Source organism: Folsomia candida, unplaced genomic scaffold (genome assembly GCF_002217175.1).
Source record: "Folsomia candida strain VU population unplaced genomic scaffold, ASM221717v1 Fcan01_Sc028, whole genome shotgun sequence".
In the NCBI taxonomy this organism is placed as follows: Eukaryota; Metazoa; Arthropoda; class Collembola; order Entomobryomorpha; family Isotomidae; genus Folsomia; species Folsomia candida.
In genome coordinates, this window is record NW_019091220.1 from 146,711 (window position 1) to 213,543 (window position 66,833).

Genomic DNA, 66,833 nt, shown 5'->3' on the forward strand with positions numbered 1-66,833 from the left:
TGCTTCCTCAAACCAGCAACGAAACACGATTATTTAACAGGATTTGTTTTGTTTTTTGAAAGTCGGTAATAAAAATCAGGAGTTGATTGCTTATTAGTCCAAGTTGAAGAACATGCAACATGAGATGGGCTGAACGTGCGTATTAAAGATTTTTAAGCCAATTTTGTCACTTTCTGTTTTGCAGAATCCTCTGGCAAGATCATGCAGTTTTAGGAGCAATCATTGTCAAGTCACATTCACATACCTTAATTTTAAGTTCCGAACAATACCAGAGAATCACAAAGCTTCAAAAACTATGAGTTTCGTAGATCTTCAGGAATATGTACCATCACTCCACTAACATCCTCACCTTTACCCTTTTGCCGACAGCCTTGTTTTGTGCATGATTGTGCGATATCGAAGAAATGTGTGTTGCCCCCGCTTGTTTTCCTTTATTTCATTGATTTCATTATAAACCTGGACCGGGAATTGGATATGGCTCTGCAGGGAGTCGCGCTATGTTTGCTTTGTATTTGCATCACCGTTTTCATCCGACAATAATCAGCCAAGTTGCGTAATATGTACGAATGAAGAGCAAGTTCATTTCCACAAAAGCCGAGTCTTCTTAACGGATTTGAACTGTGATTGAGCAATACTTTGTTTGCTGAGTGGTGGTTTATTCTTCGTTGTCCCAGTTTAGAACATTTTCTTATGATTACTCAATTTTACATGCTTTACAATCCGTTTCGTAGTATTTATTACATATTCATCTACACATTTATTGAACAATTATTACGAGTAAATATTCCATTTGATTAGTATTAAGAAATAATTGGACAATGAGATGAATACTCATTTTGAAATTTTGATTTATCGATTATTTATTCAAGAAGGTATTGTCGAATCTCAGACGGAGAAGGATGAGCCATTTGGCTTAATAATGCGTACATAACAATCTCAGATTTCCTATAGATAATATTGTTCTTTTCTTGAAAATCTGGAATTTTCTTACGCTCGGGTAACTTTGCACCCTCATCAAACACATCTTCTATTCTTTACACTGCATGTTTCAGCACTGTTCTCATCTCAACACAGCAGGCTTACACAAGACATGAAGAAATCGTCGTCGTATTGCACTTGCATCCTCTCTTCCCTCTCCTGCATTGATGAATATTCAGCAATTTATCAATCCAAATTCCATTCCAAGTTGAACTGATGCTCACAAAGTCGTGATTTCCTTAATTTCCTCCTAGCTGTGGATAAAAAATAGACAACTTTCGCTGCTAAATGAGAGAAGAAGAAGATGAGATTAGCCGAGAGAAGGTATCACAAAACACACAAATGAAGCCATCGGCGGTGGTGTTCATTTCCTTTTACACACAAACTCCGTGTATCAGCAGTGGGTACGGTTTTCCTTGATTTTTGTCGGCAAAGAAAAAAATGTGGATTGCTTGCATTGCATCAATTTTTATCCTGCACATTTGCATCTCTCCATGAATTTCATCCTACCTCGGGGAGTTGACAGCTAAAAACATATAAGCTTCAAATGGTAACCATGTTCGTCAATAATGTTTCCCATGTAATCCTTCCGAGCGAAGAAGATTGTTGGTTGGTGGCAATAGTGTAAATTAACGAAACTCGTGTTACTTTCAGTATCATCATAGAAATCTTATATCGTCATGCAGATGCAGGCAGATGCTCTGCTAGCCGTCGTTTTCTGGAGAAAAACGTTAATGTAGCGTAACGTCTTTGTAAACTCTTCCAAGGCTGCAGCGTCGTCTTCTCAAATCTCAAATTTTTTAGCCGTGAGAGAGATTTCACTCCTGAAAGAAGCGAATTATGTGAGACAAGCTGCACGAAACCTCAGTAAAGAAGCGGAATATTTTTGATACAATAAATTGATAGGAGTGAAACAGAAGGAGAGAAGAGAGAGTGATTCCGATGAGATGAAATGAGACTAAAGTCCCCCGTGTCGCGTTGGGAGGACAATGATAAATCCCACACAATTTTCTTCCTGTCGTCCCCCCTCTGGAGCGTGTTCTTATTATATTACCCACATTTATATTACATTTGCTCCCTGTACAAGATACGCACACACAGCAATCCAGCCAGAGATGTTGTTGATCTTCTGGTACAGTTTCTCAGACTGGGAAAAGAAACATGCTATTTTCGCCGAGGAAAGTGTGGTAGCAGGAGCATGATTTCGTTTCCTAGCACGACATGTAGTTTTTCATTGAATCAGCGGCGGCGTTCACCCAGTATCAAATCTAGTTTATACATTATTATTAGACGAGAAAAATACGAAGCAATATCTGAAGCAGTTTATTTATGTCCAGTGTGTTGGAGTTATGGGAGGTTGCGGTAATATATTGTGGTACGGTTTGAAATTTATCATCGCCATTTTTTTCTTGTGAGTCTATTTTACGTACGTATTTATAGTTTAAAATTGGTGTGGGCAGTTTATTAACGTTTCATTACGAATTATTCTGATAATAAAGTTATGCTAAATACAGTTATAGCTACTGGAAATTAAAGTCTTAAATTAAACTCTAAACATGTATGTATAACAGGCGTAAATACTTAATATGTGACGATGTGTATGTAATAATGCCACTTTTCACTCTTATTTTTATGCTACCCACAGAGTTCCCATGACTGAAACTATTTGATTTGATGATACCCACTGACTCAATTCTACTTGTAATGCCTAAAGTTTTACAATGAAATGAAATGCATCTCGCCCATTATACTCTTGACAATTCTTTAAAACTTGCTGATCCACTGACACCGAGAGAGCTCTATTATGTAACTGATAGAAGAAATATTTATAACATTCCTTCCTCTCTAAGCCTACATATACATGTCTTAAATGGTTGTCAATATTGTTTGTTAATCTAGGATGTGGCGCTGTTTAGGATGACTACACAAATTTGAAGGAAGTAAAAGTCAGGTTGATGCTTAATCGAGATACCAAAATTATTACATTCACATTTATTTATGCACCAGTTACGTATAACTTTAAAAATGACAGATTTCCATTCCTTGTATTTTAATCACTTCACGTTACAAATGAGGAAACATCCAAAAGTGAAACCACCACATGAGAAAAATTAACTCAATAATGCATACATATGTCAAAGAATGTGTGTGATGTGAGGCAAAAAAAGATCATAATTTTGTGTGGGTTAGTTATTTGAGTGATGTTTCAATAGGAACGAGAAGAATCAAGTCGACAACAGATCAAACTTTTGAATGATTTGTGGTTAGAGCAGTAAAGCAAAACCACATATTAATGCAACGCCACATTGACGAACGGAACACAATTTAGATCGACTTAAATGGATGACACCTTGATATATGTGCTGTCACTTTAAATTCATGGGTTTTGCTGAGTTTTAAAAACTAATTTAAGAAAAGAAAGTTATTCTTGTTTGTTGGGTTGGGTATACATTTTGTTCGCAAAAAGAGGCAAAATTTTCATTTACTTTCAATTTTCTGGCGCAATATGGAATTCTTTTAGAACAAAAACATTTGCAATATGTACTTGCCAATCTTAGCAGAAGCTACTTGTTTGGTAAACTAATCTGCAAATACTTTGCAATTCCATTACAACTTCGCCCGCTTAATACTTACCGAGAACATTCCGCAGTTTCTTGAGAAATCTTTTACCCACATGTCTGTGCATATCAAAGAAAATAAATTGATTGGCCTCGAAAAGAAAAGTTTTAAATTCTTTTGCGACTCGAGTCAAGAAAGGGCTCAAGAAGGTATCTTATTTATCGGGGTTGCCAAACTTTTGAACATAATTTGTTTGAAAGCCGTGTACTTATGTGAAACTCGGGAAAACAAAGGAAAGCTATTCAAGGAAAAAAATGGGGAAACGAAATTTGAAATAAATCCGAATCGTGAAAATGGTCTGCATAGGTAATAGCTTATGGAACTAACTAGGTAACCTGTAACCAGTAACATGCATATGTATGTACACGCCTAATTATGTACAAGTTACTGGGTTGATAAATAATATGCATAAGTAACAAAGGTATGTATGGAAATCGATAAATTGTTTATCAGCATCAGCTAACTTATCTTAACCTGTTGTGACTATATACTTTTCAACATCCATTCGATGACACCTAGTGGAAAACAGCAGGTTGTTGTTTATAACATTAATTTTAACGTGACGAAAAATTAAGTTTCAATTTCTTTTGCTAATATGATTAAATTAATAAATCTAGTTAATCTTTTCATCGTAATATTATTGGTCCTAAATCTGGCCACTTCTCTCGAAGATGCAGGCTCGTTTAATCAGCAAACATGTCCCTTGAAAGAAACCCATTGGAGTAGCACACAATTAAAATGTGTCGCACAAGAAGGTTCAAGTTGTTCCGGAATTATTGAGTGCACGGACAACGCCGGGTGCCACGACTTTGAGTACATTTGTCGTTGCAACAATGGTTACGGAGTGTTCAGTCGGGAAAGATATTGTCTCCCATCTTATGGATCGAGTTGCACAAATGTCAGTTTTACAGGTCCGTTCAATCATATCCTATTTTTAGATTAGATACCTTATATAACACATTAAAAGTATAATTTTCTTATAAGTAGAACGGCCCTGCAACCCGGACAACTTTCTCCAGTGCAATGCCACCCAAATGTGCGATTGTCAATCAGGCTACATTTGGGATGGAAGCATGTGCCTCGCCCAGCCTGGTCAGAAATGTGACTTGAAAGTCACCACGGACATGACCAAAGCCTCCTTGTGCATCCCATCGGCCGAATGCACGCCAGGAAATATAACTGGTGGTGACAGTGATCCATCTCAATTAAGGCAAGGAACTTGTCAGTGTCCTTCTGGAACCCGGCCGGAAAATGGTAGTGGCATTTGCAGCAGCAGTACGAGCCGAAGACCTGGAGGATTCTCCGAGATATTTTTAGCACTTCTCATTACCAGGCTAATATTTTAACTATTTATGTTATGCGTGTTTCGTGTCATCATTTCAATGAAAGAATTTGTCATTATCCTTCCCTTGCATAGAAATGCAATTTCAGTATTAAAGCGAGTGCAGTGTGTATTTTCTTTGCTACGTGAAGTACAATTTTATGATTTATCTGCTCATGGTCGTGGCACGTGTCTAAACAATTTCAGCCGACGCGTATAAGAGAGCACGAGAATGCGCCAGTAATGAACTACGTCCTTACTTGTTCCAGACTAAGGATGAGTAAAAGGAGCTAAGAAGCCGATAGAAAAGTCAATTTGCTTTATATTGTCTAAAACAACCATTTATTTCAGAAGGTAAATATTTTAAGCCAAATAGAATTTATGGTTGATTAGCCACTTAAAGTTGTGAGATTGGTTCCAGGAGATATTCCAAGTTCATTCCACGCTTCAACAAAAGCCAACGAGTTTTATGTCGCCTTCAATTCGCCTTCAATTTCCGCATACTTATTTATTCTCCCATATCGTCCATACTCATCTCTTCAGTTTTTGCCCGAGATCCTCTCAAAAAAGTTGGTGTGGTGTAATGTTTGGAGAAGAAGTCGCTTACTACATACCTTAATCCGTTCCCCTATAGTTCCATGACTGCGGCTCATCGCAAGTACGAAAAGAAAAAGACTTGTGTCGAAGTGACTTTCTTTCCTCGTGCCATTCAATCTTGAAGGGATATGGTTCGAGTTAGACCGAATAATTCGGCTCAACTTCATAAAAATCTTTCTACATGTTTGTGAGGTGACACGCGCAAAAAATAGTTTCACATTTAAGTAAAAATTAATGAAAATTTTACTCTAAATACGGACTACATTAAATCTATTAAAATATATAAACTCGGATACCCACACAAAAAAAGTTACGGCTAAAAGAAATCCAAAAATGTAAAATATGGTTTGAATATTTCCATACATGTCGACCGAAAATACGCGCTGATGTTGATTATTTTCTTCCGCATTTCTCGTCCACTTTCTCCGGCGGAGAAAACTTCTCAATATCGAATGCTCCATTAGTTTAGAATAACAACCAGATTCCAGATACGTTGTGAAGACCCGAGGCAAGGGAGAGGTCCCTTCATTTTGAAACACCCACCCCCGAAGGCGAGACATGAGGTCGTCTTTTCCCTTATAAAAATTTACCCGTGGGTAATGTCTCTTCAAATATGTAACTTCTTCCCCGATTTCGTCCGCTGATCCGACAAAGACTGATCTTCCACATTCCGTCGATTCTTTTTCGATTGCAGACTCCACGGAAAATGAGTCGTTATTAATGTCACCAATGTATTTTGGATGTTTTCGATGTTGTCGGTGCAGCAAGCTGGAGAAAAGTTGGTCATACTTAAATTCCATTTTAATTCCCATCATAAAATCCATTGCTAAACGGTACGGAAGCTGGTAAAGGTCTGCAGAAGCGTAATTTTGTGGGTCGTGTTTTACAAATTTATTTGTTGGTTTGGATAATAGAGCAAAGCAATTGGTGGAAGGTTTCAGTTTAATTTTTTTGTTAAATTCTGTGACTGGGCCAAATTCCTTTGGGTGCAAAGAGACAAATGCAAATATTTGCCCTAGATTGGACCCTGGATCGTGGAACGCGGTATCATTCGGTAAGAGACAAGCAATTTGTGAGAAAAACTCGACCGAGGATTTTGCAAGTGGTGCATTCAGTTTGATGATTGAGATGGCATGCATTTAAAGCCTCTCCAATTAAATGGGAAGTACCCTCCAAATATTTTAAAAGTACCCTTCATGGATACCTGCCTCTTAAAGTTATTTTTGAATTAGGATTTCGGTGGCAAACTACCTCTTAAAATAATGTACATATCTACAAGCCATAATTTTATCATTTTATGTAAAAAGCGTATTATTTATATACGATTAAAGTTAAGGCTTCCATAAAAGCATGCATTTTTAAAAGGCACATGGTACTCAAAACTGTTGTGAACTTAACAGGTCCTCCACGCTTACGCTTGGTACAGGTTTTGGGTGCAGGACAATATCGAAAAATTCTTTTATAATTGCCAGACAAATCTTTATACAGTACCAATTCTTAAAAAAACTGGTACACGTACAATGGTACACCGATTTTTTCTCATCAGCGCAATAAAATCGAACTAACTATAGAGTCGCGATTTTCAAAAATTGTCTTAAAAAGGTGAAATTTGGCGCAGTGAAATTAGCGATTAATACCTAATCGCTTCCCACGAAAGAATATGAAGTTACAAGTGAGCAAAGTGCAACCAGTGACACTATAGGTCACTATGTACCGTTTTTAAAAGTTATTATTTTTATCTTAAATTTAATATGGAGGGTAAAAACCACTCATGGATAGCACATACAGCCTTGTAATTTAGCCACAAACGTGCATTTTTTGATAGACTTCAATAGGTTTTTTTTTTACATATGTCAGCGATTTTTCCAAAAAGATATACTCTTTTAGAGAAATCTAAGAAATTCGCAATACATAAATAATTCCATTCATTTATGAGCTTTCCATGCGCACTTATATCATTGTTAACAACAAACATTTGGTTTAAATAAAAATCAGGAAGATTCCATTCATTAATGTAATATGAAACCAAAGCATGTGGAAAGCTTGTTATTTGTAAGTGTGAAATATTAAGCTATTTTTCACATTTTTGCAGTCAAACAGAATAATTTTTAAGCTATTCAAAACGAATTAAAAAAATGTTTTTCATAAATACATCTGTTGGGGATCTGAGTAAACATTTTACATGAAGAGTTAGGGTTTTTAAGAACATATTCAACCGGACTCTGGTAGTAAAACCCATCACTGATACGAAATTTACACAGATTTGTGATATGCAAAATGAGAGGCTACTTCCATTTAAGGGGAGGGAAAATTTAGAGCATTAAGAAGTTGCTTTCCATTTAGGTAACTTCTTAAATATTCGGAGGGTAATTCCCATTGTTTTGGAGAGACATTAAATTACTTCCGATTGAGATTCCGAGATAACAATTTGCAAAAACGATACAAATCAGAGCCCATAATACTCGGAGGAATCTTACTTCAAAATTATTCCACCATTTTTCATGTAAATTTACCACTATTTGTAGCAACATTGATAAAACGTAAAAAATTAATAGTCCTGAAATTTTCTTTTCTTTAATAAACTGGATTCCAGCAAGTAGCAGACTGACGCAGCCAATGCAAACCAACAGTGTCCACCAAACTTTGCTGTCAAATGGTTTCAGATAGAAAGTGAAGACAATTCTGCTCGAACCAGTGAAACAAGTTGCAAACGCGTAGCTGGTTTGTTTCGTGGTTTGAGTAGCATGTCGGGGGAGATACGGTGTCAAGGTGGAAAAATCGGAATCAATGTAGACCGTTGGTTCTACCGAATACATGACGTAAACATCATCACTGTACGGCTTAAAAAATTTATAAGTGATGTTAACTCGGTTGGCTAAAACACTTAGAATGTGCCACACTGTCGTGGACCTTGGTAGAAATGGGTTTTCTTCACTTTCAAAAGGTCCAATATTTCTTAAAATGTCACTAATTCCAGTCAAACTAGCATCCGTGTTGACTAGAGATGTTTTTATTAGTGTCCAAACCTTGGGAGAAAATATGAACGAGTTGAAAATTTCGATGTTGGGAACCGTGGCAGAATAACTGCAAGTCATTCGAGCTAGTGTAAAGATTACGTTTTGGTGATGAATGCAAATTTGCGAATTTTTTGGATCCCTATTCGAAATTAAGATCACTGCAAAGTTATAAATAAACACGTTCCCAATGTCATTGTAAAAAGTTAATAATTTTAATTCTTGGGGAATAACGTCAGTGTGATTGTTGATCAATGGGATAAAGAGGAAAAAAGTATAGCGCAAACTTTTCCCGTGAGCGTAAACATATCCGAATTTGTCATTATATAAATTTGGGATGACACCAGCCACCAAAAATCCTAGCTTGCGCAAATTCCGGAACGTTGTAACCATAAAGGCGTACTGGCAAAGGAGCCGTCTCGTCCGATATATGTCAGAACTGATCTTTCTCAGTTTTCTCTGGTCGAGAAACGAGAGTGAAAACAACTTCACCGGGATGGAAAGCTGTGTGTGTGAAGATTTTTGAACAAAACAGGCTGGATGTAGGTCGGTAGGATAAATTATGGAAATGTGACACGACTTGGGCACACCTTGTAATATTTCTTGGAAAATTGGACCACGAGGGGAAGGATGTGCAAAAATTTGGACTAGTTTTATGAATATTACGATTTGAAAAAGCATTTTGCTATGTTGAATGGCAACTGCACAATGGTTTCGCCTTGTTCTAATATGAATTTTACATATTCGCGTTTTCAGACAATTGCTGTTAAATATGTACATACTTACATATAGACTTGTGAGATGAGCTATTTAAATATTAAAAGAGTTATTAAAGCCTTTAATTATTATGTTTTTCTCATAAATACAAATGCAACACGATGCTAACTTCGCCACAATATTAGATATTTGAGGAAATTACATTTTAGCATAATAAAGTAGAATAATTTGAATTTGCAATTTTTGTGCATGCACATTCTTATGAATGAACAAACTTCATAAATTAACACCATAGATTTTATCCTACTTTGGCTGGATACCATCTGATCCAATCTTTCCAACTCAATTGTAAAAACACAAAAAATGAAGAACTCCGAACCATATCATTCTCATGTCGATAACTCAGTCGCACCAGTCTCTTGAAAAGTGCGTCTAGGCAGAGAAAGCCGTCAAACACCAGCTGTCTCCAGAACACTCTACCTTCCATACGTACGTACTTTTTCTGCAACACACGGAAACGGCAGATCAATCAATCGTTTCCCAAAAACTGTCATATTTCCGAACGCGTGCATATGAGATATTAGTACATTCATATAAACCGTTGTATGTATGCTGGGAGTGGCATCCACAATTAAGGCGCAAACAGTCAAAATAAATATTATATCATAATTTCTCATTTTCGAAACCGGAAAAACTTACTTATTTTTCCCGCAATGGGACCACAAACATATTTACTGAATAATATTTCATGATGCATTCGAACCCTTCCTTCCTCTCGTTATTGGACCAGCATTCGATATCTTATTCCTCGCACCCTTTCGTTTTATCTCATTTCAACGCCACACGAGCTGGGTGCGGGCGTTGCGTTGCGTCGGACTGGTGAGAGTGCTATGTGATGATGTGCGATTAGTGGAGATGAAGAATGTTCACGTTTCACGAAATTTAGGATGATGGAGATTGAGGAGACGCGGACCGTGTTGCGAGTACCATAGAATTTGTCCCATCGTCGTCGCCTTCAAAAGTGGGGGCGTCTATTGAAAAAGGCTCAATTAATCTTGCACCATGTTGTTGCTGTAAAGAATGACACGCAGTCTGCCATGAATTGACGGGCAAAATAAGATTATGCTTTTAAGAATGACAAGGAACATAACTTATTTCTGATATTTACTGCATGGAACAATACTTGTCGATTTGCGTGGATATGAATTCATTTATTTTTATTTATGTACCAAACCAATGTGTCAATGTTTCGGAAATATCATGAGTAAAATTAAATTTATGTTTTACTTAATTTCCAGACACGGCTCTGTGTTTTGTTTTAGATTTATAGTGCAGTGTGACAGACGAGACCGCATGAAGGTTTGGTTGACCAACAATTTCTTAAATCAAGCGTGAATCCATTGTTGTGAGAAGAAGATGAATATACACATGTTCACAAATTACATAAAGGATTACATACATACGACAAGTTTATTGTTTAATGCCATAAACACTTTCCTTGTTGTAAATAACTAACAAGGAGTGATTACAGCAACAAATTGCTCATCTAATGGTTTCATACACAATTCAAATTAAATATTAATGGGGTATTGTTGTGTTTGTCTTACACAATAAACTGCCCAATATTGATTGTTTCGTGTTTGTTGAGGTAAGTGAGTAAATGCTTCGAAGCGTTTGAAAAATACCTCATAAATCCGGATTGATCTGATATTTGAATATTGAATCTGATATTTGAGGCAGGTTGAAGTGGAATGATTTACAGCGCAATTGTGCTGCCCGGACTATGAACTCTCTCCATTGTTTGCAGTTCCGGTTAATTGGATCAAATTTAGTTTTGAGGAAAATCTGGCATTAGCTCAGATTCTTAGAATGGCGAAAATGGTTGAACTTTAGTTGGCACATTTAAAAAAGTATTAGCAAACAAATTTTGCTATTACGACTCAACTTAATCGTGTAACACAGCGGTCATCCGGAAATAATGGGATATTGTGTTTCTCATCAACGTCATAGTTTACATAATGTGCTTGCCACGTTGGGTTGAATTAAAATCAATTATGCAAAAGTGATTTAACGGGATATACTGAAATTAAAAAATCTCTTGCTAACATTACCTTGATTTTGATTATGTGGCATTAGATCATGATGAGACTAACTGAGAAAACTAATTTTTTTCAGTCGTCGCATTAACGGATCATACCGCACACAATGGAGAAAGATGAAAAGACGTTCTTCCAATCCAAATCCTATTCATCGTACAGAACTTATTCTGCGTAAAGACTTATGAATAATGGGATTCGCAAAAATTTCAATGTTTACTTTTATTCCTTTTCGCATAGAACACGAGCAAAAAATATTAGTTCAGTGTCACAATTTTTTCTGAGACGTCGTATCGCTTTGAAAGTACAGTAACCAATATGAACATATCAGGACCGTATTTTACCAATATAAAGTAGATCTCTTAGCCATATGAATAGTTCAGAAAAACTCATTACGACTCTGCATTTCTACATCTCTCAAAGCCTCCTGATTAAAATTAGAAATGCAAACTCACGTTTTAACACTTCCATCGCTTCTGTTCATCTTACTCTACTTTCTTCTCGTATTATAATTCCTCCTATTTTTATGAGATGAAGAAGACGAGAACAAGAAGACAAATTTCAATACTTTGAGCTATACGGACCGTCAGGCGTCACAGCGCGTGTGTATTGTACTGCTTTTCATCCGAAACCATAGACTCTATTCCAGTCGGATCTTCGGTCAGAAAGACTTTTTCAATCATTCTGCTAGGTTGTTTATCGTTACATATAGTACATGCTTACATGTGTGTGTGATTACATTTCTTTTGTCAGGACTCGTTCTCGCAAAATATATATTCATACGTAACATATAAGCACTGTAAGTAAGTAAGTACATACGTATGATGCAACCCTCGTCGTCATTCAGTCTTCTTGAATTACGGGATAAGTAATAATGAAATGAAATGAAGCAATGTTTTCAAAGACCGTGCACATCTCTCTGGGGGCCTTCTTCTCTTAGAAGCTTTTGAATCTGCATTTCTGCAATTATTTTGCAATTGGGGCTGACATCGGTGTAAGCCCATTTCAAATGCCTACCATGCCACCATCCAAGGTGATTACGATTTTGTGACAGAATACGTACATACGAGTTTGCCTGTAGGATTCAATCTAGTCATTTCCCCGTTTCAACTAATTTCATGCTCATTTTCCACTCGATATTCATATTAACTTTTTATCGAGTTTGCTCTGATTTTGATCCGATTCCTTCGCTAGACATTGATCTCTCAAAGGCGAGAGACGTTACCTTATGTAACGGGATTTGCAGTTAATGGGGTTTCTATTTCCAAGCAGGGTGCAGACAGATGCAGATTACGGTTTTGAAATCCGAGTCGAATATTTTTTTACTTGTGCTGCACAAGTGCACACATATTTGTCCAACAGTTGCATGCATACGACAGATTAAAATCGTGATAAAACAATGTACTTCCTATGTACGAGTTGAGCATAATTAACAGTTCAATGTGGCATTTTTTTAATGAAACACGCATTTTTAAGTCGATTTTATTGTTAATTTCAATTTTCTTCTGACTATTTCCAAAATTATGAGGGTGCAACGATCGGTGAAGATTTTAATTGAAATTTGACACCCATATGTACCAACCCAGAACATGCTTTTGCCGACAAAAGATTGACATCTTTACACAACGTCCTCTCTCTCACGGTTGATACGAGTGGAAAGAAACACAGGATAAAAAGTACCTGTTTTAAATACGTTCGACGAAAATACGACATTGTTGATCTCACCATGAAATGATTCATGGAGCTATCTCATGCAAAACTGCAAACTCAAAGCGAACAAACTTGTCTGACATGTGCAAAAAATTGTGGAGAGTTACGTTAATGTTCAAAAAACTTGCGCTTATCTTTTTCCAATCTGCCTGCGAAATGTTTATTATAAATCTCAACGACTGGCTGGCTGGTTGGCTGGCCTAGTTGAAATTCAAGTTCAACTTAATGGTAATTATCAGTCAATATAGTGAATGACCAGTATTGTTTACTTTAAAATGAGCTCGTCGCGACTAACTTGACCATTATTATGCAAAAGTATTCATTATTCAGGAACGGTTACTTCGCAATGTATTTATTATATGAAAACTATAGGGCTCATTGATCAACTCGACTCAATTTAATACCTTGTCCTCGGCTATAAACTCTACTAAAATCTACGAAATTTGACTAAACCACGATTAGATTAGGAATTCCAATTTACAGAATTTTGGTTACAATTGTGTGACCCACTTTTTCGGTTTTGTGTTTGCAAATCAGGTAACCCGACTCAATTAATTTGTTCTCTTAATAAATAATTCAGACGAAATGGAAATAATTTAAACCTGGATCTCGTATGTGTACATATTTAAATACGTACATAGACACATCGATCTTCTCGACGAAAAGGCGTCAAATGACAACGATTTCATCCTGACTTCTTAATCTCTACAATGTCACAAAAGTTTAATGACATTAGAGTCGTTGGCTGATGTTTTATAAATGGCTCATTCCCAAGTGTCATGTTAATTCAATCCATCCAGCAGCTCTTCTGGTACTTGACGTGACCATGCAATGCAACGCAGGTAGGAAAAAATGCCGAGGTAGTGTAATCTTTTGTGCCGTGAAACATTTGCTCACTCCTAATGAAAAACACATTAGTCGGATCTGGATGAAGCCTTAATGTGATGTAGTCAACACCATCAGACACACATCTCTTACCTTCTTTTCAACCAAAGCAATTCCAGTCCAGCTCCTTTCACAAATGCGTCTCGAGTATTACAAGATGATTTTTGTAATCAGCAAAAACTGACATTTGCCTGCGTACCATTTGCGCTATCATCAACCTTTAAGATCAAAAAGGTACTCTTCTTCTCGCATTAGAAATCACATCTTCTCAAAGATTAGGCTGTTGTGTATGAGCTAAAAGATTAATGAAGTTTAAGAATATTACACCACTTTAGCTTATATGTAGATAAGTACTTATTGCAAATGATGCTATACTTGAAAAAAACGTGATTTTTATAAATCTCCAACTCTTTTCTTCTGACATGCAAAAATTGAGGGAATAAAAATTTGAATGAGATTTGGATTTGTTATGGGAGGATGGAGAACCAGATGAAGTCATGTCATGCATCATGGAAAGGGTTGCTTCGGCATAAAATTCCGATCCATTCCATAAGTATTAACACCAAGACTAAGGTTTGACCATGCAGACTGGCAAAGTTTTAGAGAAGTGAAGGAGATGAACCTTGTCGGCTGCGAGGAAGAGGTAATGATATCGCTTAATTGATAAGTTCAAAGCAAAATGGATTTTATATACTTACAGGTTTAGTTTTTACCTGTGGATTCTCCTTCCATGATGGGAAGCTCTCGGTGAGAAATTTCAACTCCAAAGATATTTTATCTAGTTGAATATGTACATCATGCTGGATACGGAGGCAAATGACGGAATTTCAAATTAGTGATGGGAGGATGACGTTTCTATTTTCAAAGGGTTGTTGCCTGTCAATAAATTGAATGTGCAGGATTCGATGGGATTTAAATAGTAGTCGAGGTATGCAACACATTTAATGTTTTTCATAGTTGGGTGCTGCTGCTGCTGCTAAATTGGCATCATGTCATATTCCCAAGTTACTTAATTCCCAAGTTCAACTCTAATAGAGCAGTTGGCTGGTGCACCAACCAGGTAAATTATGCAGTCAATTTATGGATGATGCTGTTCAGAAAAATGGCAGATGAACTGACATAGCTTTTCAAAGTGATGTTGATTATTGACTGAGAATCTCATGAAATGAGACCTCCCATGCAGCCAGCACAGCAATGAACTTGATCTCGTTTTCCATTTCTTTAATCATAACTTTTCCTTTCAATCATCTCACATTGCTGACACACATTGGCCTTGCTTCGTTATACATGGGTTGCTTATATAATAAGCCAAACTGGATTTAAATCCACAGCAGATCACTCCTCAGATTAGCGTACCTCCTATCAAAACAATCATACAGCAAGCTCATATCTCTATTATAAAGCTGAATTATTCATCAAAATCGTGTTATTTTTATAAAATGTTTCATTACTTATTTGAGTTGGCCGAGCATGTATTTCTAATTTTTTCGTAGTCTCCAGAAATCCCAAACGCCACGAGAAATCTCAAATTTCCTCATGTCCAATATAGAAACACGAGACGGTGACCGGAGCAAAATTGACGTATCAATTAAGCTTTTGGCAGGTGACTGACAGAAGTTCGGTCCATCCTTTTCTCTCAAACTTTGAGACGGACGAGGAGGAAAGGTGATCCAACTTTTTCTTCCGAATCGGTCTTCTTATCTCGAAATGGAATGAGAAAATATCTCATGTGCCGTATCATAATTTAATAATTCTCTCAGAACTGCATTTTTATGAGCATCAAAGACAGTTGAAGGTTTCCCTTGAAACTTATGTAATCCGCCTCTTCAGACCCTGTCAAAACCACGGAATGTTTTGTTTTACTCGGTCCAATCAAAAACTACACGAATCCTTTTAAAAGATAAGTTATACAAGAGTTCCCAGTATTTTATCCAATTTGTTTTCTGACGTTTCGACGAAGTGCAAAATTATTTTTACATATTTTCAGGAATTTCGCATGGGTGAGGTTTCATATGAACTGATCTCCCCAAGCAAATAATTCAGTACCTTAACCACCCGGATGAAAAACAGTATATTTAATACATACATACACACATTGAATTGACTCCGGTTTGCATAGGTGCATTTATTGCCGTGGATTAGTCGGATTGCATGGGAGTTCAACTTCTTTTCTTTCACTACGACAAAACACGGCAGCAGCACATATACGACGACGACCAGCAACAGCCAGCCAGCCACCTCTATGCATCATTAGGCTAATGGACTATTTATGTAAAGCGTTGATTGTGACTTCACGCAATGTCATGAAACCGCGATAATTCTTCTTTTATGTCCCTTTTACAATACCTCGTCGTCCGATACTACGAGCGATACGATACCAAAACATTTCGGTTGAGTTTGGTCACCCCGAAAACATGGGGTCTCTTACATACGTATAAGTAGGTGAGCACATATTTAAGGACCCCTATTTCCATCCAGCGACATACTTAACCTTAATGAAATAAAATCAGGGAAACTATGTCAAACTAACAGATATCGTCACCTATTGAGCCACAAAATTGCACAGGAATACGATTTATTCAAAGGGTTACATGTTGTGACAATTATGCAAGGTTTCACTTTTTCACAATTGCATTGTGCCCGATATTTATTACGATTTTGTAGAGGGACAGATGTGAATTTTACTTTTCAACAATAAATACATATTTTGGGGAGAATCATCCCTTTCAAAAATATAAAAGTAGAATAGATTAACAACCGTTTTTCCTAGTTTTCAACGTATGAAACGAGGAAAAGGTAGAAAAAATCACTTACGCTGTGTATGTATGTAAGCCAGATTTCTGGTCATTCATACTTTTTTTGCTCTCCGTAGCAAACGAGCGGACGCACTTATGCGGCTATCCAACTCTTTTCTCTTATCCTCCCTAAATTCACTTTTACTGTTCCATTCAACATTAACTTCCACTTTTTAGCCCGAGTCAGGGCTTATGGAACCATCATGTCCGTCCGTCTGTCCGTCTTACGATAACTCTCGTTAAACTCATCCTATCGACTTGAAATTTGGTACACATGTAGTATGGGACAAATGAGGAGTTAAGTTCGAAGATGGACGAAATCGGTCAAGTGGTTGACCAGTCATATAGGTGGGTGGGGTATTATGCATCAAAATTTCAAAATCGTCATAGAAGGCAGAAATTTGGCACTGAGGTTGCTAATGGTGTCTAATGAAAGAATATGAATTCAAGTTGGAAAAAAATTTCATGTTGAGGGACCCGAGGGGGTGACCCATACTGATTTGTCAAAATCGTCATATCGAGTTGAAATTTGGTAGACAGGTTGCGTATGGGGTTTAAGGAAGAACATTAAATGAAATTGGTCAAATTTTTTATCTGGAGGGACCCGAGGGGGTGACCCATACCGATTTTTGAAAATCATTTAATTGAGCTGAAATTTGCCATTGACGTTTCTAATAGCTCCTAATGAAATAATATGAAGTTAAATTAGTAAAATTTTTATGTGGAGCGATCCTAGGGGGTGGCCCATACCGATTTTTATAAATTGTCTTAAAAAGATGAAATTCGGTATGGTGATACTTAATGGTCTCGTATGGAAGTATATCAAGTTAAAAGCGAACAAAGTGGAACCAGAGTAGCCTAGGGGGTGACCCATACCGTTTCTACGAACTAAAAGTCGCTATTTTATTGCTTTCTCTAAAAGTCGCTATTTTAAAAATTGGTAACTGATATTCGAGAAATTGGTCATACTTGAATTGGCGAGATGAGAAGAAATAAAATTAAAGTGAAAGCTATTCATTGCGTTTTCTATACAGTTCAAAAAGGCACGCAAAAAGGCAAATAGGCAAATAGGAACAAATAGCAAAAAGGCTGACTTTTTGCACACACTGGTCACCCCCACTTGTTTGGAAAACGGGCGTAGACGACTAAAAGTTGGCGTGGTCCTGCAGGGTTAGATTAGCTTAATAAATGTAAAGTAAACTTTAAGATTTTTTTTGCCAGGAGGACCCAGTGGGGTTTTTGGAATTGGTTAAAGAAGCTGCAATTTTGCAGCGACGATTGCGAATTATTCGCAATCGACAAAAATTTTCCCATAATGACCGGTACCAACTACTATTAGTGGTCGGTACCGGTCACTTGACAAACATTTAGAAGAGGACTCTGTCCCTGACTCGGGCTATATAAACACTGCACACTGTAGGTTTTTATTGTTAAGGCCATGTCCAGCCTGTAACATACTAAACTCCTAAGTCGGACTTTGTTGGTCGCATTTGCTTGTCTAGAGCGAGATATTATATTATACGACTTGAGATTCCTTTTAAGCAGTTTTTCTCTCCTCTCTCACTTCGAACTAAACAAACCCAATTCCCAAGCATTTTGTCATCTAGTGTGTTCTGTTCTGCTATCTATCTCTGCTCCTTGGGTTGCTTTGTCTTGTTGTCTTTCATTGTGTAATGCTAATGTCGTTTGTTTGTACGTTCCTGATATTACATGAAGATGGTCGTGTCAACAAGGTTCTACACCAAGCATTACAGGGTGTCTCCAGCTGGGTGGGCCTGATGAGAGCGTCCATTTAATTCTATTAATTCTTGATAACAATTGATTTCTGCTCCTCCAGTCACACATTATTCATTCAAAGCAAGGAACGAACCCCTATTTTTCATGGACAATGAACTATTTGTATTTCCAAAGTCAAAGATTTCCCAGATCGTGATACAAGAAACTGGATGAATAAACATTCTTCATTTGAATTTTATTTGTTTTCCTCTGCTTACTTGTAATTGAAAATGGTGAAGGGTGAGTTTTAACTCTTCTGGAGTTAATCATATCATATTCCAACCAGGAATCCAATCCATACCGAGGAAAGAATTTGTTTTGTCTCAAATTACATTTTTGTTTGAAGAGGTCTCAACCGTGGTGGTAACAGAAGTACAAATATTTTGCCCTCCCTGGAGTTTTTTAGTCAGTCAAGTCATGATATTTCAATTTCTATTAATATAATTTCCGTCCCAGCCACAGGATGCTGTTGATAAGTGAGATGAGACGATGCCGTCGAACCAAAAAGATCACATACATTCCAACCCAAGGGTTAATGTTAATATGCACCAGCAGAGCGAACCATGAATTGTTTAATCCAGTGCTCCAAATGACTCTGCTAATCGTGAGGTTGCATGTGTTTTACCTGTTACGTGGTTCCTTTTCACTTTTCTTCACGCACCACAACAGCAGTGGAGACATTATCATGTTTAGTTGTGATATGCGACATTATTTGGTCAAAGTTCTAGACTGGGAAAGTCAGAGAGAGAAAAACAACGACAGCCAATATTGCTCTTTAGCATGCCAGTTACATAAGTATCCTTTTTATCAAGGCTAGACCAATGTTCACCTGAACAATGAAAAAATTCAGCCCGTTTCCATAAACCAAGCAGGGATCACCTTACTGCACACACGAAAAGCTTCTACATACGTTCTGCTGGCATTTGCTTTTAGCAGCCCAACGCTAAAACAAAGGAATGGAAATGTTATCAAAATATCAAGTCGTGAGTGGACGCACTAACATTTTTGCTGTTTCAATCGACATTTCAAATTCATTAAGCTCCCCTTCGGAGTGGCACTCTGACTGTGAAAAGTGCCAAAGTAAGAAAATTAAAGCGGTAATTGTGCATTAGCGTCTTACACATAAGCGGATGTCCTATTATTTAGTTTTTAATATGACATGTATGTAACAGCTGTAATCTACAAGAAGAGAGTGTGACATTCGAACAATATGCGAGTGACGGACAAAAGAAAAAATGTGTCACCTTATTATTTCAGCTTTTAATTTAAACTGCAGCAGTGTCACACTAAATACTAACTGTAAATTTTGAGAAAAAACAAATTACTCAAAGGCGAGTACATACATATGTATGTACGAAAATAGCCTTTCAATCTGTGCATGTAAACTGGCATGTTTATTGTGTGGATATGTTAATAGGGCCAAATCTATAACAAAATTGGCGTGAAATGAGAGACAACCAGAGTGAATATTCAGACCAAACTTTTTTTTCTGTATCAGCACAAATGAGACCAGACCACCAAAGTCACATCCTTAAAAATATTTGTCATCAACAACCAGCACCGACGACGGAATGAACGGAATTTGCGAGCTTAAACAAAATGTACAAAAAAGGCTGCAAGTTCATTAAATCCTTTGCAACATCCGAGTAACATAGTTTCTTACATACACAACGACGGTAGTTTAATGACCCATAAAACGTACTTCATGATGCCATATGTAATGTGTCCGCACATTTTTTATCCACTACCGTTTTCTGAGAAGTTGTAAAATTTTAACTTAACGTAAAGAAATACAGCTTCGGTCATGCAACATTTCGATGGTATAGCTATTGAATGATCTATTAAGTTAATGTGTACGTGCTAAAGTTTTTATGGTATATTTTATATTATATGGAACGAACGAGTACGAAACTTTATGTGTGGACATGATTTATTAAGTTATTTATTATTATGATTTTTACTGCGACAATAAGACTAATTCTTTTCAATATAGTACAATTTGCAGAAAAAAGCGTACATTTTTCAGCGAAAAGTGTTGCATGAATGTGCAAAACAACGAAGAATCACTGTTTAGTACAACTCGTTCCACCTACCGAAACTTGAATTCACTGACGCCTCTAATATTTTCTCAACAAGTTGGTTCACTGTTTAGAAAGGCATTTACACAGATGAAATGCACACATTCACTTCATGAAAAAAATGAGTTTGGAATATTTTCAAATAAATGTTGTAAAGAAACTGAAAATATTTGAGTAACCTTTTCTACATTGTTGTGTGATGGAGCCGTCTACAGTCCAAGCTATTAAAATCTCATTAATCTCTCTAACAAGCTCATGCAGCGAGATGTTTGTGGGATATCACAGTATCGATATCAGAAGGTTATTAGATATGATGGAGAGTGGGGTCGGAGTGAAATAAAATTCTGTCTGAGCAGCATTAACCCTTCGTATTTCTTTATGACCATAAAATTCTAAAAACTTTAGGCTGGTACATTTAAATAAGATCAGACTGCGGGAAAAAATTGTTCAGTAGTCTATTTTTAGATCGTGATTAGATACAAGTATTTTAACGCTGTGAAATGAAATGATTACTGACTGTACACAAATTTGAATCCTTTTCTCCTATCAACTTATCAAGAATAATGTCATTAGAGTTTTAGATGATTCGTTTACCAGTGGAAATTTACATACGGAAAAAGACAATGGGAATAACTCCAATGAATCCATGACCTTCCCAAAGTTCGAGCATACGTCACAGAATATCTTGGACTTCACTTCTTTTATTTTAAAAATTGACCCACCACTTTCATTCCAAGACCTTCCCTGTCTCGACGTTTGAATGAAGGGAATGCTGGTTAAATGTAAATCCAAATATGAATACTTACATATGCGCATTCTGTAGACCATGACGCTTTCACAATGCTGTTAAGACTTTGAAAAATGACTCCAGGTTACTGGGGCAAGTTCAACTGTTTGAATAAAGTCATTCATCATGTTCCATTCTATACAACCACTTGCTGTTGCTGCTCCTGGAGAAGCCTTCAAAATCTGACAGAAATTGGAATGCATCTTTTTTTTCTTCTCCAAATGTTTTCAACATTGCGTGTTATTGTCAATATCAGATTCTTTCTGGTTGTGAATAAACTCATTTCCTCTTGAAACTAAAAAAACTCGGGGAGAACAAGCCTATCTTTTTGTAAGGTTGGGTTGCGTAAACTATTCAATGATTGAGCGGAAGGATGATAACTCAATAATATAAACTAAACAACACAATTACCCAGTCCCATGCACATTTTGGCATGATACCATCAAATTGTGTGTAGCCGTACCAATCTCAAGCTCGTTAAATCCAGATCGTCTCTAATTTTGTTCCAATTACAAATTTCTATTTTCACACCTGACAATTCTGTCTCAGTCCCCAAGCTCCCCTCGTAAATACAAGTTGATGGAAGGAAGTGGGTTGATTCACAAGCCGAACGAAACATGAGATTATCTAATTTCACTAATTTGAAAGGTAGAAGCAGATGCAATGTTTAATTTTAGTTGTGGAAAAAATTGTCAATTTACACTCTACTTATGATGAGAATTGTGGTGGTGTGCAACAAAGCCCCCTCTCGCATAATAGGTTTGTACCTGTTATTTGAAACGCGATATTCTAACGACGCACACACACCTCCACCTAATTTTGTGGTACGGCAGATTTGATTGAAATGGAGGAACAAGTGACAAAGATATATGATAGAATGAAACACATAACCCTACTCTTGTCATTCAATGTCAACTTGCCTGGAGAAAGGGGATGACGGATGGATTATAAAATTCAGGTATAATGTAAACCCTCCATTTCGTCTGGAAATATATCCAGTATTTTTTTACATTTTGTACAAGATTGACACAACACCACACCTTGTTTGACAAACTAGTGGTAACGTATGTAAGTGGAAGCGGGCTAATAAGCCATTAGGGTAATTAAATTGTATGATGTATGTAGAGCTCACTCTACTCAACTCTGAACACAACGCGAGGAAAGATCTCATTTTGATCCTCGTATTCGTCCCTATTCAACCAAAAGTCCAACTTCCGCTTGACATTCGAGAATTGAGATAGCAGTCCTTCAAAGGTGTATGCAGTGTAAAGCTCATTAGTTTCCCTCTACGTCGGATGCAGAAGTAACGTTTTACCTGACGTGGAAAATTCAGGTGTTCTGAAGACCAACGAAATAAAGCAACCAACCCAAACTACTCCAGACCTGGATTCAATTTGTAACCAAGCTTGTCAAGATGATGTAAGATGTATCAATTAAGGTGGCACAGGAGGGCAATTAAACGCGCTATGAACTACTTACAATATTTTGTTGCGACCCAACCTGATATGAAATCTCTCTTCATTTATTACTTTTCCCATCATAAATTTGCTTTCAGTAGTTCATTAAACTTTTCAACTTGTAAAAAATATTTGTGGTTTTCTTTTAATGAGCGTAACACGTGATATAATGTTTAATCATCTATTGTCTCCATATGTGCATATCCAACCCATTAAAAATATGTACGTATTGTCTCCTAAACAATTAAAATAATTGGATCTAGAATCAAATTAATGACAATTCTTTGCTCACTTTCTCAACGAAATGATAAACTTTTCCGAGAACATGGCTCACTTTATCTGTGCGTACTCATCCAAACTAAAATAATGGTTTGGATAGTAGCAAGGGTGGTGTCGTATCGTATCGGAGGCAGGCACTCCTGCTGGTGCTGAGGTTGGTCGTCATGTCAGATTCGTTTAGAGTTTGAGGATGTACGTGATCTTCATAAATATCCGACCTGAAGCAGACCTCGGGTTGATCAAATCACCCAAATGGCACATTTAAGACGGTCCATTCCCGTTACTGAGAACGAATATATAAAACATTCCTCCGATCCAAGGGCTGGGGACGAATTCTAATTTTTGTCTGTCCATCTAATCATCCAATATGCTACTTGCATTGCACTCCTGCATGGCTACCTTCCCTTCATATCTATCTATCCATCGATGTATACCCCACAGAACTTCCTGCACTTTAACAAACAAGCAGAGGGGCAAATAAATGACCTGCACGAAAGTTTAGAAGTTCATAAACCAACCACTGAATTGGCACGATGCAATGAAATGGGATGCATTTGTGCAGCTCAAAGTCAGAGAGATAGTGCATCTGCAGTAAGAGACAGTAAATTGTGTAAGTTTCTCTCCTATTATTAGGGGAGCAAGTTGACGCAATCCCATTAACCGAGGAGGCAGGCGGGAACACGGACGGAAGTCTTCCTCAATGCAATTCCTTTGGTTTGGTTGTGGTGTTGGTTTTAGTTTATTAATTATAATCGGAATTCCATTAGATCTGTGGCCGGATTTGGTGCAGTGTCATTATTTCCTAAGCTCGATTCACCCATTTCTCTCAATCAGTACGTTGCATCTGGGAGAGAACAATATGCATTTTAAATTTCTACTCAATTTTAAAATTCCATATCAGAATAATATGTATGCAACATTAAAAAATGTATATATACATTGCTCTAAATTACATAACAGTTTTACGATAAAAGGATGAGGACTTTTTCGCATTAGAGCGATGCATCCCCTGTTTGTCATTATAGTCCTGATCCACTGCTCTGGTAATTCGGTTGTTCCGAGGACTAAGTGATGCAGGCGGGCAGCGTTCTACACTATCTTTTTGGATCACAATGTAATTTTCATAACAAAAGGATGAGCACCATTACGTAATACGAACAAGACTCGTACGTACAACAAACCATCAAACATTACAGAATCAAACCTCCTCCAGCGCTGTCAATTCGATATAATGCAATATCCAGCTGCATCACAGATCAAATTTGAACCATGTGCCCGCACCACCGCACCACAGCCCAAGGCCCCACTTGGCTATCCGCCCTCATTAAAGCGATCCAACCCGGACTTACTTAACGTTAAACGTAACCAAATCTAATTCTCCAACCGACCGGGCGAAATAAAACATTGCATGCATTCGTTTTGGCTTTGGCTGAAGTATCGAATCAAAAATGTTGAGAGGGAATCGGACAACACACCACCAAAATAAAGCCAAATATCAAACTAATGTGATGTAAAACCTATTAAATGATGCCCTCTCTCCTCCTTTCCGCCTCTGTCTGATGCATATGTCGAACCAAACACATTGAATCCATTTTGTGTTCCTAATATATTTTGATAAAAAATATTCTCAAAGGAGACACAACAATGGGGAGAGAGCTTAATAAGCAGGGAGAGGAGAACCCTCTCTCCACGGTTGGAGTTGGACCCTGTAGAATTCGGTCAGTTCATTTCATATTGTTGTTGGCTTTGGAAGCCAACGTTCGCTCGTAGTTGTTGAATGTGGGGTGCATGAGAAATCAAACAATGTGAAGGCAACACGTTTAGCGAACACATCCACAGTTTTATTCGCTTTTTGATATAAAAAATCGGAGGAAACATGCATTTGGATTTCTTGGATTGGGGAGACGAAACGATGTACGTACATGTTCTCTGTTCTAATAAATGTGGAAAAATAAAATCCCCTCTTATTAACGGCCCACACACTTCCGCCTGCCTGGAACGAAATTTCAAATTACACTTGGATTCGGGGCATGATACGTATGGATGTGCATGTGTATAACGGGAGAAATTCGATACAAAACTGTTTAAATGACACGGAGGGGAATTTTCGATTTCCCAAGATTTCCGGACCAACTAGATAAGGTTGAAGAAGGCTCATCTCATGAGAGCAATGCAATGTGATTTTTACGTACATTTATTGCAGTAATGTGCAGACTGTTTAGGTTTAAAGTGGGATTTCAAATTATTGCCTCAGTTTGGCGTCCGTCTAAAAAAACTTGGAAAATATACAATTTTATATTAATACGGAGGTCGTTTGTAAGAAATACCTAATGTACAATAAAGTTTACTTATTTATAATGAGTATTTTAAAATTCTGAATGTTCACTTATACGATTATAATTCATAAAACTGTACCCCTCCAAAAAACTGTCCTCGCCGTGACAATCACATTGCCAATCAAAATTCATACGGATATATTCATTTCATTCATTGACCATAAAAAGCAATTAAAACTGTGACATGACCACTAACGGAAAGTTAACGCGTCAAATTAGATACGATTATTGGAGCCGTCTTCTTATATAAAATGTAAAATGAGTCACTACCAGGACCATCATTTTTAAATATAAGGGCAGATGAGGGATATGACTTGAATAGTTTTCAGATGAAGGGTTGCCCTACTGCTGGTGGTTGGTTGTTGTCTGGTTGATACATGATATGAAGTCATCCTTATTGTCACTCTGACGCATTGATCAAAATCTGTGAAAGCAGAAAATAGAGGCAGATCCACATTTGACATTTGAAATTGGAGTCGCTCGGAATTCGTTAAACTGCTGACTTTGTGTTTGCGATAATGATAAAGAGGACGACGACGATGAGAGAAAGGGTGCCAAGTTGGATCCCACCACCAGCAACCACTCCTTCCTGTGGCTTTAAATAAATGAACGGGAATAAATGCCAATGTTGCACTATTCTACATGTAGAAAACCACATTGACTGATTGAGACCAAGTCAAAGTTATGCACCCCTTACAAGATTTTATCAGAGGAGCATTTTGTCATTTTTGATTTATCCTCCATGCTGTGTACCGTAACAATCAGAGCAATTTAAACAAACAAAATTTTAATGAAGAAAATTGTACATGAATTTTGGACGGATGGATGTAGACATCCATTGCACAAATTTTAATCAATTCGCCTCCACTTGGTTTGACTTGAGAGCATCATCGCACTTGAATTGTTTCAAGTTTTCGTGTTTTGAAAATCTATTTATGGAGGTACTCATAATCTCAATTGGTGAGAATTTCAGACTTGTGTTGCAACAATCACTCTCATTTCCGAGGTGCGGTTTCCAAAATTTAATCGGCTTATACGAAGCAAGGTTTATTATTAAATAATACTCTTTTTCTATCCAAATGATACGAAACACGGTGTAATATCACGGCTTGTATGTAAACTACATAAATAGCTCTCTTTTCGCCAGAACTCAACCGCTTTCTCCGCTTTCTCTCGGCTATATATTTGGCGATTGTGCTGTAATTATGAGTAGAAAAGAAGCAGTAAGTCTGTAAATCATATCGTAATAAGCACGACACAATCAATATGTGTCCCTCGTGACCAAACTGACTCTCCCACAGCCAGTCTGCCCCGCTATAAGCAATATATCTTCGGGTAGATATTTATTTCCAGTACGAAAACAATACTTGAGACACTGCGACATTGACACAAACCAAGCAATCAATACCGACTTGACTCATGCCATTGTATTATAAATGTCGGAGCAAAGATTATTTTGGCCTCCTCGCTCTCCCCAACTCTTAAGTCAAAGTGAGTGAAGAAGACGGAGAGAAAATGTCCAAATTGGGCTGTCGGAAGACAAGAAACAAGGAAAGATTAATTACACTTTAGTACAGATTCGTGGTTCGAGTAGTGGTGGTATTATTGGGCATTATACATACCATCCCCGGCCAAAATGATATAAACTCACGGATAAATTGCACTCCGACCGAGGAGGCAAAGCTGCAAAGTTGACACGACATGCAGCGTGACGGAGGTAATGCGACTTTATGGAAAATGTTTTCGTGTCGCAGTTTTTATTTCACGACTTCAAGAGGAGAAAGTTGAACATATTTCGATAGGAAAATAATCACTATTTTGTCATTAATTAATTTCGAGAGGATCGACCAATAGCAAATTAATTTTCACCGTAATAAGAAACAAGGCAGAAATCTCATCTGCCCATTTTCTCATGATTCCTCCAACATCTATTTACCCCTCTATTATTCTCATCTCATGCACATTCTCTTTCACTGCCGGTTCCTTCCTCTTTGGTGGAGTGACAAGATCTAAATCTGGAGAAGTTGCATCAATGCACCTTTCTCTCAGCCAGCAACAAAGTTTCGTCTTCAAGAAGATGGTCAAAGACGAGAAGTTGCTGTAGAAGAACTAAAGTTCGCTCAAGTTCAAGATTGCAATCACGTCACAATGGATTTTCTCTCCTACTCTCAGCCCTTCATTAATGATCCGAGATATTTTGTGAACAAGGGAAACTTTTCTAGAACTAATTAGACCTCCACTGTTTTTCATTAAGATGCTATTAATTCATTAATAAACTGCACAGCCCTTAACGTCTCGTCCTCCTCCTCTACTTGCGCTTGTGGAAGAATGTGAATTTGGGACTTTGTCATGAAGAAACTCGCCAAGCTTAACGGAGAAAAAGAGGGAGAGAAAGTTATGGTTAAGCGCAGCAAAGACTAATTTACCCGTCGGTGCAAATTATACTTATTTTCTCAAAATTTAGTGCCAGACTTGTGCCAAAGGTATCATTTTGAGTGGAGAATTAGGTAGTAAGATATCAAGTCGTTTGAATTTGGGGAAAAAATTACCCTGAACGAGGTACCGAGGGGTTGAGGAAGTATGTGCCGGTGTTCCCTAATAGGCGCATATCAGAAATGTCAGAGGAGGGGGAATGAGTAAGTCAAGCAAGGCTTATACATACAGTAAAAATCCACAATCTCAAAAGTCAAGAAGGTGTGTTGGCTTATGTATTGCGTTCCGTTTCAGATTTGATATTAGAAGGATGGATATTATGTCAATGCGTATGCAACCCGCGTTCCTCCCATTAGATCAATGCCAGGTTAAACGAAAAAATATGGTGGTACCCACGGGGGTTGGAGGGAGGGGGGAAAATTGAGAGAGAGCACAGTTGTTCCTTGTATAATATGAAGAAAAAAGAAATCAAACTTATTCGGGTTTTTAGCAGAAATAAATGCTGAAGCTTCTGCTCTGACTGCATCCTCCGGTCAGGGTTCGCTACCCCGGGTTTTTGTGGGTTGGGGTTTTTGGGGTTTTTGTGGGTTTTTGGGGTATCAAATCTCCGGAAAAACCCTAATGCTTAATGGGGTTTTTGCGGGTTTTTGTGGGTTTTTGTGGGTTTTTCCGGGGTTTTTGTAAGATTTTGGGACAGATTGAAACAAACTCCCTTAAATTACAACTTAAATCAATGCTAATTAAATTGACGGATTCATCATGAAATTTTGAGAATTTTCATGTGCGACTTGAATTTCCAAGTTTTATTGCATATTTCCAAGTTTGCATGCGAAATATGAATTTTCGATTTAACAGTCCAACTCAATGATAACTCTTAAAATTGCATGTCAAAATCGTATATTAAATTACTTTTTATCTAATATATAATTTAAAGAATTTTGGTTCAACCTGCCCCAAAATCTACAAAAACCCACAAAAACCCACAAAAACCCAAAAACCCACAAAAACCCCAAAAACCCCGGAAAAACCCGCGGGGTTGGGTTTTTCTAGAAAAACCCCGGGGTTTTCCGAACCCTGCCTCCGGTTTGCAATCTGGTAATAACTATCCTTACCTTTTCATGAAGTACGTATGTTCCGTATATCCTGAGAAATGTAGGAATTTCTGATTTCTAAAATGTGGAAATGATCAATTCTTTGTTTTACCCTTCCACCAGGAGGGTACGACCTGGCAAAAGTGAGGGTGAGCTTAAAACACGTCATCATCTCTGCTCGTCGACGGACGTTTCTTTCTTTCTTGCCCTAAGATTTGTAGTTCAAGAGGTTTCTTCGCTACATGGACATACATGGATGGAAAGGGGAGAGAATAATAAATTCCTTAAAATCACCACATTTTTCGAAGAAATTGTTGAAAACCTTGGGGAATTTGCATATTATGAAATATGAGCATGGGGGGAGTTTAGAATATTGCTTTCACATATGTATTCTGCTACTGCTGCTGGAAAACTGGCGTCTTATTTCCTTTCTTGAAGGTCATCTTGCACTAAATAGAAATTTATGGACAGAACAGTGTGAAAGGGTTCTTTAGTCTTTCGTAAAATTTTCAGTTTCAGTTTTTCGAATTCACGTCTTGAACAGAAGATTTTGAGTGAAACGACTAGATTTCTGGTGATGTACATACTTATCTACTTTACAGACATGGCATATCAGCTCTTCTGGAATTTTGAAGTTGCTTTAGAATTCCAAAAAAATGTACACGTACAAGAAAGTCGGGAAAGGAATGAAGAGTAACATTTTTACGAGTGCGAGATTCACAATTGCGATCTGCATAATATTTACATAAACATACAGGGAGCATAAGCCACACAAAAAATCGGAAAGGATTCGTATGTGACTTGTGCCTTTATGACGGATAATGACACAAGATCTTAACGAAATCTCGCGTTCGTGTCCTCCTGAAACTTGTACTTTTTGTAAATGTGGACAGAATAAGAAAATTGAAGAAAAACATTTCAAACGTCAAATTCAAATGTGGTTGTGAACAGCGATTCGTATGTTTGTGGAAGTAATCCTGTAATTTATGTGGTGCAGTTGTTGTTCTTCAGGTGTGCAATGCATGCATATCTGAATTGAGTTGTACTTACATAAAGTTAAATGTTGATTATGAAAGTTTTACATACTTTGTAACATTTCGAATTGAAACAAATTGTACAATGAAGCATGTTTCATTACAAAAAATATTCAATTCCGAGTGGCTTTGGATTTGTAAAAATTTCCATATCGAAATCGAAATATTTGAGTACAGCTCAAATTTCCAAGCATTTATGTACCTCAGCACTGACCGTAGCGACTTTTAGAGCACGATGGACCAATACTGCATAATAATGCATGAAAGTCTTAAGAGGATACAACATTTGTTTCCCTTGTTGGTGGTACAATGACTCATCCATTTGCTAAATAATGCTACTTAACTTTTCAAAGACTCTAGTGACTTCAATGCATTACTTAATGCTAATGATGATTTGATTGAAAAGCTTGTCAAATCAGGACCAGTGTCCAAAGATTCATCATTAATTACTCCATTCTTATAGGATATGGCCACAGGCAGTGTTCCTGTTATGTCATGGTTCATACACGTACGCTGCCCATCCTGATCAAGCAGCGTCTTAAAAAAAATGTCTGATCAGAACTAAATCGCCTTGTCTTAAAGAATTTCCTTTGTACAGGAACTTTGAATAGGTTTGTCTTTCAAGATACCAGAATTAATCAATGTACAAGTTATTATACCTGCACTTCCCACTTTCTCCATTTCTGACAGTCTCACTCACTCTATCGCGAATTTACAATTGTGTGTACGTACGTAGACACAACGAGTACCCAAGTCAGCCGCAAATTAAAGATTGTTATCAATCTAAACAAAGCCAATAAACGATTTGTTATAAACACAACCCGTGCAAAATAGGATACATATCGAAGCATACACATTTGCCAAGCAATCTTGAACAATAAATTGACTACGACATGTGCTCATCATGGTGTGCGTAGTACCTCCTCCCACTCCTTCATTACCTTGTTTGATAGGTGTCCCTTAATATTGGTCCCAGCAGTAGCACATTACTTCTTGCCACCGTTTTGAAATGTAAATTTTAAATCTCTGTGTGAATAATGGAACCAAGTATTCAAGTCAGTATTTAATGGTGTTGTGCCACTGAGTTAGTTGCTACCACCAAAATATTCTCATTGTGAATCTATTTAGTTGGTCATTGGTTCGACGGATGCAGCAGTATGGCTTCTGCTCTTCCTCCCATTGTTGGCCCTGATTGTCATTTATTCATCTTTTTAAAAAGTTCCTCTTGTTGGGCTACTTGTATTTGATGGTGTATGTATGCACTCTCTCCTCCTCTCACACAGGACAATCTCCAGTGAAGCATTGTTGAATAACAGCAATCAGTTAGGAAATCGATGCATTATTCTCACGCTTATGTTACAGATTGTATTGTCGATTTGATTGAAATCCCAGCTGGGTATCGTAAATATTGCGTTTCACTTTTGATTCTTATGGCATTCAGGACATAAATATATGAAATAAGTCCACAACTTTTCCTTTAATATTATTTTCACTATCAATAAAAGTGAATCTGTGTTGTGATGATCAACTTCATGTGAAGCAGGTCTTATGTATTTGGGGATTAAGAGGCATCGCTTTTCTAAGTGGGGAAGAAGGAATTCGGAGACATTAGAATATGGCTGAGGTTGCATCTTATCACGTCCTCGTTGTCGTCGTCGAATGATCTGCAGAGAAATGCAAGGAGAACCCGACAGATAGGAAATTGAGTCAAATTTATCAGTGTCAAACTGAGGACACGGGAGACTATCTCGTTGATTCACCATAGTTCACCGTTTTTTCAGAAGCTGCCTCAGACGATACAGCGTTTTTGGTCAAGTGTTATACGTACTTTTTGATACGGTCGCTCTTGATGTATGCAGCCAAGACGATGATGAAAACAATGCATTATGGATGGATGGATGGATGGATGAGGTGGGAGGGAGGGAGGGAGTTGTCGAGATATTTTGCCCGAGAGTGATTTGGTGAGTACATTATTCAATCTTTAACTAAACATGTATATACTTCTGTTATACTTTAAAATAGTGGAATTCCGATGCAGTCGGGTTCACAGTTTTATCTCAACAATCGAGCAAAAAGCAGAATGTGACATGTGAAAGTAAATGAGTTTTGCAATTTCGTCTGCTTCACTCACATTTAAATTTTCGATTTTAAACTTCAAGGCAGCAAAAGGTGGCAAATTTCTACAAGTTGGAGATTATTCGGGACAAAAAATGACACATTTTTATCAGCGTTTTTGGTAAATCTAAAATTCGAATCTTTTCGCGTCTGCTGTTGTCAGATGATCAGTCACTTTTGCACAGCTTTCTCCTCAGCAGGTCAATTTCGTTGAATTGTAGTGTGACGAAATTCTGGACGACATATGAGATGAGACTGCGAATCCATACTGCTCGAGGTGAACCTGGATGACAAACAGTTATTCGAACTGCATATTTTTGTATTATATAAATATTTCAACGAGCAAAATATGTTACGTAATATTATGCTTATTTGATTGCATAATTGTGTTTAATATATTTTAGTGATGCTTAAGCATTTTGTTGTGGAAATATTTTTCTCAACATTATCAAGAGTTATGCAAGCAACATGCCTAAACATCTTTTATCAAATACATAATTCAAGTATGGACAAAACAAAGCATAAAAATATTTATTTATCGATGAAGGGTTCTCCTTGTTGTGCTGATACAGTATTAGATTTAAAAGGCGTATGTTTTTCTGACCCCCCTTGGAGCGAAACCCTTGAACATCAACTTTCATAATACTTATGATGCTCTTTCTCTCTCAGTTTAAAACGGTCAAGGAGTCGAACCAAGCAGGATAAGACAACGTAATTGATTAATGACTGTGACAAGCCGACAGAGGAGGGGTTCAAGTAAAAAATTTAAATATCATCGCATCGTATATACATACAACACGTTCATATCCAGGATGGTTTCATGTTCAGTACTGCAGCCAGACTCTGAAATTCATCAGCCAGCAGTGTAATAAGGCACACATGACGAAATCCGCTGGTCCGTTTCGATCAGTTATCGGCGTTGAGTCGAGTTAATCCAGCAGGCATATCATCCAACTTTTAATGATCAATATGATCACATGTGAAACAAAGAAAGAAATAGCAAATAAACAGAATGCGATCACGCTTCACGTGTGCATGTGCATGACAGACAGGCAAGATTGATTAGCTTCGTAACTCGAACGACTTAACGAGAACGATGAGATACTTCAACCAGAATTGACACCTGCTAATGGAAAGACAGACACCCTTAAAAAACGACGATGGAGCCCAGTCCCATACACGAAACTCGCCCAACTCCACATGTACTTTTACATACATGTGTCAAGAGGAAAAAAAGAGGTTAAGATTACTCTGATAATTTTGAGAGTCGAGTTTTTTTAAGGATTGATCCCTTCCTTTAGACATTAAAGTAGAGTAGAGGAAAAGTGAAGCAATGGTGTCAAATGAAAATCAAGCCTTGATGAACATGGTGGTTCGGAAAAATGATGGAATTGAGAACCCCTGCGGGAGTCCTGTTCAAACTATCGCTTTCTAATTAGCACTGTACAATTGGACATCACCTTTGCTTAATCTCTCCATCGATAATTCGTACTTGGATTAATCACAAGCTGGCTGTTTCGATATGGCACACATGACTAAATATTCAATTGAATGCAGTCTTAATTTATACAAAAATCTGATCAAACTGTGTCATTCGATCACAAACTGAGGATGATCTCTACTGACAAAAAAGAGATGCTTATATACATACATATTTATATGAAAACTAGGAATATTCAGACAATATGGAACAAAAAGAATGTTCTTATTTATAAATAGGATTCGTCCCTTTTCTAAATGGAATTTAACCCTTTTTAACTACCTGAATATACATTATTTTCTCTATTGGTTAAAAAAAGTTATTGGTTACAAAATACTAAAGTAAGCATCCATTTGTAACGCATCACTGCACCACGTTGCACATTCAAGTAGCCATATTTTGTTTGATTAAATTATCTTCGATAAGAAAATTAAGAATGAAGATTATGACGGATCAGGCTATTTGCTCAAAAGCTATTTTCAAACCGGAAACAGTGATTGAAGTCAGAAGTCAATCATTCTCCTCTGGTAGAAAACAAATTTCAAACGCTAATTCTCAGAAATTAGAGTGGTTTACTACAATTGGATTCGGAATTGTGGCTCTGGTAAAGAAATTCATATTAACTATTATACCAATATTCATAAACATTTATTAAATTTTTGAATATGACGTACTGTTATTACTAGTGTTAAAAGTTGGTATAAAATTTTTGCAAAATTTCTGCTCATATGTAGGTGTTACTAACAGGGACTTACCATACAGTAAATAAGCTGGATGAGATTTCTTCAGAATTAAGGGATACGATGAGAGAAATAAAGAAAGAATAAAGGGAAGTGATTAAACCTCCACCTCGGTACGAATCTACCACGCAAAGTTATTGGAATGAAGTTGGTTGGTTTCTTTCAAAAATGTAAGTAATCAAGTTTTGTTTTATAGAAATGTACTTATACATTTTGACATAAATATGTCTAAAATTTGCATATGTTTTTGCAGCGCTCATGGCGAGTTCACACAATCTGAACTTGAGAAGATAATTACAAATATTATGCAAGATACCGACGAGGAAATGGATGCCTCTGAGATAAAGAAAAACGTGGAACTTGTCATGAGTCAGGTCTACGGCAAGGACCAAGGCTCATGAAAACTGAAAATTGACATCATCAACGCTATCATCGATTTGACGATATAGCAGCGTGTCTATTTTTGTCATACATTATTGTCATACATACATTATTGCATGATGTATGTATGCGTATTACATAATTTAAAAAAATCTCTCCACGATAATTCATACTTGGATTAATCACAGACTGTTTAGCTATGGCATATTTATGTAATTTCAATGTGTACAAAAAACCTGATTAAACTGTGTCACTCGATCATACACTTTAAATCCATGTCACATAGGCAATCCTTCATCGTGGATCTTATTGCGAACGAACAGCCCGTACTTTTCTGATCACCATATTCCCGAATTAGATACTTTTTGAAGTGAAAACAATTTCCCAATTCATCAACACTCTTGGTAGTACATAAAACCAGACAAAGAACAGTCAATAAAGGACATTGGATGAAAATAGAGACGATGAAAATTCTCTTTTGTCGAGAGAATTTATTTATTTGTACACCTGAAGGGAAATTGAGTCCATTTGGGTTTTCTTCTCTCATTCTCATTTCCTCCCCAATTGAAATATGCCTGTTTACTTTTATTTAGTGCGATTTCAATTTCAAGGGAGACAGCCAGCAACGTGTTTCGGATGGAAATGAAAATCAGCCATCAGTCTCCACCCGACATACATGAAGAGACCCTCCTCACGCCGTACTGACGACTTTGAGGCTCCACTTCCTTCTTAATGTCTTAATTAAATTTCCCCTTTGCTCTGTTAACTAAAGATCTTTGGAGCGATATGGCCTACACTCCGATCCAAATTATTTTCAACCTTCCTTCATCCGGGTGGGTGTGGGTTTGAAGGGGACAGATAACCTATCATTTACTAATGGCATTCGTCGTTGACTAATGCACTGTTTCATTCAACGGGTATATTTAGCTGGGAGAAAAGTGTTTTAACTAAATAACAGATAGTTGCGTGAGATACACGCGATGAATTATTAAAATCTGATAATGTTTCATGTAAACTATAATAATGACATTCTAATGAGCAGTAGGACACACACGAAAGGTTGTAATAAAAATGCACACTCCACTCGTGTATACTAATGATTTACCGATTTGTGAGCATGCATTACGTGCCGAGGTATTTGTATCGTGGTGTTGTTAAATTTGGTGCATTTAAATGTGCAGATGCATAAATATGTATGTAGGTGCATTACACTTTTGGAGATAATGTTACAAGTGAACGGACCTCGTTGCCAATACGCACATGATATAGAGCGCATTAAAATTTTAAAACAAGTTCCAGAGCATATTCTGCTTGTCAGTATGACCTAAAAATATTCACAGACCGATTGGTACGTATTTTTAGCAAACTCTTCTTCAAAAAAGATGAGTCGAGTGTAGGAGTAAGCTACAAATGTATGAAAGCTCGGGAGCATATCTCATGCTGCAACTTTCCTTCATAACTTTTCATTTCTTACTCCAGGCATAAAACCGTCAATCCGTTTGGTAATTTTGCACGGACAAGAATTTCACGTAAATTCCTGCTAATTTTTAATTTACCATCAAAAGTGACAAATCAAATGCAGTAACAGATTCACTCTTAAATTTTAAACGTGAAACCATTGAAAACTTTGCTTTGATTCTTTCAATTACACAACATGGATAAACCGAACGGGGACGGGACAAGTGCTTGTTCAATGTGTCAAACTCATACCGACAAATTCTGCGCTGGGTGCAAGAAAGCTTACTATTGTTGCGTCGAGCATCAAAAATCTCACAGGAAGATTCACAAAAAAGACTGTTTTCCAGCCGTTCTTAAATACAATGCGGATTTTGGGGGAAGATGTTTCACAGCCTCGAGGAATATTAAACAGGGGGAAACAATTTTTAAGGACAAAGCACTCCTCAGTGGACCAAGTGGAGCGGAAATGTTTTTCCATTTCATTTGTCTCGGGTGTTACAGACAGGTCAAGCCAGAGTCGACTTACAAGTGCTCCACATGTGGGTGAGTGCCTAACAAAATTAGGCTTATCCTGGAGGACCAAGGTCTAATTTTGTCTAATTTTTAGCTGGCCTATGTGTTCCAAACAGTGCGAGGAGGTAAAATGAGAATCCAAATACGACAGATGGCCATTATTCTTGTTATTCCATACAGAATAACTGACCATTCGTATCATAAATAAATTTTATCCTACAATTGTTCTTGTTATTTCAGATGGCCCACCATTCACAATTTGAATGTAGAATATTTGCAGCAAATAAAATCCAACCATATTTCAAAATGCCAGTCCAATACGAAATGGTGAATACGCTTCGGTCTCTTTTGTTGATGCTAATCGACCCAGAAAAATGGGGGCAGTTAGCCGAATTAGAATCTCATTCGGAAGCACGTGCAAAAAACCCGGACGCCGTGAGAGCAGTGAAAGAACACACGTTTTTTATCCATTCTGTTTGCAACCTGAGGGGTCAGTTTGATGCGGGAGTGATTGATCATATCGTGGGGATATGGGGGATTAACTCGTTCGGTGCGAATTACCCGACAGCCGGACCAAATCCGGGACGTGCTAGGTAAAGTTTGAGAGGAATTAACAAACCATTATCAGACAGAATTAGACTGTTTTGCACAATGCTAACCAACGCAAGATTAATACTCAAAACGATTACACAAAAGGACCATCATCACGAAATATGCATGCAACTGTTCATCCGAATCTCGCGATATGAATTGTTTGATGAATACGTAATTTTGTAAAAAAGAAAATATCTATTTTATTTCTCCCAATTTCACAGAATGGCAACCCTAATGTTCCCCAAGCTTTGTCTGGCTGCTCATTCTTGTGTCCCAAACACAAGAGGAATCCTGCTCGAAGATGTGAAAGCCAGCAATTCAGTCTGCTCTTACACAATGGAATTAATAGCAGCCCTCCCAATTCTGGAGGGGGAACAAATCCACACAACGTATGCTAATGTCCACGAGGGTACCATGGAGCGCCAAGAAATCCTCCTGGATAACTACTACTTTGCCTGCAAATGTAAAAGATGCAAAGATCCGTCCGAATTTGGGACTTTTTTCTCCGCCTTTAAATGCCTAGATTGTCAGGCAGGCTACTTGCTTCCTGCCGACCCTTTGAATCGCGACTCGAAATGGGAATGTGTCAATACGACGAAATGCAAGAACGGGAAGCCAACGACGTACACAGAGTTGAAGACGAAACTGAACAAGATCAAAAGGGAGTTACACTCGATTAACAATGGTGAACCATCCCTCTCAACAATACGGGAGCTGGAATCATTTTTACAAAATCAGAAAAAAAAGCTGAATGTGAACCACTGGTTAATGATGGAGACTGAATTCCTCTTGGCGATGAGGATTCTTGGATATTTGCCCAAATGCCAAAAGTCAGATGAGGAAGATTTGCTGCTCAACAGACTAAATGAACTTTGTGAACATTGTTTGTACATTGCTGACCTAATACAACCGGGCCATATTTCATACAGAGGTTTCTCTCTTGTGCATAATATGTCAATTATTTATACCATTGGTTTTATGACTTATTGCATTCCAGGAAAACTTCTGTACTGCTTGGCACAAGCGAAGATGAAGAAATTGGTGAAAGGGACAAAAAATGGTGGAGTGGAAATTATTCTTCAGGGAAAAGATGTCCTGGATCAAATTCAGCAATGTTCGAGAGAAGCCATGCAAATTATTTCAAGAGAAAGTGAAGGAACGGAAGATCAAATCATGTCTCAAAGACTAGCCAAAGATTTACTTCAAGTTCGAACCATGATGGATTTTATAAATATGAAGATTTGATTTTAAATAACACTAAAAAATTGTTATATTTATCTTGTAAATTTAAACACGAGTAAAAAGTATTGACACAAGTGTAAAATATTAAACAGTTCGTAGATATATGTAATGTGCATTGATTCATCAAAATGATTAACCTTCAACTTTATTTTGGGTGTTCATACCCTTGATTTTAAATACATGTTGCAAAATACTGCGATCCTGCGGTTAGAATGCCAACCTCTTTGAACAGTTTGACCATTTATGTATTTACATTACTCAATTTGCGTCAGTAAGTTAGTCCAAAACCTGTTGGATTGAATGATGTTAAGAAAAATACCGCTGGTATATAATGCTAATGTCAATCTTGCGGTGAAATGGGGTCGAATATATAAACGCATATAAAAGTGGGAGCTCGATGGATTAATTCGGAGTGAATTTCGGATCAGTGTACCGACAGTTCCCCACAAAGATGAGGTTCCTATCAGTATTTGCGATATTGGCTGTGGCCATTGCTGCAAGTGTAAGGGGCCATTTGATAATTTAGCAGGAAATTGCATGGCTAAGAAATATTTCATTATTTTTTAATCATTGTAGGAAGCGTCGGTGTTTAGTCGGTTGTATTTTAGCTTTGCGCCAGCCACGACCAAGTAAGTCAGCGAAATTTGTCAGGTCAAAGGGCACCCTAATAATTAATTGCACTCGATTAGAGCTCCAGTCACCACCACCACCACGAAGGCTACCACCACCACTAAACCTAGCACGACAACGACCAGAGCAACTACAACAATGACAACGACCACGACCACTACCACGGCCGCCCCTCAGGTGTTGAAATTTGAAAGGGGAGAGTTGCCACCAAACGCGGTCGAGGACGTTATGGCGATGATTGAAATGTATCCTCAACTTCAAGGACGAGAGGACGAGATTTTTAATGCATCACCTCCAGCAGAAGGTATCAAAATTAACTATACTTTCTTTGTTTAAAGTTAAAATTGTCTAATTGCTTAATTTACAATTTTAATTATTTCCTTAGACGATCCATTCATGAAAATGATGAGCTCCATGCCCCTGGAAATCCAGAATGCCGTCAGTTGCTTGAGGATTCTCATCGATTCTCATACACCAGGTAGGGACACATAATTCAAATAAATGGTATCACTAATTAACATGCATGTTTATTACGTGCTTGCTATCCGCAGGTACTGCATGGGACTTTCAGAAAGAAATTACCTGTGCTATTGCAGCACCGGCTATCCATTGATGAAGAAACGCCTTGAAATGATACACTGCTCTGACACACACTATGATACGCTATATGTATGATACACTGATCTGAAATAAACATCCCCTTGTAGCAATTTGCATAAAACTGTGAAACGTTCATTTCAAGCATGATTGATTGTATAAAATTTTAAAGATGAGTGACATAAATTCTGAAAACTGCATATTATGAGTTGAGTGAGACTTGGAAATGTAACGTACTCTGATTATTCGTTCAACTATTAGCGAAAGATTGAAAATTTCTGCTTGCATGATCTTGCTTAGGATGCTTCTCTGTTGCTAAATTTCCTTTAGTGGAGTCAAGTGGAGTCAAGTATCTTATTCACGCAGCCATGGTTTAACTGTATATCCATTTAAATTTTAATTAGCACATGTGTCTTACACTTCTGGTCTTGTTGGGGTCAGTTAACTTTGCTCGAGTCCAGTCCAGCAGTCGGTGCAATGCAATAATATCATAAACTTGTGCAGCTGAAATCAACTGTATTTCGTTAAAAATGGACGCTGATCCTTTACTAGAAAATTTGATGGGGCAGTTGGGTAATTGGAATTTTATGCTTTTTTTAAAAATAATTCAAAGATTCATATCTTAATTGGGTTTAAATTCATAGGTGATTTTGGAAATTACCAGAGGAGACAACACCTATTACACATTTTGTCCTCATTTCTTGCTGGAATTCACATGCTATCCTTGACCTTTATCGCTCCGACTCCAAATCATCGGTAGATAATAAACTTGCAATTTTACTATCTACTCAGCTAATAAAATATATGCATTTTATGTCGCCTTTCTGCAGATGTTTTATTGAAAGTCTTGATAACAACTCGTCAAGTTATGACCTCGGGAATTCTTCCATCCTTTCAAGTTATATCCCTCTCAATAAGGATGGAGACTTGGACTCGTGTCTCAAATATGTGTACGCGGACACAAATGAGACAGCCACTTGTAATGGGAATTACGTTTTTGACACGTCGTATTACAAATCGTCGCGTGTAATTGAGGTGAAAGCAGAATTAATGCGGGTATCAATATATTTCTGCTTGAACCGTTTTTTTATACGTAAATGCACATGTAGTGGGGACTCGTCTGTGGAGAAAGGTGGAAGCGAGCCTTGCTTCAATCCGTCTACATGTTTGGCGTCTTAAACGGGGCTGTCTTTCTGGGATCGCTGGCTGACACGTAAAAATCAGATGAAATTAATTGCTTGATTGAGTTAATATGTTGGACTGATCTCGTCATGCATACGTTTCTGCAGATTTGGACGAAAACCCATCTTTTACTTCTCGGGAATATTGCAACTTGTTTTTGGCGTTGCTTCAGCATTCGTGTCAAATTATTATGTGTACGCTGTTCTGCTATTTTTCTACGGTGCGTTTGGATCATCAGGGAGTTATGTCACTGGTTTTGTTTTATGTAAGTTCAGCTCAATTGAATACCTATTCCACTGAAAAAACCGATCCTGTAACGATACAAAATTTATGTAGCAATGGAATTGGTTGGACCATCTAAAAGAACCCTTTGTGGAACCGCTTTCAGCATTTCTTTCGCCGTTGGAGTCATGGTGGTCGCATTTTGGGCTTGGCTGATACCGAATGTGGAACTACTTCAAGTAGTTTACGGACTCCACAGCCTCGTCCTTATTGGACATTGGTGGTAAGTCGTCCAAATAAAATTAGAACTGCTTGACCAACTCGTTTGATTTCTATACTAAAGAAAGTGGCAATTTCCGTCCGAACAATTTCAGGCTGGTGGACGAATCTATCAGATGGCTTTGGGGGCAAGGGCGTGTGAAGGAGGCTGTCGCAATAGCCAAGAAGGCCGTTGAAATGAATGGAAAGCATTTGATTAATAATTATCACGATGGAAGAGCAGCCACGAATAGGGTTCGAGAGGAAGAGGAATCTTACGGTGTCATGGATCTCTTCCGAACTCCTAATTTACGTTGTCGGACTCTCAATGTGGCGTATAATTGGTGGGGTCCTGACACAAAGTGGAAACATTGTCACGACACATATGTATAGAAATCATTTACCTTTTTGTATCCAGGTTCGCCAATAGCCTGGTGTATTACGGGCTTTCTTTTAACATTGGAACTCTACCCGGAAACCCTTTTTTCATCCTCTTTCTCAATGGACTGGCTGAATTTCCGGGTTATTTTATTGTCATCGTATTATCTGACAGAACTGGAAGGAGGTCACTTTCTTCGTTGCTACTCTTTCTGGGAGGATTATCTTGTGTCGTCATTGCTTTCATTCCCAGAGGTAAAAAATAAATAAATAAAAGACCGATTAAATGCACCACCACTAATTACTCAATTTATGATTAGTTGATGATTAGCTTGCCTGGGCAAACTTATTAATTGCTAAATAATCGATTACGTATTTCCTATTTGATACAGGATCTATTGTCACTGCGATTGCGATGCTGGCAAAAATTGCTGTCGCTGGTTCCTTTGCAATCATTTATAATTTTACTGCAGAACTCTATCCGACCGTGATAAGAAATTCTGCAGTTGGAATAAGTGCAATGGCTGCAAGAACGAGTGGGATGATTACTCCACAGATTATTTTATTGGTACTTTTTGAATTCTTTGTACTTATAAATTTTTCAGTAAAGCAATTATTATACATTCCCTAATTTTATCCAGGATTCGATAGGACGGGAAATACCTACAATAATTTTTGGCTGTGTAGCAATCGTTGCTGCCTTTCTAGCACTCTTTTTGCCAGAAACACTGAACAAAGAAATGCCTCAAACGCTTGAAGACGGTGAGAACTTTGGCCGGGGTGACACAGGTTTTAGAACGTTATCCAGAGCGATAAGTCGTCGAAGGTATCGGGAAGCGGGGACAAGACTTCATCGTTAAGAGGAGACAAAAATTAAGAATTATGCTTATCTAGTCCGTTGCATTTTTCGTTTCTAATTAAAACTGGCCATAATTGAAATACTGTGTTTTTCATAAATTACCATTCGTTCATCTGATTAACAAAAGTGCGTAATACACGATGTGCGTGTGGTGTGACTTAATTTAACCCTTTTCAAAATTTCATTTTTGAAGCATTTCGAAGGTTTCGCATCGAGGTTTCACTCATCATCCGTCATTTCAAACAACTTTCACCAAGCCAAACTCACAAAATTCATGCTCAAATGTATACCACTCACTCAACAACCTCAGATACTAATCACCCTCATTGAGCAATGTGTCCGTTGCACAGCTCTACAAATTCTACAATTTCGGAACTTGACATGTGTTGTCGGTGATGGCAAAATGGTAAAATCTCAATGTTGCTATTTATCTAAATGGCTAAAACAAATCTCATTCTGCTTTTCACTCAGCTGCACATATTTAGCAGTCAACCCACTGTGGTAATAATAACTCATTATCAATTAAACGATCTCCAAATTCAATAAGTGTTCTCAAATTCCAACCGTGATAATAAATATGAAGGCTTATTTACTCTTATGTATGACGGGCCAGATAAAATCATACAGCACGTCAACCAACCAGTAGTAGGACCACATGGCACGTTAAAAAATTAACATTCGGCTTATTCCGATCAGACAATTGCTTCATTCAGCGTAACGACCCCATTACCCTTTTGGAGTGGTGGTGGTTGGTGGCAGTGTATGCAGACAGTGGCCGCGGAAGCATGGGGACAATATCCCCACAGTTGTTCGATGTTCCCATATTATATAAACCCCTCCCTTCCCTATCCTACAATGATAATGTCCCCACATGTCCCCACGGCTTCCGCGGCCACTGCCTGCAGGGCCACCAATTTTTTTATTATTGTCGCTTGGAGTGTGACCCCCCGTGCTTGAATACGCTATGAAGGATGAATGAATGAGGGATGAATGCTTATTGGGGTGGGGCGTCAACTTTCTCCCACTATTTATTGTGCAAGGACAATGCGGAGGAGCAATAAATGGTAATTTTATTGCATTTTAATAATGTGATCTCGAACTGCTTGCTGGGTTTTAATAATACCTGCAATATTTTAATATCTCCCTATTCAACTTTTATTTTATTTTATCAAGTGCCACTAGCTCTGGCTGTGACGAGCAATTTCAAAATTAAAAAGGGTGACACCCTCGACTCGATCCATGTGCAGTGCAACCCTTTCTCATTTATCAACTTTCTATTCTCTCGTATATTTGTAAAACGCATAAAATGCACAATTGTTCTGAATGAAGGGGTGAAATTCGAAATTGTCGTTTTGAGTTTGAACCGCATAAATTAAATTTTCAAGTTTTTTTTATTAGATTTTAGATAGCTGTTTCATAAAATGGAAAAGTGGTCTTGACTTTTGGCATCTGGTTTGCTCTACTAAATGTTATTCTGCTCACTGCCCGGTCGTTTGTGAGATGATATTGCACGAGACTTCTTTGACACTTGACCAACCATTGAGGAATTGCCGAACGAAATGTGCGCCCCGTTTGGAATTGGGAAGGGACGTCGAAGGTGAAAGTGACAGTTTGAAAAATGGTTCAACAGAATTGGAGAGTCTGAGAGTCCGGTGCTCCTTCTCGTCCTCAATACTTTTCCCGTAATGACACCCTTGAGACAAAGCACTCGTCAAGTTCTACTGCTTTTTAGTAGGAGCACCAGGAAGAATCGTACGATAAGTCAAGGGCAGGCGGGGTGGGAGGGAGTCACACACAGGGAAAGGTGGACGTGGACAGCTAGGGTTGAACTTTTTAAGTTTCTTCCTATCGCCCGACACACACGCACATTTTACGAGTATTCAAGGAGTCAATGTGCATTCAGAAAGAAAAATTTACATCAAACTACAAGCCAAAGGCAGAATCGATTCAATTTTAACCGGAATCTAGAAAAGATGCGATATTCCCGATATACAGAGCTATTTCCTGGCTGGACAGAACTACGGTATACTGAATTCCTCTACATATGCCCTCCTAAAGTTTCACTGTCCTCCCCGTTTGGTCAGATGCTCTCCCTTTTTGTCTTGTGTAATCTCACAGAAAATTCTCTCAACCGGTAAAAATGTCATCATCAAAGATTGTGTCCGGTTGATTGATAAGAAATTGCCAATGCCTCCATCCATCGCATGCACATATGTATCTACATTATAAGCTGCTTTCGTTCCCTGCACGTGCCTCGGCTACCACATTTTTCTAATCTTATATTCCTGGATAAACAAGAAGCTAATTTACGAAGGCTGCGTTTTTGATGTTATGTGACCCCTCCATCTTCTTATCCCGAATGTTAAGCCACAACACACTCTTTTCCTCTCTCCGTCTGTTGTATATTTTATTTTCACTCCTAAGCTCAAGCCTGGTTATTTGTTTCCCCACATTTATAGCTGGCTCAGGCAATACTCAGGCTCAGCGTATAATCTAACTTTCACCTCCCCAGTCCTCGTCGTCCGCGACCTTTCCCTCTCATCCAGAAGATGAAGACAATCCCCTCTGCTGCTTATAATATAATGTACAGATTGAACGTGAACCTGTGGACTTTTCCCCACGGTGCGTGCAACGTGGAGCAAGTTATGTAGGCAGGCAGGAAAAGTACAATGTTGAAATACCAAGCCAACTAAAGAACAATATCACGGTGCAACTACCACCTTCCTTTTATTCTTGGTGGACGGAATGAGATTGAGACGAAGTTCTAGAGCCTGTACGAAGTAGGGGCTGCTCGCTACTTTCCTTCCTGCTACGTAATAATTCAATCTAATCCGGTCAGGATTCAGATGAAAGATTAATCTGGACGGACTTTTCTTCTTCCTCTTCCCTCTCATGCATGTGCTTTCTCTCACAAACTCTTCCCTCTCAATTTTCCTTGGGCAAACATGGATAAAATTATGTACTCTACTAAAAAGTAGACAAATGAAAATGTAAAACTATTGCTACTTTCTCTTGCTGTCCTAATTTAAGTACATCATCATCTGAATAATTCTCTTGATGTGAGACAGAGTAAGTATAATACTGTGAAAAGTGATAAATATAAGATGGACTTGGAAATGAGACAAAGAATTGAAATTATTATGAGATGACAGTCTCTCGAGAGAGAGAGACAAATTGATGGCGAGATGAGGGATGGCGACATTTTATGCATGCATGTATCTAAGAATATTATTATTTCATGGGATGAAAATTCGGAGAAAGTCGGTTCAAGGGTGAGACATCATTAGAAGCGATATGATTATCCACTTCCAGTTTCGAAATTTGGGACGAGTCGCGTGGCCTGGCGTGAGTGCATACGTAATAAGTAGCAGCTATCATAATAATCTTACTAACCCGGCCCCTCGTCGGGTTAGGTCCTTGTCGCATGTCAGCTTGTAGATTGTATCACACCGAGCCAACACTCACATCTTTGTTCTAAATTGTGTAAGGGGGTTGACGATTTATGAATAATTTACGGCAACTTGGGAGAGACTTGGAGACTCGTAGAGTTGCCGGATCGAGATAATTTTGTATGCGAGAAGATGCATAAATTTGGAGCTGGGGGATTGAAAGTCAAAGGAATATAAACATAAACATATTCCCTGATGAAGCGTCAAAAATGTATGAAATGAGAAAGGCAATGCATTTCATTATCGTACGTGGCTCAAGCACATATTGTACACATACGTGGAGCAGAGGGGAGAAAGCTGACATGTGTTGCTGAAATTTCCAATAACGACAAAGTCGTGTATGTATATTAAGCGAAGGAATATGTAGACATGATCCGGTGAAAGTCTGGATAAATTACGTATTTAGGTACTCTTGACATGGAATCCTTTATTATTGCTCAAATATTAAGAAGCTCAAATGCGTTGGAGATTATTAAATAGTATCAAGGCGAGCCTAACCAGGTTGCTTGTTATCCATAATAAGCAACAGCTTATTAAGGGGTGAAAACCCCTTTATGGAAATGTCTTGTCCGTCTGTCTGTCCGTCCGTCCGTCCGTACCCACGATAACTTTAGAACGGAATCGAATTTCGGCATCCGGTTTTCGCCAACGTGTTTCTAATTTTGGGGGACGGGATGAGTTCGAAGATGGGTGTTGTAGGTCGTAAGGTCACGGCGCCACGGTGATGACGCCAACGGTCAAACGTGTCGAATTTTTCGTTTCCACCGTTTTAGACGTATTTTTGGATGGGGATTTCAGAAATCGCCATCATTTCGACGTGCGATGACCGTGTGACCGTGTAGACGACGCCAAAGTCGAAAATTGTCGAATTTTTTGTCGCCACCGTTTTAGACGTATTTTTTGGCGGGGATTTCAGAAATAGCCATCATTTCGACGTGCGACGACTCCATGACCGTGTGGGAGGTGTCGAATGTCGAAAAAATGACTTTTGTCATGTGGGGTGTCTATTGAAAGGTATTGTCGTATGCGTTTGAAGTACGCGGGTGGAGGTGTCAAAATGGGGCAAAATGAGACGTGGGGTAATGTGAGATAATAACGGGAAAGTGCAGAAAGACGTTGTGGGCGTGCCACAAAGACAATTCCGTGTGTTTTCACCCCTTTGCTACATTTCGTTTGCAACGGTTTATTATGTATTAAATATCGTCTGAAAATGTATGTAATAGATGAATTCCAGCGAGAGGGTGTCTGTTTAGGTAACCAAATGTAACGAGGATAACAGGATTATGAAATTATTTGATTAGGAAGGAAGGAAGGAAACAGTGGTCTAAAGTTCTTCAGTGACACTAAATTCGTCAATGGATTCATCAAACACGAATAATAAGCTTTAAACATTCCCCTTCATTTATCGAATCTTGTGGATTTTACTCATTCCATAGTTAAGAATCGTGTTGGCAGAAATTACGGATGTGTGCCTATTCTAATCCTCCGGACTGAATGGAGTGCTTTCAGTTGTGTTACGACATTACAATCAAGTAGTGAATATTCTCAATCGGGAATTATCGAATTACACGAAATTGCCCAATCCGTATTAGAGTGAAATATCTAGCAAGATTTGCTTTGCTACTTAATCACAATCAAACCTAAATACCTCCATTCAAATGAACCACAATATTACATAAATTGCCCGTGTTTTACTTTGGTTAATAAAATGCATTGAATTCGCCGGAAACTAAAAATATTAATGTTACTGTAACCCTCCTCTTTACCAGGATTAGCTTTGAGTGAGAACTTGAAAAATCTCCAGTGGTGGAAGAATCAGACAAAGGTTGACAAAAATATCAGCATGCCAGCACATTCATCTAGTGGGAAATTAGGGTTTTCTGTTGAGTTGAGCTGAATTGATTCTCAAAATACAAATTATACGTTGCTTGCTGGATGAGATATGCTATAAGAATCCGGACCCTTGAGAATCTTTTGTTCAAACAGGAGTGCAGGAGGGGACTGCATCCATGCACTGCCAATTCTCACACCGTTGAGTCAAATCTTTTATCATCAAACACCAGGACGCACATTGAAGGGAACAATGCTCACAAAGGGGTGTTGGTCGATGGAACATGCAGCGTCGTTGTTGCGAGATTTGACACAGCCAGCCAGTAGTAGTTTAAGAATTTAAGCTTTTCATAAGACCTCTTCACTGACAAAATGGAGCTGGCATGTAGATAAACTTCAAACAGCCACCAAAACCTGGGTGTACACCAGCGGAAGTAAGTCAGTAATCCAGACCCCATAAAAATTGGGTGGATGAAATCAAATTTCAATTACCAATATTGCGATACACGTGTGAAAATTGAGACTCACCACAAAATGTGGTTTGGTTTTCTTGGGACGTCTTGGACAAATTCGTTGCTTATTACCTTGTCAAATTCAATTATGGATTAGGTTAGGGCACACAATTCAATTAAATTCATCACAAATGAGCCATTCAAAAGTGGTGGAGAAGAGGTTTTCTCATCATCTTTCATATTCATTGTTGGTGGCATTCAACGTCTGTATAATTGGCACATTTGAGGAGGCAAATGAGCTCAACTTTCCGGCAGAAAAAGTACTGATGATGAGGGGTTCGAAACTGAAGAAATCATGCATGTCGTCGTCCTCGTCGTCGTCGCATTTTTCCAATTTGCTGTGAAAGCAGTCTCTCTTTTTGGACTAATTACTCTCATGTTTCTCTCCCCCTCGTCCTTTCCATCGTCAATCGTCATGCCCCAACTCCAACTTATTTCTTGCTTGCCCACTAATCATTACAAACTTGGACATTTCTTGGTGTATTATCATGGCAAAAACTGGGGAAATGAAGAAATATAGTGCTCCCTTTGACAGCAGGGAAGGAAACACAATACAACGCATTGTTCTACCCGCATCGGAACAGCAAAACTCACAAGTTGCAGTTCATTAATAACCATCTTCCCCAAAACAAATTGACCAAAATAGAAGAGGAGCAAATACATGAGGCCAAGTTCAAAATCGTTTTGAAGCTTGGGTTGTTTTTCGGTGTTTTGTTCCCAACAGACGAGTGTCATATAGTGCAGACTCCATCACTTATTTACTCCTCATACTAAATGAACCACACATTCTCTTGTTCCAGACCGACCAAACTACTTTGAGAGAAGTGGAATTTCCCATTGTGGAATTGCATCCTAGAAAGAATTGTACTGTCGGCGATGTAATTGTGCCGAGCTTGTGGATTGGGGGAGAGAAAGTATTACGAGACGATGATATGATGCAGGTCTATGAAAGTGCAACTGCATTTTGTCCAATTTTCTCCAAAGAATTCCGTGAGAAAGAGCAGAGCTGGGGGTGGTGGTGGCAGTGGCAATATTCTTTTTCACTAATGCACCGGATTACTGCCTCATCCCCTATTAAGACTATTATAAGCTATCTTCCCGAATTTATCGCTAATTTATTTTCATTTGCGCCAAAGTGAACTTCCCCCAACTTCTTTTATTTATAAGGAAAATTAGTTTCTTGGTCTTCTTTTTGGGGAAAGTAAAAGAAATTTTATTGCGACGACCTCACTCATTTATGAACATGAAATGAAGTAATGTAATTGCATCCCTTCATAATAATAAATGTTTATAAACCGTTATTATCTAGAAGAAATTCAACATGTGCATGCATTTTTCTTGTAAAAAATAAAAGAAACTTTGTTTGAATTTATGAAAGCGTTTGTGTTCACCATGTATTTTTAGATAAGAAAACGCAGCCGGTCCAAAATGCACTGATTGATAATGCATCTTTGTTTATTAGAGGGCCAATTATAAAAATTCCCTTTTCACTCGCACTAATAAACTAAACCCTCCTCTCAGGAGAGAGAGGCTTCCACAGAATTTCCCAATTTCAAACTAATGAAGGGTAAACTATGGGGTGAGCAGTGCTCTACAAACCAATTCCGACAAGTACGATGGTTTTGTCAGATTAGTAAAAGTCCCAATTTCTCACTTGGATGAATAAAAGACTGTTTTAGGGATGAGTCAAAAATGAAGCATGGGGAGTTTCGTGTGCTTTGTAAAAAAAATGTGGCGACAATATGCTAGCTTTTTTAACAGAAAATGCAATGTGCCAATCCTTAGAACGGCTGTACTTAAAAGTTAAAAAACATGTGTAACTTGGTAAATTTTTAAGCTTAACACGCCTAGTAAAATGAGGTTAAAAATGCAGTGAATTTTCAAATTGAGTTGGCACAATATTGCTGCAATGAAATCTTAGAAATTTATTTAAAGGAGAATCAAGAAATGAAATTCCAAAGGTTTTTTTAAGAAAGAAAGAATGAATTTAAGAAAAGATAAGATATTCAAGATAAGTAGCCAAGAGATAAAAGCATATATCACAATTTCCTTTAGTCTTTGTTATTGGGAACTGGCAGAATTGATGCCACAGGAGGTTGAGAATTATCTGAAGGGTTCTTTCCAGAATTGTAGGTCGGAACTGGTGGCTGAACTTGGGGCTTGTTCTCATTCAATGATCCCGTGGCCGCGGGGGTCTTAATGTCTGTGGGTACCGTATCAGTGGGCAACGCCATGGCACTGCAGACGACGAGCCCAACAATGGCGAGAATGAGCTAAAAAGATAGAAAAAATATTATAATTTTCATAATCAGACACATTAATTACTTGAAATTTTTAAAAACTTACAGCAGCCTTCATTTTTTCTGGGGTTGTGAATGTAAAGGTGTGTTGATTGGAATATGAAAACCTTCACTGACACTGGAAGATCCTCCAACGCCTTTTATATAGAACATGAACAAACTAATCCTAAGTTTTGGCAATGACAATACTTTGAGTACGAGTCATAAATTAACACTCATTCATTAGTCATGTATTACTATTACAAATATAAATCCTAATTAAATTGTCCTTCAACTTCACCTACGTAAAGCTTCGTTCCCTAAAACACGTGTAATGCAAGTCGCACGTAAGACTAGCAAATATTTAAACATTGAAATGCAAATTAAATTATAAAGTTAATTATCGACTTTCTGACTGTTTTTCAGGGATATGCAAACCGACGGACGGGCTCTAAAAAGTAAATGGACAATATTAGCGTAATTAAATAAAATATCAATCTAATTGCTTATCTCACCTTTTATATTTTAAGTAATTACACACGAGTTACCAAAACAGTATGCCATATGATGCCAAAAATTTACAAAGAGGCAAACCATGTATGTATGACGTCACTGCTAAATTTATTTGTTTCTTTATATTTGATAACAAAGTCAGAGTAATACCGTGACCAGCTAACTAACTTCTTGGACTAGGTACTTAAATATAAAACAGCCTTTACTTAAGATAATCATAATACGATATTCCAAATTTTAAATTCCTTTATATTTCCCAACTATCAGAAACACATAAATGTTTTAACTTGTCCTCAAACCTAATACTTTTCACGAGTTTTGTTGAAGCAGCTTCAAGTCGTTTATTTGTCATCCAGGTCTTATGTTTCTGCAAAGCTTGCGCATGGCCTTTTTCTTGTTCCTACGAAATAAATTGGACATTAGTAAAGCATTATTACCATTACAGAAACTCAAAACTTGAATCAAATTCTCGATAAAAAGCACAAACCAATGTTAAGTAAGGGTGACGTAACAGGAATAAGTTCTGCTCTTCAACCTTCAGACTTTTAACAAATCTGTCAATATTCTGGGCGTAGACATGATGGCCGAGTCGATGTTTTCTGTGTTAAAAAATAGTAATTAGATTAGGTAACTTGTATGAAAACGGCATATTTAATTGGTCCTATACTATGTACTATTTTGGTTGTAATAATTCTTTGAGACAATATTAGATTTTATAAACACACATTTTATAAAATGTTTAATGCGTATGAAGATTATACAATTTGATAAAATTACAATACTCAAAAAGTACTCAAAGTACTCAAAAATACGCATACAACATTTCAATTTCAATTTTATTTTAGCCGTCGCAGCTAAACCACTTAACTTTCACTTACCCCAACCAAATGTTTCCTGGAGGCATTTTCCTTCCTAATAATGTTAACGTAAGCCTCATTGTTTCGAATTTTATAAAACCTTTTAACAAAACTAAATAATTTTGACAAAAAGACTAAACTTATGAAAACAACACGAAAAAATTTATGAAAACAACACGAAAAAATTTATGAAAACAACACGAGTGAAATACGGATGTTAAACCTAGCGCTTCTGCAACAAAGTAATACGTGAGACGTGTTTTCGTGCAAAGGAGTGCAGTTACAACTTACAAGTTCACAATTCATTTCGATAAAAGACGCTATGTTTTTATTAATTTCGACTTTTAAAACGACTTTTTGACACAATTTCAGGATCCAAATCATAATAATAGTCTTCATTATTCCACGTTGATAGATTAGTCGCGGAGGGAACATCTTTCTCATCGTCTTCTTTGTACATGATACGACTCACCATTCTGAACACGACTTGGTTTTGGCTGCCTAATTTGGTACCTAATTTTTTAATAGTAGTATTTTAATAGTAGTAATTTTTAATAGTAAATTATATAATCCTTATACCATAAAGTGGACCCGTATATCCATATAAATCCCAACAATGGAAAAGCGTAATAGCGTTAATTGCGGATTGTTTGACTTGGGGAAAGAGCACTATAAAATTGTTGGCGTCGGCAGTTTCTAAATACCCTGAGCATTTTATGTAATCCAGTCCATCGTTTTGTCTACAAAATTGGAAAATATTATCAGAATTTTATAAATTAATTTGTTTCATTTTATTTATAAGTTCCTACATTGAATGACGACACCCATGAAATGCTATATGCAAACTGCACAGAGAGGAATTGACACGACATTGTGGTGGCGTATACAGCACGGCGTCAGAAAGCATGGACACTGTAGAATCTAAGGGGGAGATAAACTCCTCCTGGTCAACTAAAGTGAGACCATCGTGGTTATATTTTGCTCGACATGTTGTAGCTGTGATGAGATAGAATTTTTTTTAATTAGTTACATATGAGAAATTATGTGTCAAGTATATATATTTGGCATGTCGATACCGTGTTACCTGTGGATTCTACAAGTTCTCCATTATAAATGAAGTTTAGACCGTCATAAACCACAGAAAACGAGCATTTAGAACATCCATTTCCAGGCGTTGATGGAATACCGGTACATTGAATTCCGCATGTTTTTGAGGGCTATAATGTAGCAATTTGTTTAAATTTAAAATATACAAAAGTAACTTTGTAACTCAATAATTGTGAATAAGTGACCACTTACGATAGCATGGAGAGTTTCAAACTGTTCAAATTTCACATGATTACTGAACGCCTTGTAAAATTGGTAAACTCTGAGACCATTGTCTGCAAAACGTGCATATTTCCAGTCATTTAGTGTATTTTATGCATCGGTAAGTCGCACGAGTAGATCCATGACTTACCAAAGTGTATAAAAGCATCTTGAGTCCCGTGATAAATATAATGCCGCTTTTCCCGTAAATTGTCCAGCGAATCAATTAGTCCAGCAGTTGCATATTTTTCAGCACTTCTCACAGAATCGGACGTATTTCCTCGTCCTAGCAGGCATGGCATTAATGTGTAAAGACCTCCACTTCCACATTGGTAATGAACTGAATTAATTAGATTCATAAATATCAGTCAACACTGCGTGCAATCATGTCACATTGTTTATATGAAATAATTACTTGATGAAAACAATGCAACTCCATCCACATGCTTCGAATTCGCCAAGTAAAAATGTGTCGCAGCCGTTGCCCCGGATGAATGTCCAGATATCGATACCATATGAGTTTTTAGGGGAATATAACCTTATTAATTATTAATTGTTCAGTTAATTCAGAACACAATATTTTTATTCTCGCATAAATAAATTGCATGCATGTAACTTACTTAGTTTCTGCCTCGGCAATCCAAGTTTTTCGCGATGAGAATTTCGTTCACAATTTGCGACGACAATGATAATTACAACAATGACAACTACGTATTCCATACTCCACCGAAAATTATTGAGTGTCGTTTGAAGAACCATTTTGCCTTAATTAATTTTAATTTTAATTAATGAATAATTAACAATTTTAAATAAAGATTGAGAGAGAAAGGTGTCAAAACACGAGTCAGTCAGCCAAAAATGCTTTTGTACTAAATATGTTATGTTATTCTAATTATTTAACAAAACTGTACAGAACTACCTTGATATCTACCTACGAAGATGACAAACATTATGCACAATACTCCGAGTGACATTGAACTAATTATACTGAATGCTTTTATGATAATGTTCAATGCAACCAGACCTTCTGCTTAATGACACACAAAATTAGAATATAAAATAGATGACTGGCTAATCAAATGGCTGAGAACAAATTTAGCTTTTACAAAGGTTCCATTTCAGGGATGGAGATAGAGATTCTCGCCGTCACGTAGGACACTGGCTCTCGAGCTGGCACCCTCCAACCAGCGAATCGTCGAAACGCCCAAGATCGATGGAGACGACCCGTGAAGAAAAAACCTATTGCAAACCAAATCTTGTTATTATTGACCATTTGAAATTGATTTTACAAGGAAATAATTATTTGGCACTAACAGAAATAAATGTTTAAACGAAAAATCAAGCCTTCGAATGGGTCCAATCTCTCAAATTCTCGAGCAATTACTCTCGCTGCAGTCTGGATGTTGAAACGGTTCATAAATCGATGCAACTCTATCTCCATTGGGTTGGTGGATTGACAAATATTTTCTAAATAAATTCTTCTATGTTGATCTGTGCTATGCAGACACTTACAACTGACTGAACATTTAGCTGGTTAATGAGATTGTTCCGTATTTACAAAGTAACTAAATACTTAGATAGTTGACCTTTAATATATTGCCCCGTTATATTTTACAATTTTACTCTCCACTAATGAGAAGAATACTTAGTTAGTCGTGTACAACAAGTTCTGTTGCAGTTTACAGCCAACAATGCGTGTTAAGTAAATGCATGAATCACTCAGGGTACAAGTCGCGACAATACGCATTTTCATCCTTCAAATGACAAAAGGGTTATTTTTATTCGGTTTTCAAGTAGAAGTATTAATAAATGGGACTGTGTTTTGTCATTTTCAATACCAACCACGTCTAAAATTAGAGTAAAACATTAGTCAGTAAATGTAAATCTAGTTGTTCTATGGTCCATGAAATGAAAGTATATTTTTACCAGTGGCGATTTACAAGTGCAGATATTTATTAAAATATTTAATTTGAAAGGCATAGCCCAGTTTAAACAGAGCAGTAAATACATGCACAATTATTTTCAGCATGTTGTTAACTACTCGTGAATTTTTTATATAAAAGGAAATGATGATATTCCACAATTCTGCCAAGCATGCTTGTTCACTTTTTGGTCTTGATTAATTCTGCGGCATAATCGCCGTGTCACTGAATACTCATCATGCATCACCCTCTCGTCAAATTTAACTACAATTTTAACTGCACCATAAATAGCAAATAAATGATGATGCTTAATGAAAGCCATGGATTGAAATATTATTCAGTTGCAATTTAAATGATTGCTGGTCTGATTATTTAGTTTTTTTGTAGGCAGTGTGATTTACAAATTTTTAAAGAATGAGAAGTAAATTCAGTTTTGTTGGAGCCTTTTTTATTTTAATACTCAACTCTTTCGCAGAGTCTTTTAGATTTTATGACCTCCCAGAAATTAAAGTAGAGAAATGGATTGCTTCTTCGGTTTGGGAACTTGAAGAGAATTTTGAACAGTGGCATTTCGAACAGTGGAACTCTGACTTTACGGATATTCCTCAGGACGCGATTAAAATTATTGAAAGAGGTGCGACAATAGTTGTTTCGCAGCATATTTCAGGGTTGGGAATTGTTTGCAATGCTTCGTACCCTGTCGAATGGACATTTGATCAAGCCGAGGTACGGTCTAATTGCTATTAGAACATAAATATACAGATGTGCAAACTATTAAATATTTTTTAGCATGCTGACGAGGAAGTTTACAATATTTTTATGAAAACTGCTCGAGAGTCGCAGGATATCAGTAATCCAAGGGGTGATCGATTCATAGCAATTCTTGAACTGTTTGGCGATAACCCCACGATCACGGGAAATTACACGTGTCGAGGATTGAATACTGGGATGGAGAAAAGCGTTTTCGTATTTTGGGATGGTCAGCGTTTCAATTATTATTTAACAGAAATTTGTCACTTAATTGTAAATATATTTATAGGCAGCTCGCCACCCTTTCTCACTCTTTCGGGACGCACAGTTCATGTTTATCCAGAAGATAACAAGTTAATACTTCCATGTTTCGTTTCGCAGCCTGAGATACCGGTTACTTTGAGCTATGAGACAAATGGCGTAAATTCTACAAATGCATGCAACATTTTTAATTGCCGTTAACTAAGAAACAACTATTTAACAGACATTTCAGCAAATTTCTGAAGGAGGCGGAGTAAAATATGATCCCAAGGTCGGATTTATTCTAAATTTGAACGCATTTCCGAATAAGGAGGCACACGCCCGGTATAAATGCAACACTGAGGTGGAAGATGATGAAGTTAATCTTATTGTGGAGAGGGGTATGAAATTTAATAAATATAATTTCCTGGATAAAATTTATTCGTATCAGAATATTTTAGGACTCCGACCACAAAAACATTTTACTGAACTCATCTCTCCCGGAACTGGAATTTTCTACGATCCTGAACAGTCAGCGATTGTTTGCTGTGCTCGAAAAGGACAGCCTCCACCAAGTCTGCATAATATATTTTGTGTAAATCCCAGCACGTGTAAAATGAAGGAACACAAATTATACCGGGTTAGATCAACATTTTGAATTTTATCCGATTTAAATAGACATTTTTCGGTAAAAATTTCCTTCGCTTAGGCCGGTAACAATGGAAAGAAGATTATCAACGGAAGCTGTATTTCTGATAAGGTGTATATGCGAGATTACGGAATTTTGCGGTGTAAGGGAGATGGAATCGATATATTCAGGACAGTTTATACAGACTTTGGATCTTTGATTCAAGAACCACAAGGGATTTGTATGTAGTTATTGCAATAATAATAAGCATCAAAAGAAGGTAAAATTACCACTAAATTTACATATTTCAGATTTTAACTTTAAAGACGTTGTCCCAGAAAAAATGATGCATTTAACTGTTCATGATCATGCCCCATATTATCACATGCAAACAATCTCTGTTACATGTGAGGGAATGAACTCGTATTTTTCCGATGGTCATAAGTGGTCAGTCCGATGGAGGAACAATTCAGTGACGAGTTATCAACGTGAGAAATGACAATCAACTCACTAAATTGAATTAATGCCAAAATTCCAACTCTAACATATTTATCTAGCGATCGAATATATCGATGATGCGCACATTCACGGACTACGTTTCGTAGATGTCCACTTACATTGGAAAATGCTCGAATTAATTTGCCACATCCCAGTTTGGAATACTACCGATTGGGTCAGCAGATCTGTCAAATTGGATGTTCAAAGTTGGTGGAAGCTGAACATTTTTATGCCAAAATTCTTACAATTTTCAAAAATTCTCAATATATTGTTTCAGAATCATCCCCACCAGCAATAGCAGGCGAATCATTGCAGCATTTCACCTTTGCCTTGAACGAGACAGAAAAACTGCTCGAATGCAATTCTGCAGCTAAACCAGCAGCTTCAGTGACATGGACGAAAAATGGGGAAGACATCCCAAAAAATATGATAATTTTAAACGAATCTGGAACCTCGGTTATAATGATTCGCAGAATTACTCACGATTCAGCAGCAGAATACAAATGCATTGCGAAAAATATTGTTGGCGAAACTACAAAAATTATTCGTGTATTTGTGGAAGGTAATAACTAAAATTATGCAAAGACACGCACCAAGGAAAAAAAATACGTAACAAGCGTGTTCAACTTTAACAGATAATTCGTCCTCGTCTTCGTCAGCTTGGGGAACTACTGCAGCCGTTTTGGTGCCATTGTTGATCGTTGGCTTCGTTCTAACTGCAGGAGGATTGTTCTGGAAAATGCAACTTCAAAAGAAAATTGTGAATCATTTGTCTCGTGTGGTATTTAGAGATTCTGAACGACAAAATGAGTATCCGGCTTGAATGAATGCTTATACTGGCAATTTTATTTTTTAACTTGGAGTGAATGTATAAAAAACATGGAATAATAAAAGTTAATATATTTCAAACGCTTTACTTTGTTCTTCGTGAGTGCAGGACATCTAGAACCCAACTCATGAAGCTAGTAGAAACGGCTTTTCAGAGAGTCTTGTAGGGTGTACTGGGGTGGATGCATTTCAACTGTCCCTAGGTTTGAGTTTTCAAATGGTGCATGTTGGGTACCTTTCCAGCTTACTAAAACCTTTTAGACCCGTATCGAGACTAAATAAGCCTAGTTTTATCACAGCTTGTGATGAAATTGTGATGAAATTAACTCATAATTTTGGTAAAATTTCCTAGTAATGAATGAACTAGTCTCATGATATTTTTCTAAAAATATTTTTTTACATTACTACCCAAACCGATTTTATGATCTCACTTTGAACCTCGATGCATAGAGGAGTGAGCAGGAAGAAGAGGATGGAAGAAAACCGAAAGTAATGACTCGAATAATTATGAACAGCCCGAGTTCAGATCTGAGACAAAGAAGCAAGTGAGGAAGTCTTCTTCCTACTAATAGTAAGAAAAGAGTCGATGGTGGTCAACCAAAGCGGAAGAAAGTGACAAAGCCAATTAGTCTTCACGTTTTTCAAACGAATTGGAAACAACTGCAAGTCCTCATATACTGGACTTAAGACAAGGCACATGTTTCCTCATTATTGCGAGACCCACCAAACCCCATGCATTCTTAAATTTAAGGGAATTTAAGGGCTGAACAACAACACCCAAACCTCAAGCTCGTCCCATCATCCATTTAGCCAACTTGGAACTAAAAGGGACTTGAGAGACCTCATACTACGAAATAGGAGAAGAAAATTCACCTCTTCTAAAGCAGCCCATACTTGTTTCATTACCCATTAAATTAGTTGTAATGATCTCTCCAGTTTTAGTGCACAGAGTGTCGTGCAGAAACATATAAGCCGACGACGACGACGACCAATTCGACAATTCACTTTATGCCTACACTTAACCGTAGTACTCTGCTCGCATCGTCGTATCGGTTTTCCTAAACGGAAAGGCTGACGACTAATTTTGATCTTTTGATCTGGTGCAGATGGACGGACGGGAAACAAGAGCAACTTCAATGAGCTGGGCATTAGCGGTGGTCACCAGGAGTCCTATGGTGACACACTCTCATGAGACTACTGCTTGCGACCACCACTTTCCAATCCATTCACAGGGAATATCCATTATGAACCATTTTCTAAAATTCCACAAAATCCCCAAGGGCCGATAGATACATGATCCAAATTTGAAACATGATTTAGATCTTAGCAGCAAAATCCTTTAAAAATTGTGAGCAACTGCCTCCGCGACTGTCCTTCCGGCAGAATCTGTTGTTGTGTAACTTGGTCATTTTAAAATACACCCAACAAAACCACCGGGTTCTCCCGATCGCATCTGATTCAGCTGCTGGTCTTCTTAATTTGCTTAACCTTTTGTGGAATGAAGATGACGGTGCGAAAGAAGTACTTACACAATTACATTTTGCTTTTATGTAGCTCAGTCTCTGGCCTGCACGACGGAGGAGAATTTATTTTCTTGATTAGTTGGTTACAAAACAATTATCTCATTTCCCAATCAGAGCTTAGTTAGGCCGAGTCTGAGCTTAAATTACAATTTTTCTTCCTACTTTTGATAACAATCTTTCTTAAATCCTCAAAGCTTTTGCCAACTTATCTTTGCCTCTATCGGAACGGTCGTGGTGTTGGTGGTGTGGGCTCACCCTAAACTTTTCCTACAGCGATAAATATGTTCATACAGGAAAACTATAGAGCAGATGAATGCCTGATTCATACGCGATGGTCGGTCATATCTGCAAAGAAATCAAAATCTCAAAAAGCCCTTTCTTTCAAACTCTCTCAGATCCAGAGCATTTGTCGCACTCCAGATCTAATTCTAACGTATTGCATTGTCATCCAACTAATCATTGTGCTTACCATCGAAGGTTTCCATCCAGGTTGTTCAGCCCAGCCAATGTTCTGGTTTGGGACAGGTGTTGTTGGTAGATAAGTACTGTGGTAAAAATTGTTGGGAAATATGTTTCCCCATTAAACTATGAAATCTATGTATAATTCTGTAGGTAATGCAGACTAACTAATCGGAAGTATGCTTGTTTTTCGTGCATTTTTATCTGGATTTCCACGAATTGCAAAGTTGCATCGAGAATAAACAGCCGCAAAGAGTTATGTATGGTCAGATTTTCATCACAAATTCCGATAAGATTTAAAATTATGCTAAAACGTAATGAGATTTAAACCTGCAACACCATCATGCAAATGAATTTCTAAACTGGCTTTATTCTTCACGCCTCCCCAAAAACTGCCCTCCTTCCCTCCTCCTCTGTCTGAATAATCTGCCCGTAAATGGCATCCCATCCTAATTAGCATCCCTTATTCATCCCTTTATAAATGTCATATTACCAATGAAAGTGGCTGCATTTGTGAATTTACGATCATTTATTAAACATGAAGTAAAACTGAACTGTTCAGAGTAAATAAATCTGATATGGGCTGGAGAAGTTACGTATTATTAATGCCCTCATCCAAATCTAATCCATCCTGAAAAATAGGGCGATGGACAATAACTGCATGCGTACATGCAGATGCAGATGCACTTCTATTGCATGTGTACATACAGTCCCCACCCTTGGAAAGCTAGAATAAATTCAAATTCAACGGAACAATAGGGCTAACTCCCTTAATCCCTTAGTTTATTAGCTTCTATTTAAATCGGCGGCCATTCCCTTCGTCAGCCATTCTCATCTCGCTACTATCTCGATAAGATAGTTGCCAGCAGTTAATAATTCCATTAGGTTTTAGTCTGTTGCATCCTTTAGACGCAACATCTGTTTGCTTTTTGATAGTGCTTTTGCATTACAAAACTAAATCGTTATCAAATCCACATGCACTAAATAGTCCATTTTAGAAGTAAAAAAAATAATAAGAATTCAAAAGTATGGTCCCCAGTCAGACTGGTGGTTCCATCGCTCATCATAATTTCTATAAAATAATGGACTCCAAACTCACTCAATTATAAATCTCTTAAAAACTTGACACAATTTTGTCCTTTTCGTAAAAATGGGAAATAATGGATTTTCACAAGGACCGTTACCAAGTTATACTAATACAAGTCTACTTGATGCATCTTTTTTTAAGGGTCTTGATTTGACATTTTTCAACTCATGAACAATTTATGAACGGTGTGAATGGTAGATTGTACATAAGTTGACTTGAACAACTTTTAAATGCAGTTTAGAAAATAAAAACCATTGCATAAACTCATTATCATTGGGTGCTAGCTTGCAGTTGGTGACCCTTTGAATGGATGCAACAACTGCAGTTGCATATGAAATATAATTGCGAAAAGTTACACGGTGTCCTTCCATCAATCTTCCTCCAACGATTCATTGACAACAAAAGGATGAGCAAAGAGAGAGAGAGTGCCACGGATGACACGGTGTGGGACCTCTATTCATTTTAAGTTTAATGAAACAGGGTCATTAGTGGCTATGCTTTTACTCCCTGTTTACAAGTCGTATCCCAAATCCAGCAGAAGAAAGGATGACCCTCTATCTCTCACAACCGGTCCAAACTTTCCTCCATAAGTTAATGGTTCTCATTTGATTTTGTCATTCTGATATTCCTCACCAGCCTTTACACAGAATTATGATCCGATACAAAATAAAGGAGTAAACAAACTTATGCACACAGCCTTCGTTACTTAATATCTGATGCTCCCATTAAAATAAATTATTGCCCGTTTGGGATTAGCTTTGTCAAATCGTTGAATTTGGGCTCCACATAATTAACACAGATTGTTTCCCCTTTTTAGGAAATTCCCAACTAATTCGGGTAGTTTTGCAGCAGCAAAGGGATGTTTTCAAGTGAACAACAAAGGGATGCGCGGCTAAGATAAGGAGCTATAATATTATACTGGCTAATTTAATTGGATTTTGGGGTGTCACATTTAGGGTGAGAGGTAGTGTGGCAAGAATTGTGTGCATTTAAATGGCCACCCTTCTTGATATGCAAGCTCTAGATAATATTTCGTCCTTTTTTACTCAGCCTATTATAAGTAAATAAATTACCAACACGAGAGAAAATATGGTGCTTATTTACTTATTGTACCAGTTGAACAGAATACAACTCTCGAAACACGATCAATTCGAGAGAATAATAAAATGAAATAAAAATTCTTCCTGTTTCACAACAAGAGATATTCACCATCAAAAGAGAGAGATCCAAAATAAGAGGGTAAATTTGTTGGAGGATTTTTATTGCCTGCTTTGCTTTGTTGTTACCATAAGCTGTGGGAAATAGGTAAGTTGCCCAAACTGGGGCCAGATTAGCGTCACATTTATCACACAAATTTCTTGTGATATCAAATATTAGGAAATATTATGCCCTCCGCCTTATAAGGTCTTTTATATTTTGAAACCATTTTATTGCGCTATGAAGAGGCCAACAAAAATCCAAGAAATTTTTTTATTCAATTATGGAAAAATTGTAGAGAGAGAGAGTATGCCCACCAGGATGAATGTTGACGATATATTTGAAACTTGTGTGGTTTTTATCCACGGAAATGAACCGTTTAAGCATTATTTTATTCCCATTACCACCATTTCACGACTGTATTGCTTTAATGAACTGACAAAGCGAGCGAGTGGGGTCGTTTCAGCTTTTTTTTATTAACCCTTTATACTGTAACGACGACAATAGTCGTTTTATAAGAAATGGTTTAATTCGGGAGTACGACTAAAGTCGTCCTGAAAAATCGTGGTCATGGAGCGGAAGGAAGACAATTGTCGTTTCTAGGAGGTCATTGATTTTCACCATTTTCTCTCTGCGACCTAAAATTTGTTGCAATTTTGAGGGATTTCTCCTATGCCAACACAATGGAAAATTTGAAGATTTTCTTCCCAAAAATTTGGATATTTCCCTATACTACTCAATGTTAAATTTTTGATTTTTCAGTTTTTCGAGTTTTATTAAAAACTCCTGAATTTCTCCTCCCGCGCCATGACCACAACATACTTATAGTGTCCCCGATTTAATACATTTTCTTGTCGTTAATCATACGCGTTAAAGGGTTAAAAAGGACCTGCCTACTTGAGGAGAGGAGGAAACTGGTCTTTTAATCTAATGTTCATTAATGCAGGATTATTAAGACAAATGGGAAAAGTGACCTGACCTTTGAAAATTATGAAAAATGCGGAATCATCCAAGACTACAAGATACATAAACTTTTCTGAAAGCAGCTCTTCTGGAACAGGGACAAAAGTTCATCCCCCTTCGAATTAATTTATTATTTCTCTTATGCCTCCTCGTAACAGGAGAACTGTTATTTTATAACATGATTTTCAGAACTGTTTATATGTTACGATTTACGAATTGCTAACTCGAAGGATAAATATTAATTTTCGTGGGCGTTTCTATTTGTTTACCAAGAATTTTAATTTATATTTTATTTTAGAATCGTTTAACAAGGTGGATAGAAATTTATGAACAGATTTATGGAGTTATTACAATTTCAGGATGAGTTTCTCTTCTAGTCATAAAAATATTATGGGGAAAAACTCATTTTTCGAGAAAGTGATCATGTTGCTACTGCACCGCTTATTTGTAACTTGTTTCATTCGGTACATTCTTGTGAACACAAGTTACTCCAGATTTTTAAGTGTCAACCAAAATAGGCTATCAGTAAGTAAGCGTAGTTTTGGCATTGAATGGCTGTTCGATGATAGTAGATTATCGTGTCGTGTTGATGACGGGATGTTTATGAGCTACTTGAGCTTGCAGCTTTAAAATAAAGATTTGAGGATGTAAACTTCACAACATCGTGTTTCAAGTGACGAATGGCCAGCAAGTGTTCAACTTCTGGGAAAGACGGCTGTTTAACTCTCATTTTTCCCAAGACTGATCGAAATAGATTTGTCACTTGTGTTTCATTCAATTAGTTTTATAATCCTGGTAAAACGACAAAATATCTTGATACCCAAGCAGTAGTTTTATCGTTATGTTTGGTCTGGTAGAAAATGGATATTTGAGACATTTTTGCTTAACTCTGACTCATGGGCGAACGACCCTCTTTAAAAAATGTGTCATTTATTTGATAGCACGACCACGTTCAAATTCTTCCCTTTACAGTACATGATTCTCTCATTTGCTCAGGATTCCATTTTCAATGTTTCATCCCAAGAATTTTCACATTTTCTGAAATATCAGAAAGTATCAGAAAACATCGTCAATACATTTCTCACATGAGTGCATGTCTTGTGAATATTGCATTTAGGCGTTGCACAATTATTCGATTTTACCTTCATAGAAGAACCAATAGCTTTTCATTGGCTTACAGAGATGATGTGGCTCGTATGTAAATGAATCAAACCAAAATCTGTCAGTACTGAATTCTCCATGTATTTCATCACCCAACAATGTGAACGCTTTGAGCAAATATGTACAAGCAAGTTTTTACAAAAGGGATGAGTTTACGAGTGTGTTTGCATCTTTAAGCCACCCCGAAGCGGAAAGGTGAAGAATTTAATGGATAGACTTTGATCAAATAGTTTGCATGTTGGTGTGGCTGGCTTGGCTAACCAATCCATTGTCCATCTTTCTTTCCACTCCCATCTTCTCTCTCTCGTTTTAAGTTAGTCCGTCGCTTCGAATTCGACCAGCTTGGTAAATAAAATCATACATATTGATATCACAAAGAGAGAAAGGAAATCGTCCATTCAAGGGAAAGAAGGTCCAAGTTCCTTTCCATTTAGACAGATTAAATTTGAATTTAAAGTTGAAACCAAACCATAAAATCTTCCCTTTGTGTTTTATTCTTTCTCTCGCTCATTCTGTGTATCTTGCTTGTTTGGATTAGATTGGCAATTGCACAATAATACTGCTCATACGACTACGTATCTACGACTCTGGCACCACAATCCATTTACAAATAGGTACGTATTTGGTGAGCAGCTTTTGAAATTGAAAGGACGACTGGAATGCGGGGTGAATTACTTATCTGTTCCGCAGTGAGGAAGTGAAACCACAATGGTTAATGGAAGGTGTACGTATGAGCTTTAACCTAATGACCACCTGTGTGGTTGGGAGCAATAAATTAAGTAAAACTTTCATGACTATCTATCTCGTCCCTCGTCGTGATCCAGAGAAACCAACATGACACCATTTTCCCTGCCTGGTGGACCCTTTGTCTGAGGGAGACCCTCCGGATACAAAGTTTGTAAATATGCTGCCATGATAAATTTGGAAACTAATTGGTCCTCACGACACCTCAAAAAACACAAGCTTTAAATCGGATGCATGCAGCTAATGGTTCCATGTTGCTTGAATAGTGTGCATGAATTTTTCTATTTAAACTACTCTAAAACCTTATGGATTGCGAATGGCAAGTTCAGTGAATATTGTCCTCGAGATTGCATGACTACCATATTTTCCACTAAAGTGCAAACCAAACCCTAGCTGTGTTAATTCAATTATCAAATCTCTCTCTCTCTCCAGTCCGTCAGTCAACGGGAAGAGAAATGATAAATAACATTGCAGTGTCATTTTAGTATCACCATTGTCAAATTTGGTGGAATTGAGAATGAATTAACACCAAAATCAGATTTCTCATCCACTCCACCCACTCCACCCACTCCGAACAACCATACAATAAGAACAAGAAGAAGATTCAAGCATTTACAGCAAATCCTTCCTCTGAGGACAGTTAGATCTTCTTCCCCTTTCCCACAGTCAATCACACAGAAGATAAGTCAGTCGTCTAAACTTGAATTTATGTATGTATCATGGTAAATATTAATACGTAAGATACCACCACTACCACAATACAAAATAAATAATATATGCCTCTATATGTCTCACTATTAAGGGGAACTTTACTGTACATTTGACCAGTCCACCACCACCACCACCAACCCAATGAAATGCATTATACTTGGTGTCACAAAGTTTTGCCAACATTTTGACAAGGTCCTTCCTCGCTTGATAAATGGCTGTTTATGAAGACCATGACTAAAACCAATAATGGAATGGTCAGAGTTGTTGGGATTTTAAAACTGAGATTTGAGCATGTCCCTCGTACGCAGTGATCATCACGAACACATAAGGCAGTGATTATGTGCCGTCCCTTGGGTGCTGCTTGTGGGTCTTCGTAAAATTCCAACAATTTCTAATTTTCCTTGAAGCGTCATCATCCCCACCAGCTCTTTCTCTCCATAGAAGAATATCTCTGCTGGACAAGGTTACCAACTTGAGACGACCCAATTGCAAAGTAGATAGATATCAATCGCACGTCTCATCTTTGGGTGGCTTGCGCAAAGTGGGTGGAGTGCGCCCGTAAATACAAGCTATTGTCCCTGTTTCTTCTTCTATCCATTTGTAAATTTGTTTGAAAACATTGAGACAGCCGGATCCTGCTAAAGTTTCAAAAGGTAAAAGTCTTGGGTGCTCTTCTTCTCCTCGTTAGGTAACAGTTTTTTCCTTGACACCTAATCCAAACA

General features: G+C 37.5%; 6 protein-coding genes and 2 long non-coding RNA genes across 9 annotated transcripts; 5 read left to right on the top strand and 3 right to left on the bottom strand.

The window, feature by feature from the left end:
* The first annotated feature begins 3,408 nt into the window (after positions 1 to 3,408).
* LOC110859911 (multiple epidermal growth factor-like domains protein 10) lies at positions 3,409 to 5,056 on the top strand. 2 transcript variants are annotated; one of them, XR_004837163.1, is made up of 3 exons: positions 3,409 to 4,129; positions 4,215 to 4,508; positions 4,585 to 5,056. XR_004837163.1 is itself a non-coding variant. In XM_022108941.2 (2 exons), the coding sequence occupies exons 1-2, from the start codon at positions 4,193 to 4,195 to the stop codon at positions 4,941 to 4,943; spliced, it is 675 nt and encodes a 224-aa protein (XP_021964633.1). In that variant the 5' UTR covers positions 3,411 to 4,192; the 3' UTR covers positions 4,944 to 5,056. The 2 variants fall into 2 exon arrangements, 1 of the variants encoding a protein (XP_021964633.1); XM_022108941.2 differs by having other exon boundaries at positions 3,411 to 4,508.
* An 8,332-nt stretch (positions 5,057 to 13,388) lies between these two features.
* LOC118438943 lies at positions 13,389 to 14,857 on the bottom strand. The gene is made up of 4 exons (XR_004837156.1): positions 14,651 to 14,857; positions 14,313 to 14,567; positions 14,031 to 14,231; positions 13,389 to 13,951 (listed from the first exon to the last, which is right to left on the bottom strand). It is a non-coding gene; the product is annotated as an uncharacterized LOC118438943 (long non-coding RNA).
* A 19,094-nt stretch (positions 14,858 to 33,951) lies between these two features.
* On the top strand, positions 33,952 to 35,189 carry LOC118438938. Its single transcript, XR_004837155.1, has 3 exons — positions 33,952 to 34,202; positions 34,333 to 34,508; positions 34,592 to 35,189. It is a non-coding gene; the product is annotated as an uncharacterized LOC118438938 (long non-coding RNA).
* Positions 35,190 to 36,138: 949 nt separating this feature from the next.
* LOC110859952 (SET domain-containing protein SmydA-8) lies at positions 36,139 to 39,877 on the top strand. The gene is made up of 9 exons (XM_022108993.2): positions 36,139 to 36,720; positions 36,785 to 36,815; positions 36,931 to 37,283; positions 37,506 to 38,215; positions 38,282 to 39,028; positions 39,103 to 39,155; positions 39,216 to 39,460; positions 39,542 to 39,634; positions 39,708 to 39,877. Exons 1-5 carry the CDS (start codon positions 36,374 to 36,376, stop codon positions 38,527 to 38,529), a joined length of 1,689 nt encoding a protein of 562 aa, XP_021964685.2. The 5' UTR covers positions 36,139 to 36,373; the 3' UTR covers positions 38,530 to 39,028; positions 39,103 to 39,155; positions 39,216 to 39,460; positions 39,542 to 39,634; positions 39,708 to 39,877.
* A 275-nt stretch (positions 39,878 to 40,152) lies between these two features.
* Positions 40,153 to 42,793, top strand: LOC110859866 (organic cation transporter protein). The gene is made up of 10 exons (XM_022108882.2): positions 40,153 to 40,326; positions 40,398 to 40,509; positions 40,584 to 40,788; positions 40,863 to 40,966; positions 41,043 to 41,200; positions 41,272 to 41,440; positions 41,532 to 41,759; positions 41,834 to 42,048; positions 42,186 to 42,361; positions 42,435 to 42,793. Exons 1-10 carry the CDS (start codon positions 40,284 to 40,286, stop codon positions 42,651 to 42,653), a joined length of 1,629 nt encoding a protein of 542 aa, XP_021964574.1. The 5' UTR covers positions 40,153 to 40,283; the 3' UTR covers positions 42,654 to 42,793.
* Positions 42,794 to 51,320: 8,527 nt separating this feature from the next.
* On the bottom strand, positions 51,321 to 52,316 carry LOC110859910 (ribosomal protein 63, mitochondrial). Its single transcript, XM_022108940.2, has 3 exons — positions 52,114 to 52,316; positions 51,723 to 51,834; positions 51,321 to 51,635 (listed from the first exon to the last, which is right to left on the bottom strand). The coding sequence occupies exons 1-3, from the start codon at positions 52,170 to 52,172 to the stop codon at positions 51,483 to 51,485; spliced, it is 324 nt and encodes a 107-aa protein (XP_021964632.1). The 5' UTR covers positions 52,173 to 52,316; the 3' UTR covers positions 51,321 to 51,482.
* A 77-nt stretch (positions 52,317 to 52,393) lies between these two features.
* Positions 52,394 to 54,292, bottom strand: LOC110859931. The gene is made up of 8 exons (XM_035859827.1): positions 54,021 to 54,292; positions 53,816 to 53,938; positions 53,552 to 53,740; positions 53,392 to 53,474; positions 53,177 to 53,309; positions 52,902 to 53,088; positions 52,672 to 52,832; positions 52,394 to 52,605 (listed from the first exon to the last, which is right to left on the bottom strand). The coding sequence occupies exons 1-8, from the start codon at positions 54,157 to 54,159 to the stop codon at positions 52,424 to 52,426; spliced, it is 1,197 nt and encodes a 398-aa protein (XP_035715720.1). The 5' UTR covers positions 54,160 to 54,292; the 3' UTR covers positions 52,394 to 52,423.
* A 296-nt stretch (positions 54,293 to 54,588) lies between these two features.
* Positions 54,589 to 58,347, top strand: LOC110859953. The gene is made up of 10 exons (XM_035859826.1): positions 54,589 to 56,048; positions 56,112 to 56,301; positions 56,362 to 56,492; positions 56,557 to 56,713; positions 56,774 to 56,952; positions 57,022 to 57,181; positions 57,252 to 57,428; positions 57,498 to 57,644; positions 57,716 to 58,000; positions 58,074 to 58,347. The coding sequence occupies exons 1-10, from the start codon at positions 55,737 to 55,739 to the stop codon at positions 58,259 to 58,261; spliced, it is 1,926 nt and encodes a 641-aa protein (XP_035715719.1). The 5' UTR covers positions 54,589 to 55,736; the 3' UTR covers positions 58,262 to 58,347.
* The last annotated feature ends 8,486 nt before the right edge of the window (positions 58,348 to 66,833 follow it).

Excerpts from the sequence above, each read along its gene's own strand:
- LOC110859953 (XM_035859826.1), top strand. The coding sequence starts at position 55,737 with ATGAGAAGTAAATTCAGTTTTGTTGGAGCCTTTTTTATTTTAATACTC. Across the intron at positions 56,049-56,111 it reads GGACATTTGATCAAGCCGAG|CATGCTGACGAGGAAGTTTA; the intron begins GTACGGTCTAAT and ends AATATTTTTTAG. Across the intron at positions 57,429-57,497 it reads TTCAGTGACGAGTTATCAAC|CGATCGAATATATCGATGAT; the intron begins GTGAGAAATGAC and ends ATATTTATCTAG.
- LOC110859931 (XM_035859827.1), bottom strand. The coding sequence starts at position 54,159 with ATGGTTCTTCAAACGACACTCAATAATTTTCGGTGGAGTATGGAATAC. Across the intron at positions 53,939-54,020 it reads ATTGCCGAGGCAGAAACTAA|GTTATATTCCCCTAAAAACT; the intron begins GTAAGTTACATG and ends ATAATTAATAAG. Across the intron at positions 53,310-53,391 it reads TTGAAACTCTCCATGCTATC|CCCTCAAAAACATGCGGAAT; the intron begins GTAAGTGGTCAC and ends GCTACATTATAG.
- LOC110859911 (XM_022108941.2), top strand. The coding sequence starts at position 4,193 with ATGATTAAATTAATAAATCTAGTTAATCTTTTCATCGTAATATTATTG. Across the intron at positions 4,509-4,584 it reads CACAAATGTCAGTTTTACAG|AACGGCCCTGCAACCCGGAC; the intron begins GTCCGTTCAATC and ends TCTTATAAGTAG.
- LOC110859952 (XM_022108993.2), top strand. The coding sequence starts at position 36,374 with ATGGATAAACCGAACGGGGACGGGACAAGTGCTTGTTCAATGTGTCAA. Across the intron at positions 36,721-36,784 it reads TACAAGTGCTCCACATGTGG|CTGGCCTATGTGTTCCAAAC; the intron begins GTGAGTGCCTAA and ends TCTAATTTTTAG. Across the intron at positions 37,284-37,505 it reads CCAAATCCGGGACGTGCTAG|AATGGCAACCCTAATGTTCC; the intron begins GTAAAGTTTGAG and ends CCAATTTCACAG.
- LOC110859910 (XM_022108940.2), bottom strand. The coding sequence starts at position 52,172 with ATGAGGCTTACGTTAACATTATTAGGAAGGAAAATGCCTCCAGGAAAC. Across the intron at positions 51,835-52,113 it reads CCAGGAAACATTTGGTTGGG|AAAACATCGACTCGGCCATC; the intron begins GTAAGTGAAAGT and ends TTTTTAACACAG. Across the intron at positions 51,636-51,722 it reads GTCACCCTTACTTAACATTG|GAACAAGAAAAAGGCCATGC; the intron begins GTTTGTGCTTTT and ends TTTATTTCGTAG.
- LOC110859866 (XM_022108882.2), top strand. The coding sequence starts at position 40,284 with ATGGACGCTGATCCTTTACTAGAAAATTTGATGGGGCAGTTGG. Across the intron at positions 40,327-40,397 it reads AAATTTGATGGGGCAGTTGG|GTGATTTTGGAAATTACCAG; the intron begins GTAATTGGAATT and ends TTAAATTCATAG. Across the intron at positions 41,760-41,833 it reads CTCAATGTGGCGTATAATTG|GTTCGCCAATAGCCTGGTGT; the intron begins GTGGGGTCCTGA and ends TTTTGTATCCAG.